The sequence below is a fragment of the Pyrus communis genome, chromosome 3 (assembly GCF_963583255.1).
Source record: "Pyrus communis chromosome 3, drPyrComm1.1, whole genome shotgun sequence".
Classification (NCBI taxonomy): Eukaryota; Viridiplantae; Streptophyta; class Magnoliopsida; order Rosales; family Rosaceae; genus Pyrus; species Pyrus communis.
In genome coordinates this window covers 18,478,364-18,547,891 of record NC_084805.1, presented here as the reverse complement: position 1 = coordinate 18,547,891, position 69,528 = coordinate 18,478,364, and the positions used below count along the sequence as shown (strand labels likewise).

General features: G+C 36.8%; 9 protein-coding genes, 1 non-coding gene and 1 pseudogene across 11 annotated transcripts; 5 read left to right on the top strand and 6 right to left on the bottom strand.

The window, feature by feature from the left end:
- Positions 1-451: 451 nt before the first annotated feature.
- LOC137728736 (purple acid phosphatase 15-like) lies at positions 452-4,467 on the bottom strand. Its single transcript, XM_068467488.1, has 7 exons — positions 4,123-4,467; positions 3,528-3,719; positions 3,035-3,368; positions 2,715-2,932; positions 2,393-2,583; positions 1,649-1,939; positions 452-923 (listed from the first exon to the last, which is right to left on the bottom strand). The coding sequence occupies exons 1-7, from the start codon at positions 4,406-4,408 to the stop codon at positions 780-782; spliced, it is 1,656 nt and encodes a 551-aa protein (XP_068323589.1). The 5' UTR covers positions 4,409-4,467; the 3' UTR covers positions 452-779.
- A 2,516-nt stretch (positions 4,468-6,983) lies between these two features.
- Positions 6,984-10,454, bottom strand: LOC137730118 (protein XRI1-like). The gene is made up of 9 exons (XM_068469183.1): positions 10,232-10,454; positions 9,338-9,393; positions 9,124-9,246; positions 8,862-9,001; positions 8,332-8,395; positions 8,143-8,245; positions 8,012-8,052; positions 7,821-7,904; positions 6,984-7,622 (listed from the first exon to the last, which is right to left on the bottom strand). The coding sequence occupies exons 1-9, from the start codon at positions 10,249-10,251 to the stop codon at positions 7,348-7,350; spliced, it is 906 nt and encodes a 301-aa protein (XP_068325284.1). The 5' UTR covers positions 10,252-10,454; the 3' UTR covers positions 6,984-7,347.
- A 2,723-nt stretch (positions 10,455-13,177) lies between these two features.
- LOC137729205 (ER lumen protein-retaining receptor-like) lies at positions 13,178-16,158 on the top strand. Its single transcript, XM_068468066.1, has 6 exons — positions 13,178-13,435; positions 13,912-14,177; positions 14,325-14,440; positions 14,747-14,820; positions 15,642-15,705; positions 15,787-16,158. Exons 1-6 carry the CDS (start codon positions 13,345-13,347, stop codon positions 15,821-15,823), a joined length of 648 nt encoding a protein of 215 aa, XP_068324167.1. The 5' UTR covers positions 13,178-13,344; the 3' UTR covers positions 15,824-16,158.
- A 28-nt stretch (positions 16,159-16,186) lies between these two features.
- On the bottom strand, positions 16,187-17,333 carry LOC137729206 (small ubiquitin-related modifier 1-like). Its single transcript, XM_068468067.1, has 3 exons — positions 16,934-17,333; positions 16,471-16,620; positions 16,187-16,379 (listed from the first exon to the last, which is right to left on the bottom strand). Exons 1-3 carry the CDS (start codon positions 17,030-17,032, stop codon positions 16,323-16,325), a joined length of 306 nt encoding a protein of 101 aa, XP_068324168.1. The 5' UTR covers positions 17,033-17,333; the 3' UTR covers positions 16,187-16,322.
- An 11,325-nt stretch (positions 17,334-28,658) lies between these two features.
- LOC137729372 (uncharacterized) lies at positions 28,659-32,492 on the top strand. 2 transcript variants are annotated; one of them, XM_068468311.1, is made up of 6 exons: positions 28,659-29,024; positions 30,104-30,177; positions 30,283-30,545; positions 31,254-31,328; positions 31,428-31,490; positions 32,251-32,492. In XM_068468311.1, exons 1-6 carry the CDS (start codon positions 28,918-28,920, stop codon positions 32,293-32,295), a joined length of 627 nt encoding a protein of 208 aa, XP_068324412.1. In that variant the 5' UTR covers positions 28,659-28,917; the 3' UTR covers positions 32,296-32,492. The 2 variants fall into 2 exon arrangements, with proteins under 2 accessions (XP_068324412.1, XP_068324413.1); XM_068468312.1 differs by having other exon boundaries at positions 28,666-29,024; positions 30,119-30,177.
- Positions 32,493-37,287: 4,795 nt separating this feature from the next.
- LOC137728684 (uncharacterized) lies at positions 37,288-42,743 on the bottom strand. Its single transcript, XM_068467421.1, has 13 exons — positions 42,530-42,743; positions 41,780-42,452; positions 41,482-41,566; positions 41,272-41,361; positions 40,975-41,048; positions 40,753-40,837; positions 40,562-40,651; positions 39,476-39,606; positions 38,615-38,696; positions 38,458-38,505; positions 38,195-38,267; positions 37,977-38,080; positions 37,288-37,886 (listed from the first exon to the last, which is right to left on the bottom strand). Exons 1-13 carry the CDS (start codon positions 42,690-42,692, stop codon positions 37,767-37,769), a joined length of 1,818 nt encoding a protein of 605 aa, XP_068323522.1. The 5' UTR covers positions 42,693-42,743; the 3' UTR covers positions 37,288-37,766.
- Positions 42,744-42,844: 101 nt separating this feature from the next.
- Positions 42,845-42,917, top strand: TRNAK-UUU (transfer RNA lysine (anticodon UUU)). The gene has a single exon. It is a non-coding gene; the product is annotated as a tRNA-Lys (tRNA).
- A 381-nt stretch (positions 42,918-43,298) lies between these two features.
- On the bottom strand, positions 43,299-47,176 carry LOC137728352 (probable methionine--tRNA ligase; annotated as a pseudogene).
- Positions 47,177-49,456: 2,280 nt separating this feature from the next.
- LOC137729640 (uncharacterized) lies at positions 49,457-52,452 on the bottom strand. The gene is made up of 2 exons (XM_068468634.1): positions 51,870-52,452; positions 49,457-50,091 (listed from the first exon to the last, which is right to left on the bottom strand). The coding sequence occupies exons 1-2, from the start codon at positions 52,153-52,155 to the stop codon at positions 49,721-49,723; spliced, it is 657 nt and encodes a 218-aa protein (XP_068324735.1). The 5' UTR covers positions 52,156-52,452; the 3' UTR covers positions 49,457-49,720.
- Positions 52,453-61,760: 9,308 nt separating this feature from the next.
- LOC137729104 (RPM1-interacting protein 4-like) lies at positions 61,761-65,116 on the top strand. The gene is made up of 4 exons (XM_068467932.1): positions 61,761-62,084; positions 63,749-64,255; positions 64,511-64,693; positions 64,787-65,116. The coding sequence occupies exons 1-4, from the start codon at positions 62,079-62,081 to the stop codon at positions 64,814-64,816; spliced, it is 726 nt and encodes a 241-aa protein (XP_068324033.1). The 5' UTR covers positions 61,761-62,078; the 3' UTR covers positions 64,817-65,116.
- Positions 65,117-66,078: 962 nt separating this feature from the next.
- On the top strand, positions 66,079-68,188 carry LOC137727345 (uncharacterized). The gene has a single exon (XM_068466211.1). It carries the CDS (start codon positions 66,306-66,308, stop codon positions 68,097-68,099), a length of 1,794 nt encoding a protein of 597 aa, XP_068322312.1. The 5' UTR covers positions 66,079-66,305; the 3' UTR covers positions 68,100-68,188.
- Positions 68,189-69,528: the final 1,340 nt, after the last annotated feature.

Here is a 69,528-nt window from a genome sequence, read left to right as displayed (position 1 = left end):
ATTGGCACAATATTACAAATGTTTTGGACAAGGGACGGTAAGAAATTATATTATTCACAGAAACAACAGGTGATGATAATCTCTATGAGATGGAGGTGGAACCTCTGGCCTGGAATTTAATGGAGAATACAATGAACGGGAAGTTGTTGAAGGGTTTTCGTACGGAGATTATAGCGAACCTCATCGCTCCGTCCAAACTCCAAATGACTTATAGATGGGATGCATTGTGCGCTCGGGAGCTAATGATTTTGTCGAAACACCACCCTTACAAGTAGTACCACCATAACATTAATGAACTGGTAACACCAAGTGACAAATAAAAGTCACTTCAAAAAATTTCTCGGCTTCACAATAAGCGGAGGGAAAATTTTTGGTTCATCAGTTGAACCAATTTGCAATAACTCAACAAGATACGCAATTAGTTTAGAATTTGATATCCGAAATTGCTCCAGGAACAAATCTTACACGTTTGTTGTTGTATAAATTGGTTGAGAGAGTATACATTCAAGTTACAATGGAGATGTATAAATGAGATTTTATCATTTACATACAGCAATAGCGGAGTTGCTCTTCTTCTGCGCTCTCTCTCTCTCTCTCTCTCTCTCCTCACCCACCCCCACCAACCCCAAATATATATATATATATATATAGTGTGTATACATAGGTGAAACCCCATCTTCCTACTCTTTCTGCACCTTCCATCCTATTCCTATCCAGATAAGAATGGTCAACTGATTTGGGATCTTAATAATAATTTTCCCAGCAAGCAGCAGTGAGACTTAGAGGTCAGCAAGCCAACTTTCGAACACATGGCGGATGCGGCATTTATCAGGCTGCCTCACTATATAAATTTGATCTCCAATTTTATTGTCGGAGTCCTGGTTCCGGTACCATGTCCACAAAGCCCAAGTCTCATTCTTCACCTGCAAGTTATGCACATCAAAATGCACGCTTAGTGTATAATCCAGGTCGTGAAACTGAGCTGTAATTCTAGTATATACATTCTCAGCAAACTTCTAACCTACTAGCCTACATCTATGTTTGCTACTCAATAACCGATCAAGGGTATTCAAGTCAGTCACAGGATTTTCTCACTCCATTCAGCAAACTTCTAGCCTACTAGCCTACATCTATGTTTGCTACTCAATAACCGATCAAGGGTATTCAAGTCAGTCACAGGATTTTCGCACTCCATTCAGCAAACTTCTAGCCTACTAGCCTACATCTATGTTTGCTACTCAATAACCGATCAAGGGTATTCAAGTCAGTCACAGGATTTTCGCACTCCATTCAGCAAACTTCTAGCCTACTAGCCTACATCTATGTTTGCTACTCAATAACCGATCAAGGGTATTCAAGTCAGTCACAGGATTTTCGCACTCCGTATAAACAAATATTGGTGCTAACTGATTTTCTCGTGACGTTGCAGTGAATGGTGAAAGTGATTTAAACTGGTTCCATAACATTACCCATGTGTGGTCTTTCTGTGCCCATTGACTGTCAAGCACATGCTCATCTTTGCATCAATCATTTTCAAGTTGTATCATATGTAGTGTAGGGTCATACAAATTAAGTATAACGTTTATAGAAAATTGAATGCATTGTCAAACTGGATATTTACCAAACAGAAACACAGAAAAAGGAGTACCTCAAGGATCCCATGGCCAAAGCTGCTTTCTCTGAAAGCACTGTAATCCGGTTGCCGATCCCAACAAAATTTACCTGCTGCTGGGCCGGAGGTAAAGTTCTCTGCACAAAAGGCACCTGCACCTAGGTGTTGGTCAGGAGTAGTTAATGGCTCTGGGCAATGACCAGGTTCGTCAGCATGTTGAACTGCCATCTTCTCCCGATTACCCCCGTCACCAACGGTGAGATATACAGGACCACAGGGATCTAAGTTGTAATCATAAACTCGATTCGATCTCTCGTAGGCATGAACCTATTGTTTTATTCAAGAAAACAGAAGAACATTCAGTGCACTTTAAAGCAAAAGATATTCAGTTACAATGAGGAAAATTGTTCATCATTCATAGACACTAAGGACAACTGAATAAAAACATGCTTGGGATCGGAACCAAATGGTATTGCTGTGATACGAGTTTCAAGATATGGTCATTGTTTCTGATACCGTTTCAAATAAGATTTGTATTATGTGTTTTAGCAATGAGGGAACCAAGTACCAATTAATTTCATATTAAACTTGTTTTCTCAAAAGTTCAAAGCATAAACTGCAGTTCCTTCTTTTTTTCTATCACTATCTGGTTACTGGTATGCAAGAAAGCCTCGGTTGAAGGACCCTTATACCACTTCTTCCACATGGTTTCCGGCTATAAGAAAGAAACCTGTTACCTATCAAAGATTGTGACAATCATTGGTGGTTATCGTTACTTACATGTCCATTGAACACTATATCAACACCATAAGAGTACAGTAGCTCTTCCATTTCCAACCTCATACATTCTGCCTCTCTGTAATGCGCCTCGTAGGTACTATACCAGGGAGGATGCCAAGTAGCTACCAACCAGGGAGTTGTGGATCTGTCCACATTAGCCAAATCTTGCTCCAGCCACTTGTATTGTTTCCCTGTAGGCAAAGTGCTCACTGATTTAATGGGGATAGAAACAATAAAGAAATGACTTGTAAAGAAAAAGAATTGCAAAAATAGGAATATTTAGGCAAGGAATAAACTCAAAAATTAGGCAAACTTTAATTACCTGATTTGCTAAAGTCAGTGTAGGCTCCAAGCATGATAAAATGAATCCCCCCTGCATTAAATGAGTAGTAGAATGTGGACGAAGATCCGCTTTCTTCAGATGGGAATGCAAACCGAGAACTATAAGCCTCAAAAGTCTTATTTTCAGCCTGTTCTTCTATTTCATGGTTCCCTTCAACAACCATTATCGGAACTTTGGACACTAAACTCTGCATATACCTACACAAATTATCCAGCAATGACAACATAAGAAAACAAGTTCTATGCCATAATTTACAGCAGCCATTGCGTGCATAGAAATAAAGCAATTTATGTTTTAACCTTCCCCAGTAATCCCATCGAGGCTGATAGGTCTCAGGTATCGGAGAGTTTGGAAATGAGCAAGAATAGCAGTCAGAGCCAGTTCCATTTGTGAGGTAGAGGTTTGCATAAGTAACATCACCAATCAACAGAACAAGACCAGGATTATTACTTGTCAAGTGACTTATTGTGGTAGTTGTGTTGTAAGTAAGGCCAAGATCTCCCACAACTGCTATTCTCTCTGGGTAGCTCCGAGGACCGGAAACTGGCATGGTCCTGAAATGGTGGATTTCGCTCATTGCAGGTATAGAGGGATCCCCACATCGATAAAAGTACAGTGTATTCGGTTTCAACCCTACATCAAAACAACAACTGGATCACCAACATAACCGAAGAACCACATCTCCATCACAAGTTATGTTTGGGGCATTTAAAAGTTCAGTCCAGCCAAACCCAACTTTGTAATTCTCCATCAAAAACTTTGAAGCAAAATAAGAAGCAAACGAAATCAAACCTGTGAGACGAACATGGTGGATAATTCCGGAAGTGTAATTTTGGAGGCCTTCAAAAGGGTAGAGCTGATTGTAAACAAGAGAATACCCTGTGGCTTCATGTGTTGGTGGATATCTCAGCTTCCCATAACGAACAACGCTTGCCACACTTTTGGGGTCCAATGGCTTTATCTTGTCTCCAATCTGATACTCCCCTGCAACAACAATCCATGAAAATCAAACTCAATTGGCCAAACCCAAAAATACTAAAATCCCGTTCTCAAATGCCAAAAAAGCTTAAAGCTTTTACTAACAAACCCGGGCCCTGTATGCGATTGCTTCTATAGGAAGTACTTCTGCTCATAAGTGCTTTTATTAATAACACAACCAAGAAAAGTGCTTCTATCATCCAAAACGAATTCGAGTTTTTATGTCAAAGGTTGTCGGAAGCACTTTTAATTACCAGGAAGTGCTTTCTACCAGCAGCAGTTTCAAACAGCCCCAATTAACCAGACCCAAAAAATGAAAAATCCCAATTCTCAAATCCTGAAATTGCATTTACAGAAAAAGCATACCGCTTTAAACACCAGCACCAAAAAAATATATATATATCAAAACCTGTTATCCAGGAGATCCAAACGGAGTCGTAATCAGCGGAGAGCGAGACGGAAATCTGCTCTGGTTTAAACCCCTTAACCCGGCGACGGACCCGCTGATCGTCGTCCGGCAAATCGACGGCGTTGCCGCGCAGACTGGGATCAAAGGGGACGGTGAGGGGCTCGAACGGGCCGTCCAAGGTGGTGGGAATTCGGGCCTCAACGGGCCAATAACAACCCACGACAACCGCAATCAAACACGTTATCGCAGCAACTGCAGGAACGGAGGAGCACGAAGAAAATGCCATTTCTATTGGGAAGGAAACGCATTGCCTTAGTTCTCGTCCGCCATTGGAGCACGAAGATATATAGGGGAAGGTATTAAGATATGGAATAAAGGAAAATTTCTGGATATGGAATAAAGGAAAATTTCTGGATTCTGATGGTGACGTGGCATGGAGGTTTATGTGTTTTTGGAGGCAAAAGTTGCTGCTTTTTATCCTGTCCTGTTCTGTCCCACGCAATCCCAAATGTCCTGGTTCGGACAAAATAGGGCAGCGGATTTTAACCGAGACCCGCCAATGAAAGCACGCGTTTGGCCATGTTAAGTTTTGATGGGACATATTGAGATTGGTCCGAAGTTGTGAAGGAAATTTCGGTATGGCTGTTTGATTTGAGCAGCTTTCACGCCGAATTAATTCAAATTACCGGAAATTTTTTATTTTATATATTTTCTACGAATGAAAAATTGAAATTTAATTAAATCTCGTTTAATTGAATCTTAACTGTTTTCTGTTGTAATTTTTAAGTATAAGAGAGTAAACCTCTTCGATTGCGACCAAAATTTAAATAGTTTTATATTTTATTTGAGGTGTTATATAAGTGACATGAAACCAAAACCAAAACCAGTCATGGAATATTGTGAGAGGTGCTTAACAAATGCTTTGTATTTAGAGAAATTATTTACGTAAATTCAAACCAAATGTATTTTAAGGTAAAAATAAACCAGTTTGGCCAATATATTAGTCACTATGTCTTTCTCAATGATTTGTTTTTTGTTGGACTCCGTGTAAATATGTCGAAATTACTAAATAAAAACCGTTTGAGTGCCAACTTTTTTTTTTAGTTGGGAGGAAATGTTTTCTAAAATTTGACTAAACTTAAAAATGTTGAAATTTATGATAGTGATTTACTGATATTTTTTTTCATTTGTAAACAAGAGATCTTATGTTCAATTCTCGTCAAAGACGAATTTGAACCACAATATTGCTAGCTCGTTATGAGACTAAGTTTACCCATCATCCTTAATATAGATAATATCGTTTGATAAACCAAAAATGCAAAAAAAAAATTTGACAATGACCATGTGATATGGGGGTTGGGCTTGGAGGCCGGTTATTAAGATAGGTTGGAATTTATGTTACATTTATTTTTTGTTGGGCTAGATTGGGTTACAGTTCCAATTAAACAGCTTATACAAGATATATATATATATATATATATATATATATATTAGTACAACGATATATTTTACATTAAGGGGAGGGAGAGTTCGAATAAGTCATATAATGAGCAACATAATTTGGTATCGAATTCGTCATCCACGAGATTCGAACCTAAAACCTCTCACTTACAAGTGAAGAGGAATACCACAAAATTATAGTAATGAGTGGCTATACAAGATATTAAGAAAGAATAAAATCAGACACATGCACGTTTATTCGACAACAATGTAAATGCTCTTAATAACCAAGTCGGGGTGTCAAAATGTACTAGACAATCACCCATTTAGTTAAATTTGGCTTAATTTTTCATACTAGATTATTGAGAGATGCCAACATCAATGCATTTCCAAATGATTTGAGGTACATCTTGGCATGCCTTTGAATCCAAGCTAGATCTAAATCTAATGGTAATTGGATTAGTGAACGATATTTATAGACTGAAATGTTATTTTAATAGACTTAACTACTCAGTTACTCAAGTTTTTTTGAGTCCCACTTTGCATTTTACAAGTGTTATTCAACTTCTCTCTAAATCATGTTTTTGTGTCCCACTTTTTCATATGCCTCCATCAATTATACAACATAATTTTTCGGTCTTTTTTCACGTGGTGCTGACATGGCATGCGCAAAAGCAAAGCATTGGGTCCTGCACATTCTACATTAGCATTTTTAACGGAAAAGTTAACGTACTTAATGGTATGTGATTACGTGGGACACAAAAACAGAGGAAAAGTTGGGACAACAATTTTCATGAGACCCGAAAACACATCAAATGGTAACCGAGTAATTAAGCCATTTTAATATTGACTGGTGTGGTCAAAATTAGGCAAAATTTCACTCTCATTTCAAAAAATACCCAAAAATATTTTCTGTCACCAAGTGGGAGCCAAACCACTTCTCTTCTATTTATTCTCCTATTATCCTTTTAATTTTGGCTAATTAAGTAGAGCAATGAGTCCTAATTTTAAAGTTAATCACCTGACACTTTTTAACCCATTTAAATTTTAAAGCATGTGAAGTTGATACAGAATACCAGCGTGGGTGGATGTCTGCTTTTCAGTTTCAACAATGCTTTGCCTTTTCCCCTTCCCCTTTAAAAGCCTGCCACAAGCAAGCATGCTCTACCCTCTTTGTTTTAATTCCCCAAGGAGATCAAGTGAAATGTCTCTGTGGCCCTTGTTAGCGGATGTATATTTCCGTCTGTCTATCTCTCTTGTGCAAAGGGAGAGAACTAAGCACAGAGATATACAGACAGGGATAGCTAAGAATCTCCGCCAGTATACACAAGGCGTGAATACTATACAAACTACAAAGAGAGGTTTAGGCGAAATGAAGTTAATGAACATGCAAACCAGATAAAGTCTACACTTCTCATTTCATCTGAACACCTTTCAGATTCAGACATAAATCGAAATACACACAGTTATGTGTATTATGTTCCTGAAATGATTACCAAGGTTTTTGAGAAACCGAAATAAATGAGTACCTAGTAGACTTTTGAGATTCTCAGTCATACAATGTATAGAACCGCTACTATTTGACAGCTAGAGACACTTGGAAACATAAACACTTTGCCGTGACTTATGATTTCCGAAAACAACCCAAAAGAAAGAAAAAAAATGAAGTTTACTTCGGTACCTGACTGCCCATGAATATTACAGGGAAAAATCATCCCAAAAAAAATAGGGAAAGCAGAAGGGCAGCAAGACGGGAAGTTGGGAGTACCACTTCTCTACTGCCTCTTAGCCTTTGGTTCTCATAATTGTAATGCTGCCTGTCCCTCCTTCAGTGCGGATTTTAGTTTTTCCAACGACAGGCTTCCCTGAAAAGGCCGAAGTGGGGTAAGCAGCAGGGTCTTCCTGCTTTTGCTTTGATTTTGAAGGTGGTGGAGTGCGGATCCGCTGGTTTATGTCCTTCAGAGTTACATCTCCATGGGCGCCAGAGGGTTTAATGAAGGCAAATGGATATGCCACAGAAGTAGCTAGCTTAGTGGGAGTCCGAATGTAAGACTTCCTACCTATGAACACAAACAGAGAACATTGAGGATTAATTTTCATTTCAACATATATATATATATATATATATATATATGCAGTTTGTGATGATCCAGACAAAGAATCCTGGTGTTCCTGCTCACAACATGACCTAAGGACAGGGAGCTGATAACGAGTACATTCGATATAGGAAACAAACCATGTCAATAACATGACAGTACCTTTAAAAATTACATTTCGAGGTGTTTGGGTAACTCGTTGTTGAACCACATTCACTTCATGCTCAGGTTGGAGATCACAGAGCTCTGCAATAGGGAATTGAACTTGTAGACTTAGAACTAATTGACGCATAAGGGTATAAAGGAACAAAGGCTAAAGTACAAATTTAATGGAAAGAACCAATGTAATTTACTTGTGATGTCAAGTTGAACATCCGATGCCCCTGAGAAATTCCTGAGTATCAAATGATGAAGCAATCAGATTATAGTAAATTACTAAATGATTTTTACAAAACTTAAAAATAGAGAGCCCCCTGAAGCATACAACTCATCAGGGCTGAAATGCATATCGGTATAGTTGAAGCATTCAGCAATCCACTCATCAGGTGACGGATCCAGGCCCTCAAAGCCAGATGAAGATGGATTTCCTAACATAAACAATATGATTATCAGGAAAAACCTCGGCATAAACGTTCAAGTAAATTTAGTAAAACATATTCTGGAAGAGACAAACCTGCAAACCCTGATACCCATTGCGACGCTTCAGAAAAAGCCTCTTCAATTGAATCTGCCTTCTCCTATATGTAGAGCAGAAAAATTAGAATAAATACATGGCACATGTCATATGCTGTTTATGTACTGAAATCCTGTCTCCAAGGAAAAAATCAAGTTCTGAGTCTTCTGACTTTTTACTGCAGACAATACAACTTGAAACTCCCTTATCAAAGTAAAACCCAAAGCTAGACTACTAGAGAAACTGCAGCCCTGTCAACATTGTTACTCAAGGCTGGCATAAGAAGTAACATATGAAACACGCCAATTTGAATTGCCTACTTCAAATGAGTAGCAGATATAATGCAAAAATCATCTTCCTACTGAACACCCATATCACCATTGCAATGCAGTAGCATTGAGATAGAAAAGACTATGCATTAACTGATTTGTGCTGCAAATTCAAAAGTAGTTTGTCAAGCAGCCGTTGAACAATACAGCGTTCCTTATAGATGTGATAATTCAGACAAGAAAGAACTACCCAGCACATACACTTGTATTCAAGAATGAAGAAGACAACTCGTCACATGAAAGGGAAGGATCTAAATCATGAGTGTCAAATTGTAGCATCCGGCGCCTCTTTATTTGTGAGAAAGACTGTTCTTCTGGTTCTGGTTCCTGGGTCCTATTATCTGAAATCCACATCTTTGATATCAAAACACAAACAATAAAGCAATGTTTCTGAATTGCGCATGCACAAAAAGCAAGAAAATGCCAAGAACAATGAGGATGGAAAATAACAAGGAAGCCTAACCTCTAAAGTTAACATGATATGCCAAATCCCCACAAGCCTTAACTGGTGTTGTTTCATCATCGAACATGTAGGAAATGTCTTCTTCGTTCTGTGGCACTCCCTTCCACATGCATTCAGACACGTCTGCTCAAAATAATAGTACCAAGCAAGAAATCATAACTTCATCCTCGTATAGCAATATATTAGCAAATTACGAACTGTGGTGAGAACATACCATGATTCGAGTCCTTTTGGGCACGCTGATTATGCCTTTTCCAATTCCAGTGCTCACTATTATCATTTCACACAATAGAAAGGAAAGCAAAATGATGTCAGACATAAGTACTCGTATCTTCAACTTACTGAACCGAAAACCGCAAACTGCAACCATCTCAAAGGATGAGCCACAGTGGAACGTTTGCACAATGCATACAACAAGCTCAAGCTCCAAGACTACATAAGCAGCATATTTAGTTAATGTCTTGTAGAATCTACACTTTGAATCATTCCTTATTTTTTACTTTCTGTCAATGCTGGTAGATTCAACATAGTTGGAATGAATCAAATCAATAACTAAAAGAGCAATGTAATCAGTGAACTGCCGATTGAAAACAATGCTAAATGGAAATGTGACCAAACAATAAGCAGAAACCAAACAAATGTACTTCGCCCCAAATGAGAAAGTGACCGTAAACCCGAAAAAGAAGACTACTAAAGAAACATATGATCCACTGCTAGGATGCTAAACATGTATCAATAGAGGGATTCTTCTGCAATAAGGATCTGGAAGTATAAACACAGATATACTAGCAGGATATGATAATCTACATTTGGGCATTTTGCTTAAGCCATACAACAAGAAATTAAGCTAAATCACAAAATAATGACCCACCAAGTAAAATCAGAAAGCCCACATCATCCTCATATCATCTCCAAATAATTAAATACCCCAAAAATTGAAGCAAATCCAATTCACAGAACCATCATTCAATCATCCAAATCAATATTCCAGCTACATTGCCACAACAATCCCAAAACCCACAAAAAATCAACACTTTTATCACCAAAAAAAAAAAATCCGAAAGAACCCAGAAGCCAGAACGACAGAAAGAAGGGTCTTTATATTTACTTGTCATTATTGTAATCCATTGCAGCAACTCAGCCGTCGTCGCCCAAATGCCAGAGACTCTTTGCTATCTCTCTCAACTTCTCTCACCAAAAGTAGCCGTTACACAGAGACCGATTTGCTGAGTGTATATATTAGCATTTTTCACCCTCTGTGACTGCTTGAGATGTGTGCTACCTATCTATGGAGACGAAGTAAAAAGCAACCAACCCTCTCTCTCCAGAGACTGTCTGTCTCTCCTGCTCTCTCTCTTGTATATGGAAGTTTTGATATATAGTCGGATGAGTGATCCTCTCGGATCCTCCTATTCGTTAATCGTACATCATTAAGGGTATATCGTTAGGTTAGTTTTCGTTAGATACCGTTTGTGTTTAATTTTATATAAAAATAATTTAAAATAATTTCTAACCGCATGATAACTGATGAACAGAAACGATTAAATTATTCTTAAAATCTAATATGATCTGGATAAGATACTATTCCAAGTGGACCCGCCAAGTCCGTTACTCCTGGGATTAGCCTCGCTAAATATTAACTTCAGTTTTTTCTTTCTTCTTAAAACTTGTCTCATGGTGACTAATATTTTTAAGTCTTTGTTTAAAATTCTTAGGGTCATCCGCCCTAAGATTTGATGTTGAAATTTAGTTTTATGCCGTGATACTCGATTTCCATTTTCTTGTATAGATCTGACAGTTGGTGATTGCGCTGCATTTGCATAGTAGTAGAAAACATGTGGCGAATTTCATACCATATAACACGTAAAGTTATTAGATTTTTCATTTACATGCCTCTTATGGTGCGTGTTAGGAGAAAAAATGGAGAAAAAGGAGAAAAAATGTGCCTTGTTTGTGTTGGGATAAAAAAAAAGGCATGTGCTATTGAATTTCGTTATGTGAATTCTGTTATAAAGTTTCAAATATCTTTTATTATGCGATGAAATAGTGAGAATCAAACTATTATGGTGGCGTAGAAATTTTATGTGCTGGTTCGATCATACATTATTTTTTCTATCTTTTACATATATCTTATTAAATTATTGACACTGCATATGTGACATGGCATTTGGCGACCTATATATTAATACGTAAAATACATCTATATCCTTCTTTTTTTTGGTGTTATTTGGGCGTCTAGAGAATTATTCTTTCATTATATAACATGGTAAATGCCAAGGCATGAAGCTTCACACTTTTGTCCTTATTGTGTGCCCCAATTTTTCACACTTTTGTCTTTATTGTGTGTCCAACCTTTCACTATGTCCAAGTCATAGAATTCATTGATTTTTTTTTTCTTTCAATTCTTTTTAATAGTTTCATTTGATTGTTGACACTTGTTTTTTTTTTTTTTTTTTTAATTTGGCCACAAAATCCGTCACACTCCAGCTATAACATCTCACATTGCTCAAGGGAGTGATCCTTAAATGTATATTCTCATCCCTACCTAGCACGAGCCCTTTTGGGAGCTCACTGGCTTCGGGTTCCGTAAGAACTTCGAAGTTAAGCGAGAAGAGGGCTAGAGCAATCCCATGAGTGGTGACCCACTGGGAAGTTGCTCGTGAGTTAGCAAAAACAAAACCGTGAGGGAATGGTAAGCCCAAAGCGGACAATATCGTGCTACGGTGGTGGAGCGGACCCGGGATGTAGTGGGGCCCGGGTCGGGATGTGACAATTTGGTATCAGAGCCTAACCCTGACCGCGTGTGTGCCGACGAGGACGTCGGGCCCCTAAGAGGGTTGGATTGTAACATCCCACATCACCCAGGGGAGTGATCCTTAAATGTATATTCTCATCTCTACCTAGCACGAGGCTTTTTGGGAGCTCACTGGCTTCGGGTTCCGAAGAAACTTCAAAGTTAAGCGAGAAGGGGGCTAGAGCAATCCCATGATGGGTGACCCACTGGGAAGTTGCTTGTGAGTTCCCAAAAACAAAACCATGAGGGAATGGTAAGCCCAAAACGGACAATAACGTGCTACGGTGGTGGAGCGGGCCCGGGATGTGGTGGGGCCCGGGGCGGGATGTGACACCAGCATTGTTATCATGGGAAGAGACTTTGAGGAGAATTTATTGATAAACAAGAAAAAATACAATATATCAGGGGGGACATGAGGCCAAACTCAGACCATTTGATAATTTCGTTTGATTGTTGACACTACGACCTGGTTTGGTATTGAGGTGATTCTGAAAAAAGCTGCTATCAAAAAAAGCTGGGAGCTGTTTTTGTGTTTGGTAAACACTCAGCTTCAGCTTTTTTTCACAGTTTTGGATGAAAAAAAGCCAAAAACAAGAAGCTGCAAAACCTAGCTTTGAAAAACTGGCTTTTTTTCACATCTGTTTTACATAAAAGTTTACCAAACACTCTAATACTGCTTTTTTTTTTCAAAAGCACTTTTACAAAAAAGTTTACCAAACACTATGCTGCTTTATTTCACAGCTGCTTATTCTCACAGCACAGCAGAAGCAGTTTTTTTTCAAAGTATAGTAATACCAAACCAGCCCTACATCAATCGATAATTTTGATTTTGATAACATTTTCATGAACCTCCATTTATGCTTTCTGTCATTCTAATAGTATAATATTCGAAAAGGCACAAGGATCAATTAGAACTTACATTAATTCATGCACTTACAGTTAAAAGATGTAAGTTAGATTTTTCATAAGAATTATTTGGAGGAAGTTGATTGATTAGTATAGATACAGAATGGGAGCATACTAGCAATATGTGATTTGTAACTATAGTATCATTATCGCTAACAAAACGTATTGGCATTTTGTCGATTAATTTACTTACTTTGTATTTTATTTTTTATCGGGGGGTGCGGAAAAAGGGCCCAAAAGAGTCATAAGACCCATGACTGTAGCAAAAGCCCCTTTAAGATATACGAGGCCCAAGTTCAAAGACTGAAGCAGAAGAAGGAAGTCGTGCAAACAGATCTACCCGCTGGGATTTTGTCACTGAAACCAGAAGCTCAAAAAAACCCGAAAGATTGAACGCGGCTGCTGTATCTCTCTGCGCCTTTCGACACCGATTGGCAGGGAAGCAAACAGTAAACCCATTTCATTTCACAAGCTAAACCAGAGAGATCCGAAGACAAACGCGTCACTCGGATCCAGCAAAAATGAATATATTCAGATTAGCGGGCGACATGACCCACCTGGCCAGCGTCCTCGTCTTGCTACTCAAGATCCATACTATCAAATCGTGCGCCGGTACCGCCATTTCCCCTTTTTTTTATTTTTTACCTCTCTGCATTTTTGTTTATAATTTAAATGCCTTGCAAGCAATGTAATTTCGTGTTAGCTGCATTTAAATTCTGTTTTGAATTGAACCCAGTTGAGAAGTGAAGTTTTTATTCATTTATCGTGTAATCGTGTATTAAATTGCGTTTAATCGTGTATTTAGGCCTTTGAAGTTTGGTTTTTGCTCAAAAGAGCATTTGGGTTCTGAGTTCGAACTTGTATAATCCAGCTGACAGTGGTAAAAATCCAGAATGTTGTGCTTTTTGATAATTTAGAATGAGGGCTTAACTTGATTTTTTGTTAGCATTGAGTATTTGGGTTATAGGGGATTGGTTGCTGTTGCATTTTTCTCGATCTGAGATATTCAGATATGGCCCTTTTTCGGGTTGTTTATTTGGTTATTAGTACTAGCAACATTATTTGTTGATGTGTTTCATTGTGTTTAGGTATTTCTTTGAAGACTCAAGAACTCTATGCCATTGTTTTCGCTGCTCGCTACCTGGACATTTTCACCGACTTTATATCTCTGTATAATACCGTCATGAAGTTGATATTCCTGGGGAGTTCATTTTCAATTGTTTGGTACATTAGGGAGCACAAGATTGTTCGTAGGTCCTATGATAAAGACCACGACACCTTCCGCCATGTTTTTCTTTTGCTGCCATGTGTGTTCTTTGCCCTAATAATCAATGAGAAATTCACCTTTATGGAGGTTCGTTTGCATAGTTTTTTAGTTTCTTTTTATTCGTATTTGGTACCCCTCACTGCTAAGTACAAATTCAAACTGTTCGACTGTCTTTACATCTTTCCGCTTCGTCTTTCATTATTTTCTTATATGGGATATGATAATGTGGATCAGGTCTTGTGGACATTTTCATTATATTTAGAAGCCGTTGCTATACTTCCTCAGCTTGTGCTGTTGCAGAGAACAAGAAACATTGACAACTTGACCGGCCAATATGTGTTACTTCTTGGGTATATATTTTCTAAACAAACTTTTGATTCACCTTGCCATATCAATTTTTTTTTTTTTTTTTGTTTCTTTAGTTGCCTAATACATAGCCATGCAAATTGGCATTTATTTCTTGGGTAAAGATTCTTTCTACAAGTTTATTCCCTTTTCTTTTATTTTTGGATATTTTGCAAAGAAATCCTCTGCAGTGGTGTCATCCAAAACTGTTTTCTAATGCCACATGTTACGTAGAATATTTTATCAATGCTAATGGTGTTTTATGATATATTGGTTGGTGTTTCTATTGACGTGCTCAACTATTTCTGCAGTGCATACCGAGCTTTATACATTCTCAACTGGATTTACCGCTACTTCACTGAACCACACTATATCCATTGGATACGTATGACTCTCTCTCTCTCTCTCTCTCTCTCTCTGGGATGTATCTATGCCCTTTGTTGTGAATGTGTTCCTGTATGCATTCACTGGCATATTTTATGTTTCATATTTTACAAGGATCGAGGTATTAGGTAGAGATGTTGTCATGCACAGGTATTGTACTTGGTGATCTGCTCAGTGCAGGCAAAATTATGACATACAATAAGTTTTCTTGTATGTTTGCACTCATCTAGGCATCATTTTTATTTTTCATTGCCGGTGAATCCGCATTCATGTATTGAATTATTGTGATATGAATAACATTCAAATTCTTTATATTTATACTTGTATTTTGAGACCTTTTCTCATTGTATTCATTTTAAATTAGGGGGATTCATAGACCTACTGCTTCGATAAGTAGTGTCTCTGTTTACAACTTTACACCAATATGCACATATATGTTACTTATATTAGCAACTGTATTCTCTTTAATTCGAAAGCACTTGTTTCCTACTTGTTTCTTCTACTTTTGCATGGTATATTGAATCGTTAGATTGTAAACTTAATTTTTGTTCATTAGTTCTTCTCAAAGAAAACTTAATTTTTGTTCATTATTGAATTTCGATAATTTCCATGTTTGAATGTGGGAATAGTTGACAACTCTCGAGCATAAGCCTTCACAATCTGAGTTCCCATTCCACATATTGAAACCAAAGTTGAGCTCATCAGCATCTTTGAGACACCACATCCTCAGTATCCTGGCACATTTTCCCTTTCTTGTTTGCCTAGTAGACTTCTTGTTTCGACCTTAAACTATATGCTTACGTTCTTCTTTGGCCATTGCAGCATGGATTTCCGGGCTTGTTCAAACACTGCTGTATGCCGATTTCTTCTACTACTATTTCCACAGGTAAATATTCATAAATGTTACAAATAATTTGCATTCATCTGAGCCTTCCCTCATATACATTTGTACAATTGTGGTTTGCAGCTGGAAAAACAACAAAAAGCTCCAGTTACCGGCTTGAGTTCAACCACCCTTTACTCAGTGTTTAGTTTTCCATACATTGCCTTAGAATACTACGCAAAAGGATCAAATATGTTGCTCGGTAAATGCTCATTGTTGGACTGTCAAAGCGGTGTATTTTTTTCCGTCTTACCCTGTTTTGCTCAGTCACACATGGCTTCTCAAACCAACACTGTTTTCGGTATTTAGGAAACGTATACTTCGCAGAATTATCATTTTTTAGTCATGATTATATTATACTTCTCAAAATGTCATATGTGTTGAGTCATGATATTCAATCTTTAACTCCAATTTGTGAACATTTTGAAGACTTGTATAACGCATGAGTTTCTCTCTCTCTCTCTCTCTCTCTCTCTCAAGATTCCAGGAAAACATTTATTTCAATATTCATCTCATCAGAACTCCATTACAATTATCATAAACACAGAAACTTAAAATTTCATAATTCTCTATTAAATATAAAAATTATAAGAAAAAAAGGGGTTCAACAACTTTCATGCTCACCCTCCAGTTTGGTGCAGCATTGCATCAATCTCATCACCATCTTCCATCTCGAGCTAACAAACACCGACAACAAAAATGAGCTGCAAATTCAATTTAAATAGCCAAATACTGAGTTCAGATCTGAGAAACAACTCAATATCTAACCTCCTCTGGAGTCTGCTCGGGCCGGAGTCTCCGGCCATCGAACAAGAAGGCGATCGAGTTCATTTCTACTGACACCCGATCACAGTATGCAGTCATAAGCTTCTTCAGTTGGGTGGTAAGTTTAATTCGAAAAAATACCTCGTTACCATCCTGTCAATTTAACAAAAAATAAGAAAAATTATTGTCAAAATTAGGATTGTTAATGGTTGTTAAGGATTGTACTTAAATTAATCTATAGCTGTGTAAACAAACACCACCCAAATTGGGAATATTAAGAATAAAAGAAACCAACCAGAATTTCAAAAATAACTAGCAACAATCATGAAAATATGAAACATACAAACATGTGAATATGTCGAAAGAACTTGTCTACAACATGATGCAACTACACAGCGATATTCCAAGTAAACTACAAACGCGTGACAAAGTGTAATTGGCTTGAGATATCGATGCAAATGTATACCTGGCCTTTGACTTTGAGGTTAATGTGGGCAGGCGGATCCAGGGGTTTCTTCCCTTCCTCACTCACACCACCACCTCTACCTCCATCTGTTTCTGACATCTTCCTACAATCTCTCTCTCTCTCTCTCTCTCTCTCTCTCTCTCTCTCACACACACACACACACACACAACGGAAATTACTCTTCGACACAGACACAACCCTCTGATGCTTCAAACTTAAAAAGGAGAGGAGTTGCCCAAGCGTAATATAAACGCTAGAGAGAAAAAGAAGGGGGAGGGAGAAGTGGACAGAGAGGGAATCGTTGTACGTACGACGGCTGAAAACGATTGAGAGGGAATCTGACGTGTGAGATTGCGCATGTGTACAACTTTTCGCGTAGGAGTGGAATCAAGAGTCGTTTTCTTACTCTCTCTTCCCTCCTTCTGGTGATGTGTACTTTCTGTTAAAAAGACGTTTTGGGGAATTCTGATTCTTTGTAAATCTTATCCACTTTTAAGTATAAAAGTCAACTAAACCTTGCGTGCGCTAGTTGGTTTGCAGAGACGCTCAAAACATTTAATTATTCGATCGAAGCTTCGTTGGATAGGACCATGAGGAGGTGGGTGAGCTCGAAATCTAGGGGCGGTTGGTTAACATGGAATGTTTTTGTATCTCGGGTGGATGCGTGAGGCGACAGGGCAACTTGCACCTCAAGAATTTCTTGTTGGAGTATTTCTTGAACAAGCTTGAACCATAAGAATGATCATTTAGAGATCGGTCCTCGATTGATGAGATTACTGAAGTTTTTAATTATCTTTTGGCCATACCCTAATTACTTGGATTGTTTTGATGAACACATAAGCCAACTGATATTTTCGTTTTGCTTATTTATCAAAGTGTCACCAGAACAATATTCGAAGTATCATCTTTACTCCATGTCTTTTAAACCGAATCACTTTCTTTTCTGGATTGTTAATTTGTGTCTCACATTACCTCAGTTCCTCAACTATGTCTATTCAGTCATTACCTTTTGATTACGAAGTGCTCAAGAAAATGACATTCATATTATTAATTTATCAATAAGAAAATTTACGGTTAATATTTGACTGATTGGAGTAATGTGAGATATGGAATGAAAGTCCCTAGGGGAAGATATAGTTGCAATTCTTTTTTATTTGTTTTTGCAAATAGTTTTTTTTTTTTTTTTTTCTCCTTCTTCTTCACCCAATATGCTGATATGCCACATAAGCTTTAAATATAAAATCTTCGACACAGCTACTAAATTTGCAAACAAATATTTGCTTGTGGTTGCGGAAGCTTCTGTTTTTTGTGTGACTGCCTGCAGCCTCCCTCTTTGACATGTTTTGTCTAGGTGTTTCTAATTAACCCTAATTATATATTCTGCGTTATATGTTAAACATAAATAACATCAATCGACTGGAGCAAGAAAACTTTATTTCCGATCTGACTTAACATTTCAAAAGCTTGATTTAAACAAAATAATAATGATATATAATTACAACATTTTTCTTAACCAATACTCATGATAACCTGGTTTTCTATGCTAACTTTGCTAGCACTAGTTGTCACAAAGCATGATTTAGGTGAAGCAGCTTGGGACAATGTTCGTTTTGACCAACACCACGTCGTCAAATATGAAAATTGATCGTTCCTTGAAATTAACCATGGAAGAGATGTTCAGCCTTCTTTGGACCAAACTTCAGATTCTATTTCTAATTCTTTCACATTTTGGGGTAAATATTGTATCTTTTTTCATGTTTTTTAGTCAAATTTACATGGTTGGGTAATTGTAATATTAGACAGCATACTTTTTGTTTCTTGTAGCAACTAAACCTTTGAACTTGCAAGCATTATATCGTCTACATAAAGAAAAATAAAATGATCAATCTTGAGTTTATCATCTTCATGTTGACACAATTGTCAATTTTATTCATGACAAAACCAAATGAGGTTACTACATCATCAAACTTTTGATTCCACTTGTTTAAGACCTTAGATAGATTTGCTCAATTTGCATACCATGTTCTCCTTCCCTCTTTCAATAAATCATGCTGGTTGAACCATGTAAATGTCTTCATATAAACTCTCACTAAGAAAATCATTTTTTAACTTTTTTACATCCATTTGGTGTGATTCAAGATTAAAATGAGTTGTAAATGCAATGGTAATACGCAAAGAATCCCTTGTAGAAACTGGGGAAAATGTCTCTTGATAACCCAATCCTTCCTTTTGAGTGAATCTCCTAGCAAACAAGTCAGGCCTTATGTCCTTCAATTCTTCGTTGTGAGTCACGTTTGGTTTTATAAATACATTTACATCCTATTGGCTCGATCTTAGGATGAAGAGTTTCTATATCCAAACATTGTTAGTGGTCCATTTTCAACAAAGAAAATATGTGGTAATCTCTACTCTTTTCTATTTATTGATGACTTTTCATAGTTCACTTATCTTTATTTAATTTCCGAAAACTCCCAAGTTTGCAATTGTTTTAAAGCCTTTAATCTGAAAGTTGAAAAACAATTAGAAAAGACTAGCTCGGGAATGACGAATTCTTCAAGTAAGCTGAAAAACAATTTGAGGGAGTTGGTGTGGTATTCAAAGTTCAAGTAGCTTTGGTACGGGGTAGAGAAAGGAACCTCTCTTCCTTCTTCCCAGCTCCATTCAAATTTTAAGTTTGTTCCAAAACTAGGATTGAACGAACATTATGAGTGATGTCTCAATGAAAAAAAACTAAAAGGAGAACTTAAACATAGGTCCATTACATTGGGCCAACACAACCTCCAACTTAAGCATAGGTCCCCTCTTCTTGTCAATTGGGGTTGCCATATCATTGTTGATTCCAAGCTTCCAAAAACTGCTTTGGTTTGTAATATTTTGAATGGTTTTAATTGGTACTGGCCTAATAATTCTCTTCATGAATTGTTGGAAATTCAAATTTCTATGTCTAATATTGTGCCAAATCATACCTTGGGTGATATGATTCGATGGACATCTTCATCGTCTGGCATCTACTATGCTGCATCTGCTTGGGATAAGTTTCGACAATCCAAGCCTACGGTAGGTTGGTATAATCAAATTATTCCCAAGATGAGCTTCATTCTTTGGTTGGCTATTAAATGCAAGATTTCTATTATGGATAGAATTTTAACTTTTGCTCCATCGGTTCCTGTCACTTGCATACTCTACTCTATTGCTACGGAGTTCCATTGCCACCTCTTCTTTGAGTGTCCTTTTACCCATGGTATTTTTTCTTCGATGCTATTCAAGTGCGATGTCCCTTGGCTAAGGCTCCCTTGGCTCTTTTTGTCATGTGGGCTACTAGCTGTTGCAAGGGAAAATCTCTATCGTCAATAGTTTTGAAGTTAGATCTTCCTGCTACTGTGTATTATGTTTGGAGGGAGCGAAACAACCGTAGATTTAAGAACTCAAGTCAACCTGCTGCGATGGTTCTCAACTCAATTAAGCCCACCATTAGACTTCGATTAAGTTCTTTGAAAATCGCCCATTCTGCTGCTAATGACTCTACTTTACGGGAATGGAATATGACTATGAATAGTTAGTGCTCATTTTTGCTACTTTGATGCAGCATTATTAGCTTTGCTGTATGTTTTTCTTATAGCTGCAGCTCTTTGTTGCGTGCTTGTATTTTTAGCTACTCTTTGCTGTTTGTATTCTTTTTTTCTCAACAATACATTTTATTTATCAAAATAATAATAATAATAATAATAATAATAAAAACAACCTCTAACTCCTGCAACCCGCAGTTGCCTAGGTTTACATCATTGGTCATCAGTGTCGTTGTAGAGAGAAATTGGGCAATCCTTGTCCCAGTGAAGACCATCTTCCAAACATGAAAGCAATATTTTTCCTCATCACGTCTTTCCCAGTTATTGCGGCCAGGGTGCCCACCAATCTTACCACACATCGTACAAACTATTCCATGGCGAGGGCCAATAGTACTGCCGTCTGCAATGGTGAAGCCAGAAGTTGATGGGGGAAGGGGCAAAGTTAAAAGATTGCAAGGTTCAAAAGAATAGAAACAACCAAATCCTTTTATATAGTAATGTCTTCCATAATTTATCAATAAAAGCAAATACATCTCTCTCAATTTAAACAAGCATGCTATAACTCAATCATTGATCTTCCATTTTGTTACACAATGTTGTTTTCACAATCTTCATAGTATAAAAAGCTCTCTCCACCAAAGCCAGTGGCTAAGCCATGTGAGGGCGAAGAGTGGCAGCCGCCACTCCCCTCGTCGGGAAACACGACTGGAGCTTTGGTTTAGCCTGTCCCCTCGCTAGAAAACCTGTCTAGTTTAGCCCTCCCTGTTTATCCGATGATATGGGTTCTACTGGGCGCAGGAACCAACATCGTTTTGGTCCTGGTAAAAAAAATGAAAGAAAACGGCGCTGTTTCATATGTTTGGAAAAAAAAATATATCTATAGGGGTACCGGGTGTCCCTCGTTAGCTCTCAGTCCCTCTCAGTGCCGTGTCCCCTTTTCTTTTTCAACCTTTCTGCCAATTAGAGACAGAGAGCAGAGCAAAGTTGACCACCAAAAATCCCAGCAGCAACAGAAGGGAAAATTTTTTAATTCCTGTTTGGCTGATTCCCGTTGGCATTTTGCTACCGCACCAGCCACTCCAGGCTCCAACCACTGAGCCGCCGACTTCCAGCCTCCAAAGGTAAATTGTTTAATTCCTAAATTTATAATCTCTAACCCTAATTAATGATTTAATACGAATTTTGTTTAATTGGTATATAATCTTATGGTAATGCACTAATATGGTTATTGGTTATTGGTTATTGATATGAAATTCAGAAATTATTTTTTAGGGTGAAAATTCAAATTTGAATTCTTGATTATTGATTAATTAATTGAATTATTACATAATGTATACAATTATTCATATGATTAGTTGAATTGAATAATTTGTATGCTTATTGGTATTAATTAATTTTGTTGGTTGTATTAGTTATTATGCATATTAGTATAGTCTACTCTAGGAGTAAGAGTCTAAGAAATTTTTTTCCTCTCCATTTTACAGTTACGTTATGGAACGATACTATAAGAAACAATGCTTAAATCCTCCTTCAAACATTTTGGATAGCCCTTCTCTTTCAAATATTCCAAGTAGTCCTCCTCCTCCTTCAAATATTCCAAGAAGTTTTCCTTCATATATTCCAAGTAGTTCACAACAAAGTGAGATCATTGAGTTGGATGAAATATTGGCTAATCTTCCTGCAGACTGTGGACATAGACGTCGAATGCTTGATTATCCACCTAATTATCATGAAACAATTCATAGACACTATCTCCAAAATGATAATTGTCAACCTAGAGACCACATCATGCTAAGAAAAGTTAGCGACAAAAGATGTTTTATCACCGGTTGGTTTGATAAGTTTAAGTGGTTAAAGTATAATACATCAAAAGATGCTACATTTTGCTGTTATTGCTATCTTTTCAAATGTGATTTCGATCAAATGGGTAGCACTGGAAGTGATGTCTTCATTGAGAAATGGTTTACAAATTGGAAGAAAAGACCCAAAAATCTTCGAGTCCATGAGGGAGATGTTGGAAGTCTTCATAATAAAGTTGTACAACAAGCTAGAGATTTGATGACACAAAAACAACACATTGAAACATTTGTGATTAAGCAAACCGATGAAGCTCACATTAATTATTGTACTTTATTGAATGCCTCACTTGAGTGCACAAGATGGTTTTTGGGACAAGGTTTGCCTTTTGGTGGCCACGATGAATCATTGAAATCGAGCAATAAGGGTAATTATTTGGAGCTTATGCAATTTCTTTCCAAACATAATGAGCAAGTTAGGAAGGTTGTGTTTGAGAATGCTCTCAAGAATCTTAAGTATACTTCTTTTGATATTCAAAAAGATCTTGTCTGTGCTTGTGCCATTGAAACTATAGATGCAATCACTAAAGATATGGAAGGTGTATTTTTTTTCTCTTTTGGTTGATGGATCACGTGATGCTTCAACTAAAGAGCAATTGGCAGTGGTATTGCGTTATGTGAACAAAAAAGGAGAAGCAATTGAAAAGTTTTTGGGTGTACAACATGTCTTCTCTACAACTAGTAGCTTGCTTGAAGAGGCTATTAAAAGATTCTTTCCAACAACAAATTTAAGTATGTCCAAGTTACGAGGACAAGGCTATGATGGAGCTAGTAATATGAAAGGTGAGGCAAATGGCCTTAAAACAAAGATTTTGAACAAGTATCCTCAAGCATTTTATGTTCATTGTTTTGCACACCAACTTCAATTAGCTCTTGTAGCAGTTGCAAAAGGAATTAAGAATGTCGCAATTTTCTTCAACAATGCTAGTATTTTGGTCAGTACTATTGGATCATCGTATAAGCGTCGTGATGCATTTAGAGAGAAACAACTAGAACAAATTAAGAAAGTTCTTGATATTGGTGATCTTGAAACGGGTAGATGGTTAAATCAAGAGAGTTATTCCATGACACATAAACTTTTTATAGCAAGACAATTTTGATAGCAAGTAAGTTATTCCATGACACATAAACTTTTTATTTTGTGTTTCATCTTTTTTTTTTTTTTTAATTTTATGAGACTCATATTAGGAATTACAAATGAGTTATCACAAGCATTACAAAAGAAAGATCAAGATATTGTGAATGCGATGACGTTAGTGGAAGTATGCAAGCAAAGACTACAATCCTTGAGAGATGATGATTTTGGGGACTTGCTTGATGTACAAAAATTTTGTGAAGAGCATGATATTGTCGTTCCTAACATGAAGGATTTGCATTTTGTATTTGGAAAATCAAGGCGTACAGCTCTAACACTCCCAAACTTCCATTACTATCGTGTGGACCTCTATTTTCAAGTCGTGGATACGTACTTAAAGGAATTGAATAATCGCTTGAATGAGGTAAACACCAAGCTGTTTCTTTGTATGGCATGCTTGAGTCCGATAAATAATTTTGCATCTTTTGACAAAGCAAAAATTGTTTGTCTAGCCCAACTTTATCCTTAAGATTTTGATCGTATGGACCTCATAAATCTTCGAATTCAACTTGACAATTACATTCACGATATGAAGATGTATAGTGAGTTTTCATCATTGAGAGGAATTGGTGATCTTGCAAAGGAGTTGGTGGAGACCAGGAGGTGTGCAAGTTATATGTTAGTGTATAAGCTTCTTACATTGGCTTTGGTGAAGATCGGAAGGTGTGCAAGTTATATGTTAATGTACAAGCTTCTTACATTGCAAAGTTCAAAAGAATAGCAACAACCAAATCATTTGCAAGATCTCTAATTCCTCTCAATGATGAAAACTCACTATGCAACTTCATATCGTGAATGAAATTATCAAGTTGAATTGGAAGATTTATGAGGTCCACATGATCAAAATCTTAAGGATAAAGTTGGGCTAGACGAACAATTTTTGCTTTGTCAAAAGATGCAAAATTAGTCACCGGATTCAAACATGCCGATCTCTACAAAGATGCAAAATTATTCACCGGATTAGAGCAGATCTCTACAAAGGACTTGAAGACTCTTTAAATGCAGGTATATATATCGTTTCAGTCATCGTTATATAACTTTGTTTAAAGTATGTACAATATATATATATATATATATATCTAATTGAAAATAAAAAATTATTAGGTAGCATTGGGCGTAGAATTATTTTACCATCATCATTTGTTGGAAGCCCACGTGACATGTACCAACGATATCAAGATGCAATGACTCTGGTTCAAAGATTCGGAAAGCAATATTTATTATTACCATGACATGTAACCCTAATTGGGAATAAATCAAAAACGAATTTCTCGCTGGACAAACTCCACAAGTTCGCCCTGACTTACTCACTAGAGTATTTCGTGTAAAACTTGAGCAACTAAAAGAAGACATCATTGAAAATGGGGTATTGGGCAGTGTTGTTGCTTATGCATACATTATTGAGTTTCAGAAACATGATCTTCCACATGTGCATATGCTGGTGGTGTTAGATGAAAATGATAAGATTAATAACCCAGATAAGTATGATTGAATTGTTAGAGCTGAAATACCAAAAAAAGTCGTAGAGTCTTAACTTTACAATGTGGTGTTAAAGCATATGATTCATGGTCCATGTGGGATTCATAATCATCAATCTCCATGTATGAAAAATGGGAGCTGTAAAAGAAAGTATCCCAAACCATTTGCACCAGTCACTGTTCAAGGGAATGATTTGTATCCTGTGATATCCCACATCGCCCAGGAGTGTAATCTTTAAATGTATATTCACATCCTTACCTAGCACGAGGCCTTTTGGGAGCTCACTGGCTTCGGGTTCTGTAGGAACTCCAAAGTTAAGCGAGAAGGGGGCTAGAGTAATCCCATGATGGGTGACCCACTGGGAAGTTGCTCGTGAGTTCCAAAAAACAAAACCGTGAGGGAATGGTAAACCCAAAACGGATAATATCGTGTTACGGTGGTGGAGCAGGCTCGGGAAGTGATCCCCCCCGGGTCGGGATGTGACATATCCAATTTATCAAAGGCGAGGAAATCGATTGTCCATCTCACTTGATTGACAATGAAACATAATGATTGATAATAGTTGGGTCATTCCATATAATCCATGGTTGCTATTAAGATATGATTGTCACATCAATGTTGAAATTTGTGCAAGCATAAAAAGTGTCAAGTACTTATATAAGTATGTTTACAAAAGCTCAGATAGAGCGACAATCGAAGTGCAATCAGACCCTGAATATGATGAAATAAAGCAGTTTCAGGATGTAAAATGAGTTTGCGCACCAGAGACATTATGGAAGATATTCAAGTTCATTATTAATCGAATTTACCCATCTGTTAAGCGATTGCAAACACATCTTCCTAATATGCACCAAGTTCAGTTTCGTGCCAACGAGAGTATAACAAAAATTCTACATGATGAGAGTACAAGAAAGACAATGTTGACTGAATTTTTTACACTTAATCATGTGGATACAGAAGTGCAACAGTACTTATACATGGAGATCCCATCACATTACAGATGGATTCAAGCTCAAAGAAAGTGGTCTAAAAGAATGAATCGTAATAAGGTTATTGGGCGAATATATGCAGTTTCACCTGCTGAAGACGAAAAATTTTACCTTCAAATTCTTCTTAATCATGTTAGAGGACCAACATCCTTTACAAACTTGAGAACAGTTGATGGGGTTTTACATCCAACATTTAAACAGGCAGTAGAACAACGAGATTTGTTAGAAAGAGATGATAGTATTCAACAATGTTTGCTAGAGGCCTCCACAATTCAGATGCCGTCGGCTTTAAGAAGATTATGCGTCACCATATTGGTACATTGTGCACCAATTGGTGTTCGAGGGTTATGGGATGAGTTCTATCCATTCATGATAGAAGATTATGTTTCAATGACTAACATAACTCCTACACTTGCTACCAACAGACTCTTGCGTGAGTTGAACATACTTTTGGTTCAATTTAATAAGAGTATAAACGAGTTTGGTTTGCCCCAAATGACAAGAGAAAATGAATCAAGTTCAGGAATAACAAGATGTATTGAAGATGAAATATCCATAGGTATTCCACAACAAGATCTTTATGCAATTGAACGCTTAAATGATGATCAAAGAAGTGAATTTAACATAATAATGAGTGCAGTTCAATGATCGGATAATGCAACTTTTTTTGTGAATAATCCCGGTAGAACTGGAAAAACTTATTTATATCGCGTATTGTTAGCAAGCTTGAGAAGGTTGGGGCACATAGTATTAGCAATAACATCATCTGGAATAACAACTATGATATTGCCTGGTGGGAGGACAGAACATTCTAAATTCAAGATACCACTTAGTCTCGTTGCATCATCGATGTGTTCAATTGGTAAGCAATCTGATTTAGCAAAGCTAATACAAAAGGTAAAGGCAATTATCTGGGATGAAGCAACAATGATGCATCGTCATATATTTGAAGCACTTGATCGAACGTTCAAAGACTTAACGGATATTGACTTACCATTTAGGGGGAAGATAATGATATTTGGGGGAGATTTTCGACAAGTTCTTCCTGTTATTCGGAAAGAAACCAAGTCCGAACTAATCCAATCAAGTGTTGCTAAGGCATCATTTTGGTCACAGGTAAGGATTTTAAAACTCAAACAAAACATGAGATCTATAAATGATCGTGAATTTTTACTTCGTGTTGGTGATGGGAATGATGATGTTTTTATGGATGATATGGTAAAACTACCTGAATGCGTGATGATACCATGGGAGAGTGAGCATTCCATTAATCAATTAATTGCCAAAATCTTCCCTGACTTAAGAGGATCATATAAATGATGCAACCTACATGGTAGAAAGTGCAATGGTAACTCCTACAAATGAAGACGTTGATATGTTGAATGAAAAGAATCAATATATTTCCGGGTTTATAAGAGACAATGTATTCATTTGATTCAGTTGAGGATGACACAAGGAATTTGTATCAGCCAGAATTCTTGAATTCAATCTCACTTGGTGGTTTGCCTTCGCACAAGTTAACTCTGAAAAGAGGTGCTCCAATCATTCTTTTAAGGAATATTAATCCGAAATTGGGATTGTGTAATAGTTCAAGATTATTGTGTTGTGGTTCTTATCGAAATCTTATTGATGCTGAAATTCTAATTGGACAATTTTCCGAATCCAGAGTTTTCTTACCAAGAATCCCTCTCAAAAGTACTGATACTGCTGGGCTTGCATTTGAACATACAAGAAAGCAGTTTCCAGTGAAACTAAGTTTCTCTATCACTATAAACAAATCTCAAGGTCAGACAATACCACATGTAGACGTTTACCTTCCAGATCATGTCTTCAGCCATGGACAATTATATGTGACTTTATCGAGGGGGGTCTCAAAGTCAACCACAACCATGTTAATAAAAAATGGCTCCATAGTAGGCCAACAAGGTGTATTTACACGGAATGTAGTATACAAAAAAGTCTTGCTTCATTCCAGCTAATTATGATGATTCCTAATAGGTAACAACTTTATTAACGATAACCTTTCAATATGCATTTCTCACTTATCAATTAACTCTTTTTATTTGATTTTTAATTTTCTCACCATTGTTTGTAGATTGGCAATGAAAATTTGAAGCATCAATCATGAACAAATGGGTGGAATCGCAGCATTGATGTCAATATGTAAACTTTCCTTTCAAAAGAAACAGTGACATATAGACTCTATGAGTATTGTGAATAATGTACGTATTGTTATGTAGGATTTATATTTTGACATTTAAGTTCTTTTGTATTTTGCTACGAGAACTTAATGTTGTCATCTACTTTTTTTTTATTTACATATACTTACTATTGTTCATGAACTTTAGGTAGGAACTTGCATCTAAAATCGCATGTTGTTTGATAAGTGCATGAATAACATTTAAATCATTACATTACGCAAAATAAAAACGAAAAACATGATAAATTTTTAGGACCATGATAAAAAAAAAAAAAAAATTCCTCTTTGCACAATACATTTAAAGTATATCTTAATAATTATAATGAAAAAAACTAACACAATATATCTTTAGGGATGCAAAAATGTCTCTCGCAACACCTGCGTTTAACAGCACTAATTCACCAAACGTGTGCCGAACCGGATGCCCGAACCGAAAAATCGAAGATTCCGAGACCAGAAACCCGAAAAATCAAGTGACGGCGTCACAAATTCCCCATAGCTGAAGCGGGTTGCTCCGTCTCCAATCAAATCTCTCTCTCTGTAATTCAATTCCTTCCAAAATCAAATTGCTTCTTCTCTCATCGATAAAACGAAGGTCAAGGTTTTCCAAATTTCTCCCCCTTCCCTCTTTCTCCATGTCTCTCTAGAATTTCAAATTCCGGAGTGGTAGGTTGCTCCCCATTTTTTCCTTACCCGTTAGGGTTCAAGTGAGAGTTGGGAGTTGGGATTTAGGGTTTCTAGTAATTAGCAATAAGGAAGATGTATGCTGATCGAGAGGAAGCTGATAACAAGTTGTCCGCAAAGGACCGCCTCAATGGCAGCTTCAGTTATGACTCTGATCGCCGTAGACAAATAGCCGGAAAGAGGTTCGCTTTGTCTTCGTTACCCTTTTGTTGTTTTTTGAAGAATAAATTAATGGCACTGATTTCATGTGGTTGTTTGTGGATTTTGCTTTAGTTTGTACCGGGTTTATTATGTGCTTGTTTTGGGTTTGAATTCTGTTTGTGAGTGTGATTTTTGTTGCTCTTTTGCTTTGTATGTTGTAGAATAGTTTTTGTGATGCGCTCGATTGATAGAAATGTGAATTTTTGGAGTTGGAGTTGTATGGAAAATCAAACTAGGTGGAAAATTTCATGAATTTGTTCTCGGTGTTGTGTTGGCAACTTTAATAGATAATAATGCTGATAGCATCCATATAAACAGAAAATTTTGGGTATTGATTACCAATACTTTAGTTCAAATCCGATACGATAATGCAAGTAACAGCCCACACCAGTTTTATATTTTCAAAATGCTGGATTACAGGCTTACAGCATTGTTGTCAATGCCTTTTTTTTTACAAGCAGCACTAGTATCAATACCACTAAAAAAAATTATACAACTGAATTGGTGTTCATCTCCATTGATCTCCTTTTCGTTGAAATGAGGACTCCTTACAAAGTTGTATATAGAATCAAATTTGGATACCATTTGACTCCTTGTTTTACCATTTCTCCTATTTCTACCACTTGACTCGACATCTTTTTAGTACAAAAAATTATTTTTTGTGTGTTTCTAGTAGTGAAAGTTGTGAAACTCTTACTTACGTATGAATTAGATCTTTGATAAGATGGAATTGTGTGGCAATGTTGTTAGCACAGTTGATTTTGTATTTGTTGAAATGAACCGATAGGATGCGTGATAAGTCTGGTTCTCGTTGATGAATTTTGAAGGTTTCAGTGAGAGCTCTTGTTGTGTTTCAGTCTTGATTAAATCATTGTGGTTACAAAGGTACTGCATTTGATGTTGCAATTTGGCCTTCACCAGATGCTTTAACCGATATGGTGCATATACATCTTGTCCAGAACTTCAGAGGGTGCTGTCTGTTGAATAGTTACATTGTGATGTTAGTGTTTGATTGGACTAAGGGCATTCAGTGCAAAAAGCTTCATAATTGAGTTGATAGCATATCCTTTCGCAGGCAGAGACAAGATGACAAGTGGGAGCATGATCTATACGAGGATGATCCTCAAGTTTCAAGTATGGACTATGACACTTTCATCTGCAACTAAATCTGCAGCTATTGCTTTATGCCATTGAGTCATCTTTCTTTGGTTGCTGACTATGTGTTAATATCTTGTGAAGGTCGGAAAGTCGATGCTCGAGACCTTCGATTGAAGCTCCAAAGGAAAGTTTTCAAAAATAGTGGAACTCGATCCTTTTCAGGTGTAAGGGACCTACGCGAAAAGCTATCTGGTACTATGAATCCACAACCAATGAACACTGATCCACCAAAACCGAAAGTGGAGGCTGCCAAACCAGCCAGGAGAAGTATTGCTTTTGGCACCTCTGCAGCGGAGAGTACAAAAGTTGCCAACCCAGCTCCTAGAAAGAAGGCTTCACAGAAGGCATGAAGTGTTTTATTTCTTTAAATTTCATACCAGTAACCACACACATACTTACACTGGCTGTGTTTTGATATTGCTCTCTACATCTGATTACCAGAATTAACAGAATAACCTTTAAATATAGTTAGGTTCATCTTTACTACGTTGCTCAAGTATAAAAGTTTTAGACGTTTAAAGTGTTTCACCAAGAGGGAAGTTCGCTTAACGGTATATAATATGTTGATTTGAGATGTGTATTGCCCCTGCTTTCTTTTCCATTTTCTTTTTGAATTTCTATTTGTTTAAGGGGCCACAATGGGATGGGTTGGGAATAGTGTGGATATGGCTGTTATTGGGTTGATTTTACAACATAGAATTAATGTAGAATGAATAATCGGGTTTCATACTTTATTTTAATCCCGAAAGGGTGGCCTGAAGGGTTGGACTTTCTAACAGGCTCCTTAATAAATAAATAATTAAGAATGAGATTTCTTTCCAATACTCGGCATGAGTGGAAGAAAATCATTTCATAAAGTGGGTCATAATTGGTGGTATACGGGTACTGTTACATTGCAATACCTTTAAGTAGGCATAAAAGGAGATCATTTTGTTTCTTGACTGAGGTATTGGGTGTCAATGTTCCGATATCCCATCCTGTGACACACACAAATACACACTCATTACGACAGTTGCCTCTTAATGTCATGACTCGTGCCTCTTTTGGTGCAGGCTGGTCCATCAGTGGATGAATTTTTGACATCCTTGGATCTTGAAAAATACTCCATCACATTTCAGGCAGAGGAAGTAAGCAAGATTACGGGCTTCTATTGTTTATTTTTCCACCACCTGCCTTTGAGAAAGTATTCATTACCTTCGAATGCTCAATTACATGTGTTTATACAGGTTGATATGACAGCTCTTGTGCACATGACTGATGAGGACCTCAAGGCTCTAGGAATACCGATGGTAAACTCAACCTTATTCCCAGATAGAATTCTTGAAACATGAATTACAATATCAGATCCATTAGAAAATATATTATGCTTATTAGTTGTTTTCAGAAACTAAGAAATCCATATTTATTTTACTTCGAGTAAATTGTTACTGAAACTTGTGATTTGAAGTATAATAGTTTGCTAGTTTAAATGTTGGTTTTGGGTGGGTGTCAGAAAACTTTATACAGCCTCTGTTTCAACACGCAAGAGTGGTATGTAAGATTTTTGAAGATATTTTGAATACAATTCATTTATTGTAAAGCATACCATCCTTACAATAGTCTAGTGAAAATCTAATAGTATTGCAGGGTTGAACAATAGTTGCTTTCCTAACATCAGTTGGATGTCTTGGAGGTTAAAATCAAAAATGGAATTTCAGACACCAATTAGGGCTTACATCAATTACGTTGAGGACGTTGTTTGTTCATTTGACCTGAAACTAATCATGTTACCTTACAGTTGTTTCAAACGGTGCAACTAATCGTTTTACTTAAATACAGCTTTTATAATGCTAGATCGAAGGAACATTAGTCTCATCATATTGTATTTCTCAGTGAACAAACAGCTTTTATAATATTCACAAACAGTTCAACTATTTTTTAGTCTCCTTTTATTTCTGGTGATGCATAATGCAATCGTGACAAATATACAAGCAATTCAAGTTTAACGTTTAATGAGATGAGTTTCGGCTTCCCAGCTTTGAGTTAATCTCTTCTATCTGGGGGTTTCAGGGCCCAAGGAAGAAGATACTTTTGGCATTGGAATCAAGAGTATGAAGTTTGAGGGTGGAGCCATTTCATCGCCTTATTTCATCATGTTAGTATGATGTAGCAGGTTTTATTTTGATTGGTATCAACCTACCTGCATGTAACTTTATTTTACCCCTCTTACATTTTTTTTTCCCTTTCTTTCTAGTGCGCATCGCTGTAAGTGGCTTTCAACGTGCTCGTTATTGATATAAACATTGTGAATTTGTTAACTTGGAACAGCTGAAATTTAAATTTTAAGGATTTACTGTCTTTTCTCCGAAAATCTAACTTGAAGGTGATATGCTCCTTCTATGAAAATCCTTACTACAGAATTTGACAGCTTGTACTTGTACTCTGATGTTTTTTGTTCGTAGGTGAATAATTGTGTAGGAATTTTAGTGCGGTTGCTGTGGCAGTTTCGAAATAAGTCATTTTTTGATCACTCCATTAGATAGGCTAAATAGCGGAAATTTTCTTTCACGCACTGTTTTTCTCGGCCCTCAGAGTACAGCAAGATATGCATTTCTTAATTTTCAAATTAAGAAAATTAAGAAATGCATACCTAAGTGGGAGTCGCGATCCAACGTGTATGGGCGGGTTAAGCGGGTGCCTAAACAGGTCTAGACGTTTTTTTTTTAATTTTCAAATTCTTAGAAATTAATGAGGGCAGTGGTCAACCTCCTAGCGCCCAGGCAGGACCTATGCACCGTTAGACGGAGATTTTTAGAATAACCCAAAATCAAATGCAGAGGAGGATCCCATATCCTCATTAAACTAGTTTTATTCGCAATGTTGAAAAGCTCATCCCGTTTCTTGGAGGATCAAAGAAAGATAGTGATTCTATGTACACAACTAGGGTAAGGTTAGTTTGTCTGGTACAAATACAACTTTGTCAACTAGTTTCACATTCTCCATTGTTTGTGCCCTCCACAGCTAACAATTGTTTTATTTGCTCGCTCTTATAATCTGAAATAAATTACAAGGAAGATTTTGGCGGATCTTAACGCAGCGTATAAGGGTTTGGGAGATGGCGAATGCGTGAAAGATAGGAAATGCAGAAACAGAGATAAAAAGGAAAGGCTTTTAATTCATTCATGCCTTCTTGCATTCAGCTCCACAATATATATAGTACCAGATAGGGCTGATGACAACAACACACAGAAAATATCCCTGCAAGGGAATAGAAACATACCACGCTCTAACGGCTTTATTCTTCGAAAGACCTAGAATTCAGAAAGTAGAATGGGCCAAGTGGGCTGAATGTATAAGGACCATGGCCCAATATACTATGGGTCCTAACAATCTATGTGAGTTGGAAGAGAAGATCTAATGGCACACGAGGAATTGAATTGAGGATAAATTAGAATGAAGAATAGTTAGAATCAGATTACTGTTGAAGTTGTTTACTTAAATGTTTTAGAATTGGAATAGAAATGGTACTGATTCCATAAAGCTGTTTACTTAAATGTTTTGAAATTGGAATAGAAATGGTATTGATTCCATAAAGCTGTTTACTAATTCAACAGAATTGGAATCTAAACTAGTATGATTACTAACATGCCTTTGTCCGAGATCAAATATTATATAGTTTATATGCTTTTTTTTTAATAGTAGATGATATAATATATAATAGCAAAGAGAATTCAAATTGCTTTTTTATTTCATAGACAAACTAAAATGGTTTTATTTATTTTTTATGAATTTAAGTATTTACTTCACTATTAAATTTTCCACTCAAGTTATAGTTTTTTCTTTTCGGCATATGCAATGGAGTTTTGCATAATGTGAATAAGCTAAAAGGAGGTGGAAATAAATTGCTATGAACATTTTCAATTGTAACACTTTTCGGGATATATTTTGTTACATAATGTGAATGATCTAGAAGGAACTATTTTTACCATTTCAAATCCAAAAAAACTTGATTTGCTATGAACTAAAGAGATCTTCACTATGTAATTTTTGTATAAAAGTCAATAAATGAACAAAAATAACATTAGGAACAAGCAAAGAGTAGGAAACTCCAAATAACTTCATTAGAGTCATTATTTTACATCAAAGTACATCTGCCTAGCCATCATAACCTACCTAAACAAAACAGTCATACCCTGCCTAAGCATCATATTATCAACAAAATAGTCATTCCTTGACTAAACATCGTATTATCAACAAAATATTCATAACATGCCTAAACATCGTAATATTATTAAAATATTCATAACCTGCCTAAACATCATAATATCAACAAAAAGTAGTTATCCCTAACCATAATAGTATCATCTAATCAGTCATTAGATTTACAAAACATTCACAATCTCTCAAATATGTCATCACGGCAGCAAGCAAGTTATAGCCAAAAACTAGCAATCACAATCCTTGGACTATCACTTAGATGCCATTATGCATCCAAGTCTGCAACAGAGTAATCACATATACACTCTTCCCTTCGTTAAACATGCTGAAAAAGACCCTCAAAAGGCACAAATTAAAGCTAAGAAATTTCAAACAAAAAGCAGGAAAAAAAACGAAGCAGGACACACAGCTCCAAACAACATACAAAATTAAGATAAAAGGTAGGAGGCATACCTCTACAAAAATTCAAGTGATGAAGTTGTAGAGATATTTGGGGGAGATGGAGACGAAGAGATGACCACAATGACTGCTCCAGACTCCAAAATAATCAGAAAAGAAAAATCCCTTGGGTTTTCTCATTTGACAACGTAGAACCCTAGAAAATAGCGGTAATGGCAGTTTTGATGTTTTTTGAAGTTCAATTAGGGATGGGCAATGGTTATAGCGGGAGGGTACGATTATTTACTCATAATTGTTTATGTTCATAACCGCATAACCATTTACCCGTTGGGTAATTGCGTAAACAGTTATACCCATATCCATAATCGTTTATAAACGGTTAACCATACCCATAACCGTGTACCCATTTAACCATAGCCGTTTACCCGTTTTTGAACCCGTTTATCCTTTTTTTTACCCATTTACCCCTTTTTACCCTGTGTACATGTTTTTTTACAACTTGAAAATTACAAAATAAAAATTTGTCATAATTTTCGTTTTCTGACAATTAAACATTGTAATAGGTACATTTAAGCATGCATTTTCATATTTTAATCATTTAAGTTCTCATATAATTCCAATAATTGAAATAATAGTTTACGAACAATATTTTTCTGCTACACTCAAGCAAGTCTTTAATTATAATCCATATGATTACAAAGTAAAACTTCTAAAAATAAAAAGTAGTCATTATCTTGAATACTAGATGATTCAAAGCTTCAAAATATTCCGAAACTAAACACTTTCGAATACTAATGCTTTAGCACGTTCAATCACAAAGTCTCATCGACTCGTTGTCATCAAAAAAGGCCTACAAAAGAAATGTATAAATTGAATTAGTATCCCATTTAGGAACACCGGCACCAATTGTGCGGGTGCAGTTGGTTTCCTCCCTCCATTTTGGTATTGACTTCATTTTTCTCTGCAAATATATGTAGTCGATTTTGCGTGAGAATGACTCTTTTGTTTAACATTGTGTTTCTTTTTCTGCTTTCATTAGATTTCAACATCAAAATCATTCAACTTTCCTAGATCAATTTGACAGCATCAAGGTTCTAAAAGATATTAGGCGCTTGTCGAGCAGCGGGTTGGGGCCTAGCGCCTAGGCGGCTAGACGGAGCCTAAGCGGATTAGGCGGATTTAAGTAAATCTATTATATTTCGTGTAAATAAGTGTCTATTTATACTTAAAATATATATAATTTCATCATAAACTACAAAATAGAATGACATATATATTATAAAGTATTGGAATATAATGAAAATATGGGGAATAAGGATATAATGTGTGTTTATTTAAGTATGCAACAAGTCTCTTACAATTTATTAAAAAAATAAAATGCAAAATGAAAGTGAATAATTTTCTGTCTAAGTGAGCCGTGACCTAGTCAAGTCTGTAGGCGGGCTAGGTGGGTCTCTAGGTGGTCTAGACGAGTGCCTCAACAGGTTTAGGCGCATTTTCTTAATTTTCAAACGCCTAAACATTAATCGGGGCGGTGGTCAGCCCCCTAGCACCTAGGTGGTGTTAGGCGGAGATTTTTATAACAGTGACAACATCATAGTTATGCTCTTAAATTCTGTTTTTTTTTTTTTTTTTTTTTTTTGGATATTTTGCATTATTTGTTGTTTATAAACTGAAAGTTTCAATCTGTGAAGGTTTGGGCCAATGTCCAAGAGGGCATCATGGCTTGGACTTATGCGTCAAGAAAACTCATGACTTATCTGTAATCGAAAATTTTAGGGTTTTTATTTTTAATTTTTTTAATTTTACATATATTAAATTAAATGGATACCCATTATAATCATGGGTAATACCCATAACCGATGGATACTCGTTATAATCGCGGGTAATACTCATAACCGCCCATTTAAATTTCACGCATAAACGGTTATACCCATAACTGTTTGTTCGTCTAAACAGTTACCCATAACCGTAACCGTGAACTTTAAATGGACGGGTAACCACGGTTATCCAAACCCATGGGTATTTTGCCCATCCCTAAGTTCAATGCCATTTTAGACTTTCCAAATTAAAAAATAGCGATAATTTTGTAAAAAGATTCACTAAAGAGAGCAAAGTGCTTCCTTTGTTTACTATGCGTAGCAATTTTACAAGGAAGCACCTCTTTATGTGCTTCTTGAAAAATGCTTCTTAGTGCTTCTATTTCTAACTAAAAGCACTTATAAAATATTTGCCAACGACCAGTTTTTTAAACGGAAGTGCTTTTACTCATTAAAAAGTGCTTTTGAATCTTTTAAAAGCACATCTAAACAAGCCATATACTTTTCATCTCTTGCCTCTCACACCATTAGAACAACAAAATTTGAGAGGACTAAATTCCATGAATAATGACATTTTGAGAGGCCTATTAAAGCCTCTGCCCCCTTCCACTAGACTTGGAACGAGAGCATCCAAAAAACTATTTTACAAGATACAAATAAAACGAGCAACAAAAAGCAAACGTTCAATTGATATAAATCTGAATTTTGAAATTACAGTACAGAACTAAGCTGGCTTTATATATAACCAGCCATCAACTCCTAATCCTTCTAGCAAAACAAAAGCGCCGCTACATCCTAAATAAATAACCGAGGAAATGCTTAAACCAATACAAAACAGGAAAGATAAAACCTATATATATGCTTATCCAGTAAGCATTTTGGCCAATGTCTGAAAAAATGAGTAAAACGATCCTAACGTGGATTTAAATCCAAAGCATGTACTCAAGAAGCTCATCTTTTGGTACATTGGAACGGGATCAAACCGCAACCTATCGGAATCATAAAACTTTTGATACTTCCCTTCCTTATCACTTGGTCTACTCCCCAAGGCCGCAACAAACACGCATATATCACAACAGTTGAATTGCTTTTTGGATGTCTTCTGGCCTCCTGCCCAAGTAACAGAACCGTGCTTCGTGTCAAGTATGATCAATATGCTTTGTTCACTTTGGTCTTCCATGCTAAGTACTTCTTATTTTCTTGCTTGTATCTTCTCCATTCTCGTAGAGCTGCTAGGAGAACGTGTATTGAAACTGGCAGGAAGAAAGGCTGTACACATAGCACATTAATACATAAGAGAACAGTTGTTTATCAAACTTAAATTTTTAGTGTCCATGTAAGCAGGGTTTGGCAACAAACTGAATAGACGGCAAAGCAGTGCTCGAACGAATAGTAGCTAACGGACATTATTGATGGATGAAAGAAGGCATCCTCTGCTAGAGATCTTGCTTGCCTAGAAGATACTGACAAAAAAGCACCTATCTGTTTGAGTTTTTACAAAACGTGACATAAACAACAAATGGTTCAACTGAAAACCACAAGTAAACCATGGTCAATAAGGCCACGGATGAGCATACCAGCTGAAGCATTATAAACACCGCGTGAGGCATTAGTTTGAGCCAATTTTGCTGCTTCCAGAGAATACTTTACCTGCTCAAGTACACCGACCATAAAATTAACTTACTTATTCTCTTACTATGTTCAGAAACAGATTAGAAGCACAAGTGTTCATAATAATAAACTGGCAATGTTGAAGAGTTAATTCCATCAGTGGTTTAGCACATTCCATCAAATAATATGTACAGAAGATCAATAGATAATATTCATCTTGATCACTCACCTGCTTCCCAATCTCATCCTTGATGATCATCCTCGGCAATGATTGGACCTGCATGGAAAAATTTGTCACTCTCATACAAGGGAATCTGGCTGAATCAGAGAAACAGGTTCCTAAACTCAAGAGAAGCAAATGACAAGAGAACAAACTCAAAACATACCAATCTGGAAAGAGATTCAAGGGTTGTAGCACAAGAATGAAGATTAAAACACGTATGCATCCGCGATAAGACATCTAATTCCCTGCAGAAGAGTGATCACTAAGAATACCCTCATATTGAGCACAAGACATTTTGCTGAATGTAACAAAAAGAAACAAGATCTGTCCCTTGAGAAATTGATTCCAGTAAATAGCTAAGTTCTAGACAAACAAAAGATAGCATTTCCTCGAAGCTCAATACATTTTATGTCTGAGATATCATTTCCTCGAAGCTCAATGCATTTTATGTCCATGAGTACCTACATCAGCACTGGTAACACTGAACAATTTGTGAAAAGAATGTTCACTAATAATTAGTGTGTGGAAGCTGACAACTTCACATAATTTTCCTGGTCTTTTCTTTTTGGCGGGTTTGAAATAACCAGAAACTTTAATTTATAAATTTCATATGAAAATCATGCAGATAAGACTATTTCAATAAGCATGAATGCAGCAAAATTTTTAAGCCTATGAGGTTTTTGACATGACTTCAATCAAACTCTTGTTATCAAACTCTGAAGCTTTTTGTTCACCAACCATAAGCTTTAGCTTCATCTACTCTGTCTGGTCCTTATTTCACAAATTTCACATAACAAATCAAACACATGTTATGTTTAGGGTGGGTGCTATCCACACACCCCCCTTTACTCCCACACACCCCGTGTTAATTTTTGTCCTTTAATCTTCTTCAATTCATTTCATCCAACGGCCAAAACTTGAGCAGTGTGTGTGGATAATACTACCCTATTTTTATTAGCATGCATGCAGGAAAAATTCTAAAACCATAAGGTTTCTAAAATGACATTATCCAGAATATTCGTACCATAGAGTGAAGCCTCTCTCGCTAGTTAAAAGGCTGGATGTGCCTGAAGCACCAACATATACGTCATCAGATTTAAAACCAAAAAGTTGCCGGAACTGCCCCATGAAAACTTCAAAAACCTTCTGAAGATCCTGTTTCAAAATGTGCATGCATCAATCTCTGAGAAATTAACTAGAACCCATCTGTGGTGATAGAATATTGACTTCTAGTCATTTTGAGTTAAAAAATAGATGAGTAGTTAAAAAATAATACTCTTTTAAACTTAAGTGAACAATAGAATAGAAAATAAAATCTGAAAATCATATCCGCTGTGGCCAGCCAACTTCTAAAATTGATGGGCTCAAACAAAAAAAAATGACATCCAGAAAAAGAAATAGCATATAACAAAACTGAAGTAATCATAATAATGCCAGTAATATTAAAGTTTCTGCACTCTAACATTCCCATCTATGTATGTAATTAATACAAAAGTCAATCACTTACCTTTATGACGGGACTGTTGATTAGCAAGTTGATGGGATCCTGATCGACTTACTTCACATGTCTTACATACAGATTCTATTATGTATTTTCCTATGTATTTCTGCATGTATAAATTGTGCGTGCATTTGCATATTGCTTATCATACACCAATAGTCTTTTATATATACTATTCATTGTTTTCATAGTGCACAAATGATTCATTTCCTTGTGTGCCTTGAACATTTTCTAGAGAAATAATTTTGTTCATGTGCCTCAAAGGATAGAATTAGGAAACTTAAGATGTACAAGTACAATTAGCTTACACATGCCTTTAACATCTTAAATATCAAAATTAGGGAACCGTAGTAAAAGAAATTAGACGGGTGATGTTGCCAATACCACTGATCTAATCTCCTCCAGTTGGTATTCCAATATTCTCCTTCAGTAAAAATTTTCTATGCTGAGCTTTCAATTCAACATGGCAGAAAATCAAGTAAAATTTTTGAAATATTTCAAAGAGGTGGGTAAAATTTGATGCATTTGAACTTTTAATGTAACAATCCATATTAAAAAAAATGGACAAGTCATACGGTTGGACACATTATTAAATAAAAAGCACCTAACCTGATGCAAAATTGTATGCTTAGCAGGATGATTACTTTCTGGATCCTTCTGACAGGATTGGGGGTTCAAAACAATAACGCCTCCCCACATCTGTAACAGGGCAATCCTTAAAATCGGTCAGACCAAAATATTTCACTAGACAAAATCAGAGAGCACTAGATTTAAAAGATGGTGAAGGCATGATAACTAACTGGAGATATAAAACTATTTGTCTTAGAAATCTCTCCATCTGGAAGCTGCAGGAGGAGAGGGCACTCCTTTTCGGACGGTATATATCTGACAACAAATTGAAGGGGTAAATGAACATATTGAAAGGGGGGAAAGGAAGAAAGGAAAAACTGACTTTGGGAGTTGTGAAAGAGGAAGGCGAAATACAAATATGCAGTGCAAAAAGGATTGAGTTAGAAATATACACCACAAAGTGCAACATCTTTGACCTCCCACCAGCTGCAATAGATGTATCCAAGTGCCACTCATTTGAATTCACCTAAGGAATTTAACAGAGACTGTTAACATAAATAATAGCAGTAATTCAGCATTAAGAAGTTTGCATACAAATACACATAGGAATATATGTACACACGCTTACTAATGGTCGTTTAATGTTTGTGCTCACACACTTTGGAATTTAAAGAAAATGTAAGAAGTAATATGATTCTTTCTCTAGTAAACAATCATATCATTAGGAGTGCAAGGCTTATGAAGCATACAAAGAAAGGTAGATCCTTGGTACTAAAGATGTAGCTCTCCCGCTTGTCATCCCAGTAAGACAATGAGGACTTCGGCGTATGATATAACACCTGCCCAAGGGAAAGAACAACAAAGTCAGATCACAATGTGATAAGATGACAACCTAGATTATGTAATACTACAAAATTTGATGGTATAATCATTTTCAAAAGAAACATAAAGTCGATGACCTGACTTTCCACGCTTATGTTTGCTACAGGTTTCATAGCCTCGATAATAGGGGCCAACAACGTCTTGTCTACAGTTTGAAAGTCCCTGCAGGTTTAACCAAATGCACAATGAGCACACTTCAAGATAACTATTTGGAGCTAACTCCGACGCATATTGAAGCACATACAAAACGATAATCACCTATGATCTATCAGACAATGCAACTTAAATTTTACCACAATTCAGATAACAAAATCATCATTCGTAGTCAAAGCACCATAATTTATGAAACAATGAGCATATGAAGAAGCTCCATACCAATCGTAAACCCAATCACGAGGGTCTGCATTCAGCAAATTAAACGAAAGAACAACCATTCCATCAGCCCCAACAGGCATAAACTCCCCCTGAATCAAACCTTCCTCCTTCCCGCCATTCACAAACACTTTGACAAACATCTCCGCTGCCCTCGACACCGCCTCCGCCTCCGAAACCCTGCCGGCAATCCAAGCGTGCCTGTACTTCCCCACCACTGCTCTCACCTCATGTTCCCTATTCACCACCACCACACTATACACCTCTCCACCTGAACCGGAACCCGAACAACCTCCAAACACAGACTCCAGAGCCTCATCCACCGCCTCATCGGCGCCGTCGAAATCAATGGCCTTAAAGGCGCCGCATTTCGTCGAACACGGACCGGTTTGGGATTGCAGACAACTGGAATCGGAGTCTAGGACTGCCGAGACGGTGTGGTTGGGGCTACAGGTGCCGCATTGAGGGGTCTGGGAGGTAAATTTGGTCATTTTGGTTAGGATGGAAGATTCCAGAGTGGTAATGGAGGATTCCCAGTCGAAGCCAATGAAGATTGCTTGGAAACGACATGGGAACAGAAGCGGATTGGAATCAATTTCAGCTGAGAGGGAATCGATTTCCCGAAACGGCAACGGCGCTCGGTAGATTTCCACGGATTTGTATATCAATGGGATTCCTGCAAGCAAAATCAAGTTAGAAATCAGCAAACAGAAATTGTAGAGAGAGAAAAGAGGACAGAGAGAGAGAGAGGACCTAGGATGAAGGAGAAGAGGACCGAGACGGTGATGATCAGGCGCTTGAGTCCTGGCTTGGTTTTGCGCATCGTTTTGGGATCGAAGTCATCGGCTGGCTCTTGCGGTTTGGATGTTTGTGGGATTTCGTTGGGAGGGAGGAGAGGTTCTGTGATTTCCGCCATTGTTGTGGAGGCACCGGAGCTCTGAAGCTCTTGATTTAGAGTTGGAGCTGTTGGTTTACTGGATTCGAGCAATAGGGAGTCCAGAAGTGGAGGTAAAGTAAACTCAGACGAATAAGTCTAAATAAATAACTTTGAGAAGTGTAGTCTCAAAGGCCGTCTTAGCTCAGCCGGTAGAGCGCACGGCTTTTAACCGTGTGGTCGTGGGTTCGATTCCCACAGACGGCGTTTCTTTTTCATTTTTTTTATTTTCCGAGTTGTTCTGCCAGTGGTTCCAAGTTTTACCACACCCCTCGTTTTGAGGTTCCTCTCTTTTTATTTGCCTAGTGATTTTAACCCTCTTCGTTTCGCCTTTTTTTTCTTAAGAGAAGTGCGGTGCGTGACATGTATGCTTTGGGTGAAATTAAGTGTTGAAGTGTATACTATAAAAATCTTTTTTAAAATTTTATTATGTTCCGTTGTATGACATGCACTGATTAAATGGAGCCTTAAACATGCTGCAAAAAGTTCAATGGCTACAAATATAATGTATATTATACATCGGTGGATACTAGAAATTCTCATTTCCTTTACGTATGTAGATTGCAAACATATTGTCCAATTCAGAAGTCAATTTTTTGTTTCATCCAATATCTCAGCCATTTTCTTTGCTTTAGCTTCTCCCTTAGCAACCCTTTCAGCTTGACTTCCAAAAAACTTCTTCCTAAAGAACTCCACATCTTCATCTTTCTGCGAAACTTTTTCCTAAAGAACTCCACATCTTCATCTTTCTGCGAAACAAGATGTCGAAAACAATTATATTACACTTCGAAAACCGAAAAGATGGATATAGAAGATTATACATATGTATTACCAATTCTTTGAACGAAGGCTCTGGTGTCCCAATCTTGTGACCAGCAGGTAATATTTCCCAAGGCTTTCTTGCCCTTTCAACATCCTTATCGCAAAGCGAAAACTGATTTTCGGTTGGCAAATTGAGCTGCTTTAGCACCTGTTGGACATGAAAAGCAAAAATTAATACCACGGTGGTAAATATTGAGTGAAGTATTTTGTTTGTCCTTAATCATACTCGATGCAAGACATATTTTCCCCACCTTGAGAGAAAATGAAGGCATGAAAGGTTCCAGCAAGCACGCGAGAAGGTAAATGAGTCCTGCAGAAGTTTTGATGACAAGAGAGCAGGAAGCTTGATCCTGTTTGTAAAGTCGCCAGAACTTGCTCTCCTGCATTAGATATTGGAAACCTTTATTCTTGAACGATTGATAACTCAAAGAAGAAAAACTGAGATTTTATGAGCTTACTTGCAAATATGCATTGCCTTCACTGGATACGCTCATTGCAATTTTCAGTGCTTGCTTTAGCTTGACCTATACATGTCGCCGATTGTGATATAATGTAACTTCTTAGTAAAACAAGATAGTGCAAAAAGGAATTGAGAGACTAGTACCGATTCTCTCCGCCCGAGAACCGTCAGGAATAATAGATCCATATCCTTGTCCTGCAGGAAAAGGTGAAAGTTTACATGAATGCCAAAATGCAATTTGATTGTGGTATGGTGATGGAAGAACAAAAAAAAGAATGTGATACATGATATAACAAGTAAAAACAGAAATGTGATTAAAAGTTTCGAACTTATCTTAAAAACACAAGCAAATCAAGAACCTCAAAGTTCTTGGTTTGGCAGATTACTGACCTTGAGGTTTTGCAATGAAGCTCAATACTCGGTTAATGAAATTTCCCAAATTATTCAGCAACTCAGCTTTTAGTTTTACTTGTAAGTCTGCCCACATAAAAAACGTGTCTGAGACCCAATCATGGTTAAGGAAACAGATAATTAAGTAATAACCAAGTACAACCTAAGAACTGCAAAATCACCAGCAGCAGCAGAAAAAAAAAAAACAACTTACCTCTGGCCGGTTAGCTAGCAAATAATATCGCCACACTTCCGAGGGAATGTTTGTTTCTTGCACATCATTGCTGAAAATTCTTATTCCCCTACCCTTGGAAAACTTCCCTGCATAAATCAATGATAGAAAATGAAAATATAGAAATTACCTGTGAAACTTTAAATAATCAAACTTTTGTGAAGATCATCGCATATTCTCAGGCGAACTTACCTGTTTCATGCATCATGTATTCTGTAACACTAATGCTCTTCATCAGTGTCCAATTCTCTCCGGTTCCAAGAAGCATACATGGAAACATAACCTGGAATCAAAGTGTACTGCAACTAAACATTTCGGGAACAAAATACAAAGTTATAAAGTTACAAAGTTCAGGTAGATGAGATGAAACCGTTACTGTGTGGAATGGGACATTGTCCTTGTCCATGAATTGGTACAGCTCAACATTTTCTCGGTTCTTCCACCACTTCTCCCAATCGGGCATGTAGCAAGAAGTGATGGATATGTAACCGATAGGCGCATCAAACCATACATGAAAAACCTAAGCATATCAAAATATTGGGAAAGAAAAAAGTTTACCAGCGTGTAAATTTCTAGTGAACAACTGAACTTTAACAAAGGGAAAATCAGCAATAGTTACATAAATTAAGTGCTAACCTTATCCTCAAAATTTTCAAGTGGAACCGGAACACCCCACTTAAGGTCCCTCGTGGTACAGTGCCACTTAAGTCCTCCTCTAACCCATGCATATGTAGTTTGTATAGCGTTCAGGCTCCAAGATCCTGCAACTGACTGGTCATTGATAAATTCGTCCAATTTTTCCTTCAGCAATGGAAGCTTTAGAAATAAGTGGTTCATCTTGTTGGATAGTGGCCAAATTAGTGCCATGTTTTGTGGCTTTTTTCAAAGCCATGTTTTGTGGTTTTTTCAAAGCCATGTTTTGTGGCTTTTTCAAAGCCATGTTTTGTGGGAGAAAGCTTGGATTAAGAAAAGCATAAAATGGTGAGAGCATTTGGCAAAACATGTGCACGGATGAGAGAAGGAAAGCATCCAAAAGAGATGGTGTGAGCATTTAGCTCTACCATGGGCATGGGTGAGAGAAATCAAGAGAGCTAGAGTGAAAGATCTCTTGTGAAAGAACTCTTGGGGTAGAGTGAGGCTCTTGGGAAAATTCTGTGAGTGGGTGTACAAGGGATATGGGATTGGGTTATGTCAATTTAACTCATGTATACTTGTACTGTTATTCTCATAGTGAAGAGCAATATCTCTCCGAGGACGTAGGCAGGTTTTTGCCGAACCTCGTAAATTCCTCTGTGTCTTTATTTCTTGTATTTTAAACTATTCAACTGTGTGTGATTTTGGTGAGGTTGTAATCTGAATCTCGGTTCCGCACTAACGAACGGGCCAAGGCACAACACATCTTATGTATATATGGCCGTCCCTGACATACGTGTTGATTACAGTTTCAAGTGCAAAACCAGGAAAGAAGATGTTAGTATTTTCGACTAAATCCTAACAAAATTAACTGTAATGAAGTATGAAATCTCAAAGGCTGAACATTTACATCTAGGATCCTTAAGCTCAGTTGGATTCAACAGCTTTCTACACTTATCACACTGATCTCCTCATGCAGAATCATAACCGCAGTCTAGCATTAGGCAAGTGCCTTCCACTAGCCGATCAGCCAAGAAATGATCGCATGTTTCACAAAACAGCTGGATCTCGAAATTCAAAACCATTTAGAAACAAAATTTTCACTTAAGCAAGCAGGAAAGTGATATGTATATACCTGCTGAGTTGTGTTTTCGGAAAAGTATCCGTTCTCCATAAGTTTCTTGAAAATAGATTGGCAAATTTCAGTATGTTGAGGAGTTGACGTGCGCCCGAATTTATCAAAACTTATATCAAACCATTCGTAGACCTGTTTATGAATTTCATGATATCTACAAAACCAATTAAGCTCCATAATTAGTAAAAGGTTCATACTGCTATTCACTATCCGAAAAAGCTAAACCTCCAAACTTTTGTTACAACTTGTCACAAATTTTCTGCGGAGTACAATTTTCGTCCTTAGCTTTTGTCTCAGTTGCAGTCCCATACTCATCAGTCCCACATATACATATCACAATGTACCCTCGAAGGAGACAGTATCGAGCGTAAACATCCGCACTTCCAACACCTGCATCACGCTAATCTTTCATAAAACGTCAAAGTCTCACACATATGCACAAACTAGTCATGAAATTCACGGAAAGAAAAAAGTTTCTGGATACATGTAACGAGCCAAGTATTCTTTGATTTTTTATTTTTTGAGGGAAACTTGCTTGTAAAAATGGTGCCAAGAGGTCTCGAACCCCTTACGAAAAATGGTGCCAAATATTATCTGATTAGATAATACAAACCGAAACCAAAACAAGCAACGAGAGAGCGGAAATTATACTCACAGCCACTGATGGTGCCAAGGCGAGGGATGTTGGTGACATAGGGCAAGGCGCTTGTGATGAGGATGTTGCGCTTCGCAGGGACCGGCAGCTTCGGGTTTTTTCCGGCGTTGCCTTCTCCGCCGTCTGATTGATCATCCATGGCTTGATCCGAGTACTCACCAAGAGCTTGTTCTGCGTGCAGAGCTGTGGCTTCACAGAATGTTGGTAGCTGTAATATTCACATAAGACTGATTAGAAGAAAAGTCAAACTAAATAATTCTCCAAAGTTTATGCTCAAAGGAATCGAGGGTTGCTTGGGAGCAAAGAAACTGAAAACTCTTGAGTCATGTGTCTATAAAAAGAAGGAGAGCCGAGAGCACCAAGGAGATTCAAGTTCTAAGACGAACCCTTTCTAGTTTCTATCTCCCTGCACCAAGTTTGAATTCCTAATTCCAACCAAACAAATTTAAGCCAAACAGAATTTATGGCTTGGTCAAGAACAAATTTGCCTTCGATAGTTCAAACACCATATAAAAAAAATAAAAATAAAAAGTTCAAACACCATATGCAAATTTTTATCCAAATTGCCATCACCAAAATCCCAAATGTCTCATTCTAATGTAAAAACAATTAATTTAGATAATATAATGGCAAAATAGTTTATGTTGCAAGAATTTTTTTTTTTCTTTTTAAAATGAGATCAGCTGATTGCTTGATTACGACAATCCACTTTTTTGGAAGCCGAAAAACTCATAGAGATATTTCAACCTTCTCTTGGCCACCACCATAGCTCTAGTATTATTGTAAGAATTTTCACTTAATACTACGGTCTAATGAATTTGCACATAGTATTATTGTAGGTCTGGCTTGTGGGTTGGCAGTGGTTGACCCACCACTTGCCCTTGGATTGCTGGATAGGATTTTTTGTGTTGAAGGGCAACATTGTTACGTTTACCGTTGGCTTCCACCAACGGGTGAAAATGCTCTAAATAAGAGGTCTCAATTTTAAGTTTCATAAATAAGGAGCTCAAATCTCATGAATTGAAATTTTTAATATAGGGTGTGATATTCACACACCTTTTTTTAACTTTTTACATTCCCCTTGTTAATATATGTCATTTGATTCTCTTCAATTCATTCGATCAAGACGGCTAGAAATTAAGAAGATGTGTGAGAAATACAAATGAGTGTTGATATACATATGTCGAAGACAATCAAAGAAATTGCAAAAAAAAAAAAAAAAAAAAAAAAAATAGGAAACAATCATCCCTCTTTTTGCAACGGCTGTAAACAGTAACCTGTTAAGCAATTAGCAGAGTTTGAAGTTTTAGCTTCCCATGCATAGATGCAGTTACTTCCATGGCTAACCCCCCTCAGAGCTCTCCTCTTATCCTGCACCGATAAGACCTCCATAGCCAAAGTCCATGCTCTTATAATATTGATTAGTATTGCCGCCGATAGAAGCTCCAGTGCTCGACTCATGGCATCGTACGCACGTATTGGGGATATTGTTTCCGCCCGTAAAGTGTTCCATCGCGTATTCTCGAGTTTATTTTGATATTACTGCCATATATATAATGATTGTTCATGCTTATCATTTCAGAAGAGATGTATGTAACTGCTTATATATATATATATCCCAATACCCAAGTTCCATGGTTTTGGCTCAATTCCTTTCAAGCAATAAGTGAGTGAACTCACTTATAAAGATGAAGTAGACAAAGTGTATGGGAAGTGTGGGACAAGGGTCCCACTCAAGTTCCAACAATACCCCACATTTTCTATTCAAACTCTGGCAATATCCTATATTTGAATAGAAAATAAGATACTAACTAAATTAGTAACGTCTTTCCAGAGAATTTAGATATGATACGCATTGGAATATGTGTCTTTTGGACTTGAACACAAATTGGGAAGCCAATAGAAGCAGTTGAGATGTTTAGAGGCATGCAACGTGAGGGAATCGAATTTGATGGGGTTGGTGCAGGCTTGTGCAAATCTTGGGGACTTGAGACGGAGTCTTTACGTTCATGGGTTTTTTGTTTTTGGAAACTTCCGTTCATGGGTTTATGAATCGGAGAGGTCTTCGTATGGATGTTATGGTTCAAACCAGCCTTGTGCATACATGTGCGAAGAACGGACATCTTGAGCTAGCTTCTCGACTGTTGGATATGATGCCTTACAAGAATACTATTTCTTGGGGTGCTTTGATATCCGGCTTTGCTCAAAATGGTTTCGCAGGGCGTGCAGTCGAAATGCTGGTAGATACGCAGAGCAGTGGCTTTGAACCCGATTTGGTGTCTCTTGTGAGTGCACTTCTAGCATGTTCAAAAGTAGGGCTTTTGTAGTTGGGCAAATCCACACATGCATATATCTTTAAAAGGCTTGATTTTGATGAAGTTTTGGGTACTGCAGCCATTGACATGTATTCGAACATTCCTTCGAGCAAAGAAAATTTATCAAATTGCTTTAACAAATTCAAATGCATCTTGAACTAAAGCAAAAAGATGGACAGAGTGAATATTCTAACTTCATGAGAATTACAAAATTTTCAACACCACCGGGAAAAATGAGATACTCCGCCACCTTTCCGTCATGAAGGACCAAATAATGACCATTTCCGGCAGGAGATGTTAGACCAGAACATCACCTGTAAGCAAAATCATTCTCAAAGTTCAAGCTTCGGCTGTGTTTCAAAATTACCTCAGCTCCTATAACCTAGAGACTGATTCTGAAGATTTTGGTTGTCTTCCAACAAGCGATCATATTCGAGAAGTAGATCTGCAGCTTGTTTCTGGAGGGAAGCAACATGGCATTCGGCAGTTTCAACGCTTTTATCCTTCTCCGCACATTCCAATTTCAGCTTCTTCAAATCCTCTGTGAGAGTTGAGATTTTGGCTTGCAGCTGCTTGACTTCTTGGGAAGCTTTCTCTTCCTGTTTTTTAAGTTGCATCGTCTCTTTTTGAAGCCTGTCAAGTTCTTCTTTTGAAGCTCCCACACTACTCCTCAATCCAATTAGCTTACTGAGATAATGGTGCATCCGATCAATTATGAATCCAAGAAATAGGGTAAAACCTGCAAGTACGACCAAATGCGGGCAATCAGGAATAGAAAGGATCATCCACTGGAATACAAACAGAAGTTCCGACATTAATCGCAGAGCAGACACCGTACACGAATCACTACTTCCACTCGCCCAAGAAGACCATATAATCAACTTAAGCATTCCTTTTTTGGGCAAAAGTAAATGCGTCTTCTTCAGAACATGATAAGTGACTGCTGAGTGTACAAGGCCAGTGAGGCTGGACTAGCAGCAACCACAAGGAATGAAGAGCGGCTCGTAAACCAGATTACTAACTTCCCATGTAAGGACATAATGCACCGACTGTCCAACCATAAGCCAGGTTTGCATCATTTAACCATAAAAGAGAACAGGAAAGAAACCTGTAGCCAACCACATATATGACAGATGGTGGTTTTATGAAGCCAAAGTGAAATTTTTACTAATGAATGGATAATATCGTGTCATCCACATTGATGATGGTCAAACTGTAAATTATGAGGATAAAACTTAGGCGAACTTCATGATTCAAGTCAATGTAATTTGATTTTGCACTAAAGTACTCCTTGTGCGGCACATAGATAAGTATGATACATATCACATCCTAGAAGATAAATGCATGGAAATACTTGATTATCATTAAGCTAGTGCAGAGGAAATTAGATGAAAAACAGTGATATAGCTTTAACAGGTATTTACAGCGAATAAGAAAATTCAATGGAATTAATTTCACTGAAACAGGAAAATCCGAACGTACTACCACAGCGTATGCATTTTGAAGGCAAAATTTTATATCTTAAGATGTTGGATTCAAGTTACAAAATGTAGAAAGAAAAAAAATTCATATATTTTACTTTTGTATTTCGACTGATGGTTAATAAAGCGGAAGTATAGGATTACCTACCAACTACAGCTTAAATTTTAGTCAGAGAAGAGAACGCAAAAGGAAAAGAAAAGGAAACACATATGTATTCAAACACTTAATTGACATTCTTTCCCCCCTCCCCCCAAACGATATTATTTTCGCAAACAAACAAGATATCATCTTGAGAGCTACTATGATTTCAAGTCAAGACCAAATTATATTATAATTTAGAAGAGTACAAGCTTCAATTACTGGGAAGACTAGCACAAAACCGAGCGCAGTGGCATTCTAGGATTCATACAACTGACCCCACTTAGTGGGAATGTGGGACAAGGCATTGTTGTTGTTGTTGTTGTTGTATAAGCTTCAGTTTCCTTGTTCTTATGCCTTTGCTGTTCCCAATGCTAGGTCGGAATAGGATCAAGCTTTATCATTCTAATGAGAGATTCTCACGTATAAATCTACAACTGTATTGAAAACGTACTAGTAGACGAATTCCTAGACCTTTTGTTACCAGATTGCCTATCTTTTTATACGTACTCCAACGAAGCAATACCAAGTTTTCATAGCCATTCTTTCAATTCACGTAATCACTGGATGGTACATCTGTAGAGCGTAGGGGGAATCAAGGTCCAACTAATTGGGAGAGAATCAATAGGTTCCCCTTTTCGTGAGCGATTCATCCATCTAACAATCCTTTTTTCTCAACAGAACCCAACAAAACTAATTTTGTTACACAACTTTTACTTTTTCTTGCTGTACTCACATACTCCACACACTCAATCAGAATTCTAAACTAACACACAAAACTCATAACTTAGAAATGCAAAACATTCATCAAGTTCTAAGAGAAGAATCCCTAAACAGTAAGAAAACACAGCAATCAAAACTACCAGGAAAAAAAAGAGCAGGATTCAGAAAACACACCCATCAATGAAGCTTCAAGCAGGTGGGTCCTCCACAGAACCTGATCCATCGGCGACATAGTTCCAAGCTTCACACCTTTGTTCTGGATCTTCACAATGCTGATGAAGCTCGAGATTAAAATCACAGACATGGTCCCTGCAATCGTTTTTACCGTGGCTGGACCCTTGCCCATTTTTACCTGATCCAAGCTCTTTATCACCAGCTCCCTCAACGGCCCAATTTTCACCAGCATAAGGAACGCCACTACCCCCTCGGCGAAAAGCACTACGAACAACAGCTGAATCATCTTTATCTGCTTCTTTTTTGCTCGGCTTGTGATGGAATTGGAACTGCTTCTCAGAAAAGCAGCTTCATTTCTGAGCAGGAAGAGTCATAGATCCATGGTCTTAAAAAGCAGCTTGGTTTGAGGACACAGATCTATGCATTTTTAGGAAAATGTCAGACAGGAAGACGCTTTCAGCAGAAACCCAATTTGTTAATGTTGGTGACCTTTTATCTGACTAAGCGGTGTAAATTGGTTTATTTGCAAAAGTAAAGTGTTTTGCACAGTCAAAAGCAAAGAACTTGAAGTGTAATTGAAGGCACACACAAAAAAAATAAATAAAAAATAAAGATGGTTTTCTTATTTTCTTTGTTCTGTAGCTCTTAGCAGGGGGAGCGGGGTTTTCGGGGAAGAGGTGGGAGAGAGGATATTGACCGTACTTGCTATTGTGGGTAGAAACTGTAACAGCTTGACCTTTTTTTTTTTTTTTTTTTTTTTTTTTGGAGAACGTAACAGCTTGACTTTGACTCTTGAGAAGAGAACTGAGAACTTTTTTTGGTCAGGACTGAGAACTGAGAAGTTCGAACTTCTTGCTACTGAAGCATAAACATCACAGGATGTGTTAGTGATGAGAGACAAATTTCAAGTTTATATTTTACACGGTACATTTTAAGTTTAATTTATAATGTTGATAAATCATACTATAATAGTCAAAATAAGACTAAAATACCTTAGCTGGTCCCCTTTTTGAGAAAAGCAAAACTAACCTATACTTTGACATGCAACCAAGCCACTATTTTGTCACATATATGAATTTTTTGTGGTCTAAATTTGTCACATATATTGGTATTCCCTTGAAAATCCAAGAGAAGAGGGTCCATGTAGAAGTTTCGGCGGATTTGGACATGTCCATCACATTGTTAAAATGTCCAATGGTCTAACTATGCTGTGCCCACAAGCATAAAACTGGGGTTCTTTGGTTACTATCATCCACATAACTTTTTCGATCCGAGATTCCAGACAGATCGTAAACATTTCAATGCGACTGAATAACTTATTATTGGTCATTTTGATTTTTCTCGTCCTATGAGACGATGATATAACAACATTGTTCCTTTTGGAAAAAAAAAAAAAAAAAAAAAAAAAACAACATTGTTCCTTGAAAATGTATAATATATCTCAACAACATATGTATGTATAGTACAATCGTATACAACAGGCTTTCTATACGAAGTGTATGAAGAAATATAAACTAGAGGATTAATTAATTAAAGTAATGAGGATTTTGTATTTAATATAAACTTTATAAGAATGTCCACGTAGTACTACGGTCTAATGGTATTCATTTTCAAGTGAGAGGTCTTAAATTCTATTCTCGTCAAAGACGAATTTGAATCATATTCTCACCTCTATTCTCCTTAGTATAGATAATATCGTTTGTTTAAAGGAAAAAAAAAAAAAAAAAAACTTCATAAGAGTTGGGAGATGGGAGAAAGAAAAGTTAATGAAAGATTGGTGCGCTCTCGTTGGGAAAAAGATTGGGTAATTATCTGGCCGTTATTCCAAAAGGCTATCTTTATGCAAAAGGCCTCTACAATCATACAAAAGCTGCACCATTTATTATGTGGTTGGTCATTTAGTGCCAACCTAACTAACGAGCAAAATTATCAACATTAAGGCCATCTCCAACCAGGGTTGGCCAGAGGGCTCGTTTTAGCCCTCTGGCCCTCCAATATTTTTCAAGATATTAATATTTTAATGAACAGTACAGGGTCATATTTGCATCCGTCTCCAACTGAGGGCCTGAGGGCCAGAGGGCTCGTTTTAGCCCTGTCACAAAAAAACGTCTCCAACCGAGAGCGAAAGGGTCATAAGGCCAAACATAATTTATTATTTAAAAACTACAACTTAAATGTTGTTTAAGTTTCATGTTGTTAAATGTTTTTTTTTATGTTGTATAATTTTTATGTTGGTTAATGTTATTAATATTGTTTCATGTTACTTAATTTAATTTAATGTTGTATAATGGCTTAGGAAGTTATAGAAAAAAATAGAATTAAAAAAAAATATGAAACAAATTTTGTGAAATAGAAGTTATAGGAAAAAAAATAGAATTTAAAACAAAATGAAACAAATTTTGTGAAATAGAAGTTATAGGAAAAAATGAAATTTAAAAAAAAATGAAACAAATTTGTAAAATAAAAGTTATAGGAAAAACTTAGAATTTAAAAAAAATATATGAAAAATAGAAGTTATAGGAAAATTTTTGTAAATAAAAAATAATAATAAAACTGTTAAAAAAAATATTCAAAGAATTCATGTCAGTTATAACCGACAGGAATACATTTGTATTATTTAGTATAAATGTATTATTGTCGGTTATAACCGATAGTAATACATTTATATTAGTCATACAATGTATTCTTGTCGGCTATAATTGACAGGAAATCCAACATAAGAAAAAAAAAAAAAATGGCCAGCCCTCTAGCCTTTTGGCCCTTTGGGATTCCGTGGGGCCCTCTCAGATTTCAAAGCCCTCTGGCCTAGCCCTCGGTTGGAAACAGTTTTTGAGCTATTTTCGGCCCTCTGAACCCTTCGATTGGAGATGGCCTAATTCAAATGACTCTAGTCACCTACAATACAAAGATGACAAATTTAGACTGCGAGAATGTATCGGTGCAGTGTTGCTTTTGTTGTTTTGAAGCCCACAATTACCTTGACTCGTTAGTGTGGGCCTGAAGTGAATTTGAATCTGCAAGTCTTACATACGAAAGATTTTTGAGTAAAGACTTTCGTGTCCTCTTGCATGTCCGTTCAAAGTGTACATGCAAGAATACTTTCTTCACAGTCAGGCCTAGAATACTTTCTTCTCTATAAAGCTGTTTTCTTTCAAGTTTTGAACCAGGTTTCTTCATGTCAACTTGGGCATTTGGTTTAGTTTCCAAAAAAAAAAAAAAAAAAAACTGGGGGATTTGGTTTTGACAAGTTGAGTTTTGAATAAGATCATCTCTAACCGAAGAGTCTAGTGGGCCAAAGGGTCAAAAATAGCCCAAAAACCATCTCCAACCGAGGACTAGGGCAGAGAGCTCGTGGGCCCCACGGAATCAGAAAGGTCCAAAGGGCCGAAGGGAGCCAGCCGTCCGGCCCATGGTTGGCCAGAAAATAGAGCAATCATGTCGGTTATAATCGACAGGAATGCTTAAACAAAAATTTGAATCCAACGGCTAGCTAACTAGCCGTTATATTCAATATTTTTTTTTTTTTTGGGTTTTTTGGGCCTTTTTTTTTTTAAATTCTTAAAAATTCTATTTTTTTTTTCTACAAATACCTAAACCATTCATTAAATTTAAGTTCTAATATTTTTGGTTTTTTGGGCTAGTTACCATTGCAGTTTTTAAATATAAGTTGTAGTTTTAAAATTTAAGTTGTTGTTGAATTTGAATTTAAGTTATTGTAGTATTTAAATTTAAATAATAAATTATGTTTGGCCCTATAGCCCTTTGACTCTCAGTTGGAGACGATTTTTTATGACAGGCTAAAACAAGCCCTATAGCCCTCGGTTGGAGACGGAGGCAAATATGGTCATGTACTATTCATTCAAATATTAATATCTTAGAGAGCCAAATGGCTAAAATGAGCCATCTGGCCAGCCTTTGGTTGGAGATGGCCTAAAGACTTTATTCCTGCTCTTCTTTTATAAAACAACCCAATTGTTAATTAAATTAAAACTTAATTAGTTGGTAAATTGGTCTTTCCAGAAGACGCATAAGTTCATAACCCTACCTAGTTAAGTATTATTTATACGATTTATAGTTTATATAAGCAAAACTTAAGATACAAATTTAATTGTGTATTTTGTAGTACCAATATTTAATTTTGTATTTTAGAAATAAAATTGGTAGTGCATAATGTCTGCTAAGCACCAGCTACCACGGACAGTTTATGGACTTTTGTCTTTGGAATAACTTTCTACGGGATTAAAATATGAATCACCTCATTTAAGCTTGTGCATCTCACCTCACGCTTAGGAACACGTACTGCGTCACCACATAGACAGTTGAGTTAATGAAAAAAGTTGAAGTTTTACAATAAAATTAATTAATAATATAGGAAGGAATTCAACTACTTAATAAGTATATGCAAGGTTTCTCATTTCTTTTATGTGGAATTGATACTTTCAATACACTCCCTCATGTGTGTGAGAAATTTTCAATCATAGCACGTGGACAACACCAATCAAAAGGCGTGAGTCATGTGGCTATTGGGCTTCACACACGGGACAACATGCTCTATACTCAAAATAAAGTTGAGATTCTACCATAAAATTAATTGGCAATACGAAAAGTGGTCCAACTATCTATAAGCCTATGTAAGATCACTTGTTTCTCCGATACAAGATCAATACTCTTAACATTCTATACATAAATAGTTAATTTCAACACACCATATACTAAAATGTACGTGTACCCAATTCAAATCCGTTTATAATAATCGAAGTAGCTCGAGATTATTTAAACGTTTTATGCATAAATTTTACTTCCATAATGTAGAACTTAGACTCTCAATCAAACAAAAGAGGGATTATAGTGTGAATTAAATCAAAAAAATTATAAGCTACGAGTAAAAATTCTAATATATTAACAATAATATGACTTTTAAAGAAATTAAAGCAAAAAATTGAGAAGAAGACAAAAAAGAAGAGTCATGAGAAAATGTTTCCACAGAAACCGACAAGCAAACAAGCTTTGATATTTTCAGTTGGGCCGTGGGCCTGCTGTCCCCTAAGTACGTGTCTCATACATGTCTTACCTCTAATTACTTGACATGTGTCCATCTACTTAACTAAAACTTAATACTGTTAAATTTAATATATAAAAATAGAGAAATGTTATTAGCATTCCAAAAATCTCATTCTACACTTCTCACAAGTGTATTTTTCTTTCTAAATATAGAAAGTTTGGAGTGTAGAATAAGATTTTTGAAGTGCCAATAACAATTCTCCAAAAATAAAATAAAAACATCAACAATAAAATAAAGGAAGTGTTATTAGAATTCCAAAAATTTCATTATACACTTCTCACAAGTGTATTTTTAAATATTTTTATTTTTAAATATAGAAAATTTGGAGTGCCAATAACAATTCAAAACAATAAAAACCTACCACTGTGAGTCATGACCTTCTTCCTCCCCTCCAATACCACAACCTCCTTAGCCCCAATCCAACACATCATCGGCAACCACCCCACATCTCCATGACCTAGCCTCCTCATATCAAGTATCGTGGTCGTCGTTGGTAAGAATACACACTGATTCTGCACCCATTGACAACCACCTACTCGAAGTCTCCACTGATTCAGGCCAATCTTCCGTCGCCGGCGCCATTTTTAATTCCAATCTCCGTTTACCTCTCTGTCCTCCATTCTCTCTCCTCGTCCTCCTTTTTTGTCTCTCCTGTTTGTTTTTCCATCTCCCACCATATCCACCACATAGGTGGTCGAAATCTTGCAGGCCTTCGAATCGAAGTCGGTGTCGTCGATTTCAGTTGGAGAGAGTGCGATTGTTTGGGACAAAATAGAGGAGGATGGAGAAGCAAACAAAGGGAGACAAAGAAAGAGGAGATGGAGTGACGCCAACATCGGTGAAAAGATCGGAAGTGGTGGCGTCAAGGCCGGTGGGTGCCTTGGTGGCGTCAATCTCGTCGATTTCAGGTAGTCAGAAGATTGTGGAAGAAATTAAGTCTAAATAATATTTTTTAAACACAAAATAATAAAATTTAACAGTGTTAAGTTCTTGTTAAGTAAGTGGACACATATCAAATAATTACATATGAGACATGTAGGAGACACGTACTTAGAGGACATCACTAATACTAACCACGTTTATCTTCAAACCTCCTTACAAAATGACGACCAAAAACTTTCTTTTTCGTAAACTAAACGGGGTGGAGAGTCTAGAGACTCCAAATGGACACAATTAAATTCCTGAAACAAGACGATCAATAAAACACATCGATCAAAAATAGAAAATGACAATCGATAAAACACATACATACCAAAAAAAAAAAAAACGCTAAAATCACTAGTCATCAATATATTTGTAATTGTTAGTCGTTGATTATGTTATGTTGATGTGGTTGGATTTCAAATTGTAGTCAATAACTTTTCACACTGCATCAACAGCTTGTAACTACGTCATTTTTGTATGTTCATTTTTACTAGTTGTTGCACTCATCATGAACAATGACTTCAACAATCAATCAGACACGCATAGACAATTATAGGTAACTCTGCTTTAAAGAGTAGTAAAACACATAGCGCACTGAAAAACCAATGCCCATAACCACTATGTGTCACCAGCCTATAACTTGTCAAAGCAATATGCTTCTTTTTTATTATTCGTGCATGAACGATTGCCGTTACCACAATGTAAAATTTCATGCATGCATGAACCATTCTTACTAGCACAGATTGAATGAGAGGAGTAAAACATATCCCACTATCAAAATTTGATAAGCGAAAAATGTAGCAATATATAATTTGAATTATACAGGGGATAATAAAAAGAGCATATATTATCAACCAATAGCATTTCATGTAAAATTGAAGAAATGGCAACTAGAGATGGAGTCTTAACTCGTTGAGAGAAATGTTTGAACATTGTTCCTTGAAAATGTATAATATATTTCAACAATCATCTTAAGCATGTATGTATAGTATAATCGTATACAACAGGCTTTCTATACGAAGTGTATGAAGAAATATAAACTAGTGGATTAATTAATTAAAGTAATGAGGGTTTTGTATTTAATACGAGCGATCACTTAATACTAGGGTCTAGTGATATTCTTCTTCACTTGTAAATGAGAGGTCTTTGGTTCTATTATCGCCAAAGACGAATTTGAACTACATTATTGCTAGCATATTATGAGACAAAACTCATATCTCTCCCCCTTAATGTAGATAATATCGTTTGTTTAAAGAAAAAAAAAACTTCATAAGAGTTGGGAGATGGGAGAGAGAAAAGTTCATGAAAGCTTTTTTCTATCATTGGGAAAAAGATTGGGCAATTATCTGGCCGTTATTCCAAAAGGCTATCTTTATGCAAAAGGCCTCTACAATCATACAAAAGCTGCACCATTTATTATGTGGTTGGTCATTTAGTGCCAACCTAACAAAGGAGCAAAATTATCAACATTAATCCAAATGACTAGTCACCTACAATACAAAGACGACAAATTTAGAGTGCGAGAATGTATCGGTGCAGTGTTGCTTTTGTTGTTTTGAAGCCCACAATTAGCTTGATTCATTAGTATGAGTCTGAAGTGAATTTAAATATGAAAGTCTTACATACGAGAGATTTTTGAGTAAAGATTTTCGTGTCCTCTTGCATATCCGTTCAAAATGTACATGCAAGAATACTTTCTTCTCAGTCAGGCCTAGAATATTTTCTTCTCTATAAAGCTGTTTTCCTTCAAGTTTTGAACCAGGTTTCTTCGGGCTGATTTGGTATTAATGTGTTTTGAAAAAAAACTACTTCTGCTATGCTATAAGAATAAACTCATGTTTGCTACTTCATGTTTTCAGCTTTTTTTCACCCAAAACTGTGAAAATAAGTTGTTTTTAAGTGTTTACCAACACCATTTTGAGCGTAACTTTTTTTTATACCCACTTTTTATAAAAACATCTCAGTACCAAATCAATACTTCATGTCAACCTGGGCATTTGGTTTTGACAAGTTGAGTTTTGAATAAAGGCTTTATTCCTGCTCTTCTTTTATAAAACAACCCAATTGTTAATTAAATTAAAACTTAATTAGTTGGCAAATTGGCCTTCCAGAAGACGCATAAGTTCATAACCCTACCTAGTTAAGTATTATTTATACGATTTATAGTTTATATAAGCAAAACTTAAGATACAAATTTAATTGTGTATTTTGTAGTGCCAATATTTAATTTTGTATTTTAGAATGTAATTAAATTGGTAGTGCATAATGTCTACTGAGCGGCAGCGACCACGGACAGTTTATGGACTTTGTCTTTGGAAGAACTTTCTATGGGATTAAAATATGAATCACCTAATTTAAGCTAGTGCATCTCACCGCACGCTTAGCAACACTTACTGCGTCAGCACAGAGACAGTTGCACTAGTGAAAAAAGCTGTGGTTTTACCGTAAAATTAATTAGTAATATAGGAAGGAGTTCAATTACTTATAAGCACATGTAAAGTCTCTCATTTCTTCCATGTGGAATTGATACTTTCAATACACCCCCTCACGTATAAGAAATTTTCAAACCTAGCACATGGACAACACAAATCGGAAGATGTGAGTAATGTGTGGCAGTTGGGCTTCACATACGGGACAACCTGCTTTGATACCCACTGTAAAATCAATTGACAATACAAAGAGTAGTCCAATTATCTATAAATATATATAAGGTCAATTGTTTCTCTGACACAAGATCAATACTCTCAATATTATATACATAAATAGTTAATTTCGACACACCATATACTAAAATATGCGTGTACTCAATTCAAGTCAGTTTATAATAATCGAAGTAGCTTGAGATTATTTAAACGTTTTACGGATAAATTTTACTTCCATGATATAGAATTTAGACTCTCAATCAAACAAAACAGTGATTATAGTGTGAACTAAATCAAGAAAATTATAAGCTACGATTAAAAATTCTAATATATTAACAATACTATGACTTTTAAAAAAATTAAACCAAAAAATTGAAAAGAAGACAAAAAAGAGGAGTCACGAGCAAATGTTTCCACAGAAACCGACAAGCAAACAAGCCTTGATATTTTCAGTTGAGGCTCTTTCACGATTACAATTTAATGTTAGCCGCCACTAAAACTAACCACGTTTATCTCCAAAACGACGACCATATATTTTCTTTTTCGTAAACTAAACGGGGTAGGCACTCCAAATGGAGCACAATTAAATTTCCTAACAAAAACAAGACGCTCAATAAAACACATCGATAAAAAATAGAAAAAGACAATCAACAAAACACATACGCACTAAATTATAAAATTAAAAATAATGCTAAGGTCACTCGTTTTTAATCTGTTTGTGATGGTTAGTCTGTTGATTATGCAATGTTTGTATGAATGAATTTCACATTGCATCAACAATTTGTAATCATTTCATTTTTGCTAATTATTTCAGTCATCATTAAAAATAACTTTAACAATTAATTAGATACGTATGGATTATTATCAATAATTTCACTTTAAAGAGTAGTAAAACACGTACAACAATGAAAAACAAATGCCCATAAGCAGCATGCATTACCGACCTATAACAAGTCAAAGCTATATACTCTTTTTTAGAATTTATGCATAAACGACTGTCGTTAACACAATGTAAAATCGCTTCAAACTGATAAAGAAATGCCAAATTCCAGTTAAAAAAACTCACAATTAATCATGCATGTATGAACCACTCTCACTAGCACAGCTTGAACGAGAGAACAGTAAAACATATCCCACTATCAAAATTTGATGAGTGAAAACTGTAGCAATATATAATTTGAATTATACAGGGAATAATAAAAAAGAGCATATATTATAAACCAATAGCATTTCACGTAAAATTGAAGAAATGGCAACTAGAGACGGAGTCTTAACTCGCTGAGAGAGATGTTTGAACTTTGAACAGAGAAGAAGCAGAGACTTTCACACAGAGAGAATGGTCAAACATGACGGGTAGCGTCCGTCAATGGTTGATAAAACCCTCTAGAAATATTTCCTTTCTCTTTCTACACCCTCATCCTCTCTCTCTGTCTCTCAAATAATTCCTCTCTCTCTTGGTGCTTCGTTGAAGGGTTTCGGGGAGGAGCTTTTGGGGTTGCCATATTCGTGGAGGGTTTTGGTCCAGGAGTTCTACACTGACATTAATTTGCTGGGGTTTTTCTAAATCTGGTGGACAGAAAAATGGCAGTAAGTTCCCAATCTTTTTGGGTTTTTTGTGCTTTATTTTTTTGAATTCTAGAAAAATATGAGCTTTATCTGATTTTTTATTCTAATTTTGGAAAATTTCTACTATGTAGGGAATTGGAATGGAATATATGAATTGGGATTGAAAGTTTACTAATTTAATTTCTGATGAGCAATAACGTTTGATTTGAAAGCTTGTTGAAATGTAAAGTTGCACACTTTATGTGATATTGATCTGGGTTCTGTCATTGGGGAGTTTAGGGTGCTCAATCAGAGTGCTTTTTATCATTCCTATTAATCTACATTTCAGCTTGTGTATATGATATATGTTCGATAATTACATCGAACAAGAAAGAAGAATTCTTGCATTTTTTTTGCTGATATGGTTGAATTAACATTGAAAAGAATTGTGCTTGGGTGAACTGGAGTCCTAGATTTTGTTATTTTGCGTAATAGTTGTACTGAGTTTGTGTTGCCGAGTTCTTGTTTGGGGGTCATGAAGCAGAAGATTGTAATGGGGATGAGCGGTCTAGTGTAGTCCAGTTGATGTTGCACTATGCTTAAACAATGATGCACACGGCTCCGATGTTTTGATTCTTGGAAGTTGAAACTTCTGATGTTTTATGGTATCTTTATTGAAATTTTTAGTGCTAGGAGGTAATTGAAAACTTGTGTGTGTTATATGTTTGATAATATGTTCTTGGATAAAAATTTTCTCGCCTTACTTCTTGTTTGCATAATCGCATTTGAAATTCTCTGGCTTCTGAGTCTTCATTGTTTATTATGTGGGTAGAGAAATTCATTTGTTTCGATGAATTTTATAGTGTTGAGTTACAACATGACTACGTTGGATAAGCTATCCTTCATTTGTTGCGTTTAAAGAGAATTGAAACTATTGGCTTGATCTTGGTTGTGCCAAGATAGTCTATAATACCATTGAATTTAAAGGAATTCGGGTTTGATGTTGCTTTGGGTTGATGTAATTTTTGTTAGAAACTAGAAAGGCATATTTATGCAGTCTAAACCAAACAATCTTGTGGCAGTTGGACAATAGTAGAGGTGGTATATTTGTACGTGTCATTTGGTATATCATTTGGCATATGTTCATTTGAATAATTTCCATGGGCATTTAATCGTCCACCCATTTCCTGCCCTCGCTTTTTTAGGACGCTTGTGATAGAAATAGAAACATGTTCAGGGAAGATGTCCAAAGCATGCCTTCGAGAAAATGCATAACTGTCTCACCTGACAAAAGAGTGGTCACCATCTGTTACCTCATTCTTTGAATGCAAGCAAAGCTTGTTGAAGAAGTATCTCTTTTGCGTTGCTTTGAGAAGGTTTAGGGAGTTGCAATAGATTTTGAATGTCCTTTTCTTCCCTGATCTGTTCTAACTGTGCGTATTTGAAAGTTTGTTGTAATGTAGTTAAGCAAGGTCAAGTTGTGGTCACATAGAACAGCCTGTCATGCTTGTCCAATTCATGTTTGAAATTTTGGTCCTCGTTTCTGTTCAATGGTTCCGTCTGCTTACTTTAACTCACCCATTCAATGACCCTGTTTATAGAAGAGGTCTTATATACATCATATAATGCTACTTGATGTATTGAAATGTATTGATTGATGGAAATAGTAGAGGCACTAGCATGACAATATTTTCTTATTGTGGCAGCAACGTTCACATGTACCAAAGTTTGGCAATTGGGAAAGCCAAGACAGTGTTCCTTACACTGCCTATTTTGATAAGGCCCGTAAGGGTCGAACTGGTGTTGGGGGAAAGATGATTAATCCAAATGACCCCGAAGAGAATCCAGACATCCTCTCTGACACATCTGCATCATCTCCTCCAAAAGTTAGACCGGAACAGGAAAAACCAGTACATGAACGGAGAAGAAGCAGGGAGGATAATGACCTAAGATTTGCCAACTCCCCAGCTCAGCGCAGAACTTCTGGTGAATCAGCACATCAACCTAACAGAGGCCGTGGGGTTAGTTCTGGTGAAACCCATCGAAGACCTGCACGACCAAGTGCTGGGTCTGAGAACAGCGTTGAACGTTCACCTCTCCATCGCAATGCAAGGGTCTCAGGAAGAGATTCACCCTCCTGGGAAGGAAAGGCGCCATATGAAAGTAGCCATGGCACTCCTGCAAGATCCCGCCTCAAACCTCGCGATGAAAGTGTAAATTTTCTTCCTCATATCCATATAAACTTGCCAAGCTGTTGTCTGTTTTTCCATATTTATTCGTAATTACAGTAAAAAGATATGGTCCCAAAAACTTGTTTTGACTGATGATCAAGCATCATTCGAAAAAGTTTTGCTGCGGTAAGAACCCATTGTTTTTGAAATGATTGTTCCTGTAGTTAACTTTTTATACTGATGCAATATCTTTGTCAAGTCTTGGTCTTGAGTATGTTTTCTGTTTTTATGTGGCAGCCTGAGAAAGGTGCTGCTGTTCCCAAATTTGGCGAGTGGGATGAGAATGACCCGGCATCAGCTGATGGTTTCACTCATATATTCAACAAAGTGCGGGAGGAGAGGGCGGGAAAAGTACCAGGGACTCCTTCTCAGCCGTCTTACCAAGATGCAAGGAAGCAGGGTTCCAATGACAGTGCCAGGGTATGTCACTAGTCACCATTTTACTCACATTTTTATACAAACACTGGTTTTTATGTCTCATTTTGTTTTCTTTTTCGGACTGAAATTTTGCAGAGTTGCTGCTTTCCATGGTGCAGAAAATGAGATTGAATCGTATCTCCGAATTTGTGGGGTGAATTATAAGGTGTTTGGACCTGTAAATATCTTAAGGGCTCTGGGACCTGTGTCCATGAGGGAGGAGTACCTTCTATAAAGTGCATCCATTTTTATCTATCAGAGCTTGTGTGTTATTTTTGTATTAATAAAGATTTAATCTTTTTGGGGTTTTGGTCATCTGTTTTAGGTGTGTTCTTGTGCGATTGAATTACCAATTGAACTTTAGTATATATGCCTGGAAAAGACCAGATTCTTTGATTCTATTTCAATATATACCATCCAGCAATATTTGTCTTGTTTTCTTGGGATGCATTCTCTTGTGGACATATATATGCTGCGTTTTATTGCGAAATGATTGATTAAAAGGTAACACTAATCTCCGGTGAAGCTTCTTAAGGGCTAAATACATTTCAGTCCACTCTTTTGACGACAGTTAAATTATATACGTTTTTTCAGAACTCTCAACAAAAAATATAACTTCCATATCATAAAATGTTTCTATTTTTTTATTTTTATGTAAAACAAATCTATTCTATTAAGAGAACCTTCCTTGTCAACTTTGTGCCCGTTTTTTTCTTATTTTGCCCTCACTTTTGATACACAATATTGTTCATACATATAAAATGTGTGCTTTCTGCTAATCATAAATATTTTAAGCGTGCAACTAACGTTCGATTTTGAATTTAGTAATTATTATGCAAACATGATTTTTAAAGATAGAGAATAATAAAGAGAGCCGAAAAGCCAAAATATAACATCTAAATAAAAAAGATGTTATGATTACATTATTGAATTTATAGAGAGCAAAAACCTCTCATGTGCCGCGGGGCACAGGCATGATTGTTTCCAACTAATTTCTTTTTAGTACATAATAATTTGCATTAGAGTCCGAGCCGCCGACAAGAAAAAAGACAAAACAGTCAATACTCAATCCTGACCGTTCAATCAGACAACCACCCTAAGGGCGCTCGCATACAATCCTCGCGCCACAGACCAAACCAGAAAACCCAATCGAGCGCCAAAATTTCGCCGCGCGTTTCAAACTTCAAATTTCGCTGAAAAAGTTACGTTAAAGAAACTCAGACGAAAATGTTAGATTACATTTTTCATTTTTGAAAATTGAAACCTGAAAAGCTCTCTCTCTCTCTCTCTCTCTCGATTTCGGATTGGCAGTCCGCCATAGCTGAATCGAATACAGGGAACCGATTGCTGTGTTCGAATCCGTACAAATCTCAGGTATTTCACTTCGATTTACAACTTCCATTTCTTTCCACGCAGAAAACCCCTTTCATTTTTCACTTCTATTTCTAGATTTACACATTCCCACGCCCCCTGCAATCTTTGAACCCAATTGAGAAATTGTATTAAAATAGCTGAAATTAGGGTTTCGCTGAATTGGGATTTATAAGAAAGCTTCGATTTTTGCTTTGAAATATTGAAATCTCTATGCCCAATTGAGATTAAACTCTTCAAACTCATGGTGAGAGAGACAACTGTGGAGTCCTTCTACCGGAGGCTCCGTGAGTCCGCAACGGCGTCGTCTCAATCTCCTCTTCTGATATTTCCATCGACTTCAGATGTGGACTCGCTCTGCGCCCTCAAAATCATCTTCCATGTCCTCGAATCCGATTCGGTTCGATACGCTTGCTACCCTGTTTCTTCGTTTCAGGAGATTCACAAGTACACAGGGCCGGATCTGTGTTCTTCGTCCGAAAACCCGGTTTCGATACTTTTGATCAATTGGGGCTGCCACCGGGACCTGAAGAAGCTCCTCAATTTGTCTCCCAAGGCTCGTGTTTTCGTGGTTGACAGCCACCGTCCGATTCATTTGCATAATCTGAGCGACCAGAATGATCGTGTGGTTGTGCTTTATACTTTGGATGATGAGGGGCAGGCTGATTTGGCGTATGACATTGAGGATGTGTCGGCTTTGGCAAATGCGAGTGATTTGAATAGTGATGATGAGTTTGACCCCGAATCGGATAGCGACAGTGACGGTGATGACAGCCAGAGTGGGGAGGAAGAAGAAGAAAATGGTGACGGGTCGAGAAAGCGAAGAAGGGTGGATCGGGAGAGCGACCCAGTTAAGCTTTTCCGGGACCTGAAGAGGAAATATTATCATTTGGGTACTTTTCATGGTAAGCCTTCAGGGTGTTTGATGTATGATTTATCACATTCTTTGAGGAAGAACACAAATGAGTTGCTTTGGTTGGCTTGCGTTTCGTTAACGGATCAGTTTTTGCACGAGAGGTTAACGGATGAGAGGTACCAAGCTGCGGTGATGGAGCTTGAGCAGTACATTAACAGTTCCGGGAATTTGGAGGCAGTGACTAATGTGACTCTCAAAGACGGCACGAAGATTCGCGTGCCCCAGGCTTCTAGAATTACGTACGAAGATGAGCCTAGGCTAATGTTGTTGCAGGAGTGGAATTTATTCGATTCGATGCTTTGTTCTTCGTACATTGCTACTAAATTGAAGACGTGGAGTGACAATGGGATAAAGAAGCTCAAGCTTCTTCTTGCAAGGATGGGATTTTCGCTTGTGGATTGCCAGCAAAAATATAGGTACATGGATACAGAAGTGAAACAGCTGATGAAAGAGGAGTTTGAACGGTTTTTACCCGAATATGGACTCACTGATTTCTACTACAGGAGCTTTTTGCGGCTCCATGGTTACAGATCAAGGGTATCTGCAGCAGATGTGGTGTATGGAGTTACAGCACTGCTTGAATCGTATGTGACATCAGATGGTTCTTGTGCTTCCAAAGAGTTTGGGATGGCTTATGATGCATTGTCAATGAACAATCTCGATAAGCTGAAAGGAGGAATGCAACAAGCAATAAAGATCCAGAGGGCAATTCTAAGGCAAGGAAGCATGGCAATAACCAAGAGAGGCTGCATAAGAAGTGGAAGGAAATTTCGGTGGGTGAAACTCGAAGACTCGTTGGATGCAAAATTATTGGGGTACCCTCAGGCATTGACAAAATTCTGCTATTTCCTGATGGACGGTCTGAGAGAGAAGGGAGCTCGAATGAAGCCTCTGGTTTGTGCTTGCTTGGCACAAGAGCCTAAAAAGGTGTTGATAGTTGGCGTTTGTGGGAAGCCTAGACTTGGAGCGGTTCAAGGAAATGCATTTGGAATCGCATTCAGAAATGCAGCTCAGGAGATCGGTGCAGAGTTCTTCCATGAGTTGTTTGAGTCGTCGTGGATTGTTCTGGAGGCGGCTAAGATGAATCGCTTCATGGTGAGGCTGACAGAAGCTGTGATGTAGAACTTTGTAAGGAAAATCGCCTCACTCAATACACTTTTAGCTACTTTTTTCATTCTTTGAGCAAAAATTTGGGTCATGTTTTAGGTGAATGATATTTAGTATGCTTTTAGTTGATCTGTATCAAGAGATGTGTAATTTCCTTTTTTTTTTTTTTTCCGCTTTTCTTGAATAAATCTTCTTGATTTACAGTTGTTGTAACAATGTTTTTTTTTTTTTTTTTTTTTTTCATATATAAACTGAACTTGATTTTTTTCCTGTAAGTAATCAATTTCTTGTGCGCCTGTTCTCAACTTGTAACCTATATGAGCTCGAGGTTTCCTTTGAAACCCTACAACTTCATACGGTTCATACCTAATTTTATTGGCGGGATTATAGGGTAGTCGTACAACCGAGGGTATATCACACGAAGTGAGAGATACTAATAGGCGATATATCCTTGGTTATGTGTTATAATTTTGGTAGCAACGCTCCCCTTTGCATAATTTTGTCAAAATGAATGATAACTCTTAAATTGTAAAAGTTTGACTTTTTATTATATTTTCAATTGCATCCAATTTGGTCCATCCAACTTGAAACCGTCACAATCCGTCAACGCCCGTTAATTACTTGGACAAATTTTTCATTGTAGGCTAAGTCTGTTGACGAGTAGTCGTACAGTCTCATATAAATTCAAAATCTCATTCTTGTGAAGTATAACAAATTAAATTCTCTTTCTCAAGCATACGTAAGTTTAGATACCCTTTTAGAAATACATTTAAATAATAGAAAACACTATTAGATCACATCAAGTACTTCTTGTAGTGTTTGAAAAAAAAGAAGAGCTAAAAGTACTTTAGAGTGGAAAAAAACACCTGCAATACTTTTTGAATTGTTTGCTTTCTTCAAGAAGTGCAAATGTTTTTTTTTTAAGAAGAATTTGCATTTTTTTAAATAATTATAATGTACTCTTTAGAATGGCTTCTACTTAGCATAAAAGTTTTCTAAAAATGTATTTCCAAATGGATCCTTGGTTAATTAGCTAAGATGTTTGAAAAAAAGAAGATAAAAGTACTTTTGAGTTGAAAAAACACCTGAAGTGTTTTATGGATTATATGCTTCCTTTAAGAACCATTGCAAGTGTTTTTTTTTTTTTTTTTTTTTTAAGAAGAATTTGCATTTTTCTAAATAATTATAATGTACTCTAAATAGAATGGCTTCTACTTAGCATAAAAGTTTTCTAAAAATGTGTTTCCAAATTGGTCCTTGGTTAATTAGCTAAGATAGCATGCACACCCGATTGCACGAAAATTCGAATGACCAACCCCATAGATTAAAAGTCACGTGCGAGCCACAAGAGGCCACAGTGGTTAGTTATGTAGGGGGAGAATTTTTTTTTTTTTTTTTTTGAACAAGTGATATTATCTACATTAAGAGACTAGGAGTGTAGGTT

Coding starts and splice junctions, on each gene's coding strand:
- LOC137729206 (XM_068468067.1), bottom strand. CDS start 17,032: ATGTCAGAAACAGATGGAGGTAGAGGTGGTGGTGTGAGTGAGGAAGGG. Junction 16,621..16,933: donor ACCTCAAAGTCAAAGGCCAG/GTATACATTTGC, acceptor TTAAATTGACAG/GATGGTAACGAGGTATTTTT. Junction 16,380..16,470: donor CCGAGCAGACTCCAGAGGAG/GTTAGATATTGA, acceptor GGTGTTTGTTAG/CTCGAGATGGAAGATGGTGA.
- LOC137729372 (XM_068468311.1), top strand. CDS start 28,918: ATGTATGCTGATCGAGAGGAAGCTGATAACAAGTTGTCCGCAAAGGAC. Junction 30,178..30,282: donor GGATGATCCTCAAGTTTCAA/GTATGGACTATG, acceptor TATCTTGTGAAG/GTCGGAAAGTCGATGCTCGA. Junction 31,329..31,427: donor TCACATTTCAGGCAGAGGAA/GTAAGCAAGATT, acceptor GTGTTTATACAG/GTTGATATGACAGCTCTTGT.
- LOC137729205 (XM_068468066.1), top strand. CDS start 13,345: ATGAATATATTCAGATTAGCGGGCGACATGACCCACCTGGCCAGCGTC. Junction 14,441..14,746: donor CAATATGTGTTACTTCTTGG/GTATATATTTTC, acceptor CTATTTCTGCAG/TGCATACCGAGCTTTATACA. Junction 15,706..15,786: donor TTCTACTACTATTTCCACAG/GTAAATATTCAT, acceptor TGTGGTTTGCAG/CTGGAAAAACAACAAAAAGC.
- LOC137728736 (XM_068467488.1), bottom strand. CDS start 4,408: ATGGCATTTTCTTCGTGCTCCTCCGTTCCTGCAGTTGCTGCGATAACG. Junction 3,720..4,122: donor TTGGATCTCCTGGATAACAG/GTTTTGATATAT, acceptor TTGTTGTTGCAG/GGGAGTATCAGATTGGAGAC. Junction 2,584..2,714: donor CACTGACTTTAGCAAATCAG/GTAATTAAAGTT, acceptor CTTTGCCTACAG/GGAAACAATACAAGTGGCTG.
- LOC137728684 (XM_068467421.1), bottom strand. CDS start 42,692: ATGGCGGAAATCACAGAACCTCTCCTCCCTCCCAACGAAATCCCACAA. Junction 41,049..41,271: donor CCAAGGATCTACCTTTCTTT/GTATGCTTCATA, acceptor TAAATTCCTTAG/GTGAATTCAAATGAGTGGCA. Junction 39,607..40,561: donor AGCATACAATTTTGCATCAG/GTTAGGTGCTTT, acceptor ATTTTGAAACAG/GATCTTCAGAAGGTTTTTGA.
- LOC137727345 (XM_068466211.1), top strand. CDS start 66,306: ATGGTGAGAGAGACAACTGTGGAGTCCTTCTACCGGAGGCTCCGTGAG.
- LOC137729640 (XM_068468634.1), bottom strand. CDS start 52,155: ATGATTCAGCTGTTGTTCGTAGTGCTTTTCGCCGAGGGGGTAGTGGCG. Junction 50,092..51,869: donor GCTTGAAGCTTCATTGATGG/GTGTGTTTTCTG, acceptor TCGTACTTGCAG/GTTTTACCCTATTTCTTGGA.
- LOC137730118 (XM_068469183.1), bottom strand. CDS start 10,251: ATGGATTACAATAATGACAA. Junction 9,394..10,231: donor ATGGATTACAATAATGACAA/GTAAATATAAAG, acceptor AAATGATAATAG/TGAGCACTGGAATTGGAAAA. Junction 7,623..7,820: donor TCGAAATGTAATTTTTAAAG/GTACTGTCATGT, acceptor TTGTGTTCATAG/GTAGGAAGTCTTACATTCGG.
- LOC137729104 (XM_068467932.1), top strand. Junction 64,256..64,510: donor TCAAACCTCGCGATGAAAGT/GTAAATTTTCTT, acceptor TTTATGTGGCAG/CCTGAGAAAGGTGCTGCTGT. Junction 64,694..64,786: donor GTTCCAATGACAGTGCCAGG/GTATGTCACTAG, acceptor GAAATTTTGCAG/AGTTGCTGCTTTCCATGGTG.